This window comes from Anoplopoma fimbria, chromosome 5, assembly GCF_027596085.1.
Source record: "Anoplopoma fimbria isolate UVic2021 breed Golden Eagle Sablefish chromosome 5, Afim_UVic_2022, whole genome shotgun sequence".
NCBI lineage: Eukaryota > Metazoa > Chordata > Actinopteri > Perciformes > Anoplopomatidae > Anoplopoma > Anoplopoma fimbria.
In genome coordinates, this window is record NC_072453.1 from 10,020,635 (window position 1) to 10,091,615 (window position 70,981).

General features: G+C 37.8%; 7 protein-coding genes across 8 annotated transcripts in view; 3 read left to right on the forward strand and 4 right to left on the reverse strand.

Moving 5' to 3' along the window:
• Window positions 1–2,399: 2,399 nt before the first annotated feature.
• LOC129091326 (formin-like protein 1) lies at window positions 2,400–31,353 on the reverse strand. The gene is made up of 26 exons (XM_054598904.1): window positions 31,210–31,353; window positions 21,515–21,598; window positions 20,851–20,934; window positions 20,110–20,183; window positions 19,267–19,350; window positions 18,998–19,141; window positions 16,880–16,967; window positions 15,774–15,850; window positions 15,580–15,673; window positions 12,195–12,269; window positions 11,807–11,917; window positions 11,534–11,683; window positions 11,352–11,453; window positions 10,466–10,709; window positions 9,434–9,745; window positions 8,611–8,735; window positions 7,597–7,799; window positions 7,273–7,507; window positions 6,620–6,688; window positions 6,210–6,290; window positions 5,928–6,057; window positions 4,943–5,106; window positions 4,708–4,809; window positions 4,127–4,219; window positions 3,728–3,842; window positions 2,400–2,524 (listed from the first exon to the last, which is right to left on the reverse strand). Exons 1-26 carry the CDS (start codon window positions 31,351–31,353, stop codon window positions 2,424–2,426), a joined length of 3,285 nt encoding a protein of 1,094 aa, XP_054454879.1. The 3' UTR covers window positions 2,400–2,423.
• A 6,024-nt stretch (window positions 31,354–37,377) lies between these two features.
• On the reverse strand, window positions 37,378–43,579 carry ccr10 (chemokine (C-C motif) receptor 10). Its single transcript, XM_054599493.1, has 3 exons — window positions 43,540–43,579; window positions 41,685–41,843; window positions 37,378–38,531 (listed from the first exon to the last, which is right to left on the reverse strand). The coding sequence occupies exons 1-3, from the start codon at window positions 43,577–43,579 to the stop codon at window positions 37,378–37,380; spliced, it is 1,353 nt and encodes a 450-aa protein (XP_054455468.1).
• A 5,514-nt stretch (window positions 43,580–49,093) lies between these two features.
• On the forward strand, window positions 49,094–54,448 carry LOC129091486 (uncharacterized). 2 transcript variants are annotated; one of them, XM_054599133.1, is made up of 5 exons: window positions 49,094–49,270; window positions 49,501–49,593; window positions 50,213–50,317; window positions 50,631–50,784; window positions 51,329–54,448. In XM_054599133.1, exons 1-5 carry the CDS (start codon window positions 49,171–49,173, stop codon window positions 51,573–51,575), a joined length of 699 nt encoding a protein of 232 aa, XP_054455108.1. In that variant the 5' UTR covers window positions 49,094–49,170; the 3' UTR covers window positions 51,576–54,448. The 2 variants fall into 2 exon arrangements, with proteins under 2 accessions (XP_054455108.1, XP_054455109.1); XM_054599134.1 differs by having other exon boundaries at window positions 53,632–54,448.
• A 2,172-nt stretch (window positions 54,449–56,620) lies between these two features.
• On the forward strand, window positions 56,621–60,908 carry LOC129091800 (asialoglycoprotein receptor 1-like). The gene is made up of 5 exons (XM_054599495.1): window positions 56,621–56,708; window positions 58,223–58,930; window positions 59,484–59,635; window positions 59,724–59,851; window positions 60,740–60,908. Exons 1-5 carry the CDS (start codon window positions 56,621–56,623, stop codon window positions 60,906–60,908), a joined length of 1,245 nt encoding a protein of 414 aa, XP_054455470.1.
• A 233-nt stretch (window positions 60,909–61,141) lies between these two features.
• LOC129090983 (UDP-glucuronosyltransferase 2C1-like) lies at window positions 61,142–65,157 on the reverse strand. Its single transcript, XM_054598384.1, has 2 exons — window positions 65,096–65,157; window positions 61,142–63,433 (listed from the first exon to the last, which is right to left on the reverse strand). Exon 2 carries the CDS (start codon window positions 63,423–63,425, stop codon window positions 61,806–61,808), a length of 1,620 nt encoding a protein of 539 aa, XP_054454359.1. The 5' UTR covers window positions 63,426–63,433; window positions 65,096–65,157; the 3' UTR covers window positions 61,142–61,805.
• Window positions 64,784–68,867, forward strand: LOC129090984 (endonuclease domain-containing 1 protein-like). The gene is made up of 4 exons (XM_054598385.1): window positions 64,784–64,991; window positions 65,282–65,413; window positions 66,241–66,657; window positions 68,238–68,867. Exons 3-4 carry the CDS (start codon window positions 66,379–66,381, stop codon window positions 68,856–68,858), a joined length of 900 nt encoding a protein of 299 aa, XP_054454360.1. The 5' UTR covers window positions 64,784–64,991; window positions 65,282–65,413; window positions 66,241–66,378; the 3' UTR covers window positions 68,859–68,867.
• Window positions 68,868–70,392: 1,525 nt separating this feature from the next.
• Window positions 70,393–70,981, reverse strand: part of LOC129090986 (nigrelysin-like) — a 969-nt gene continuing 380 nt past the window's right edge. Inside the window, exon 2 of the mRNA XM_054598387.1 lies at window positions 70,393–70,846. Coding sequence (XP_054454362.1) covers window positions 70,399–70,846 — 448 coding nt within the window. The 3' untranslated portion in view covers window positions 70,393–70,398. The remainder of the gene's footprint in view (window positions 70,847–70,981) is intronic.

Genomic DNA, 70,981 nt, shown 5'->3' on the forward strand with positions numbered 1-70,981 from the left:
GAGGTTTTGTGGGGGTATTAATGCAGTCAGTGCAACTGTTGGCCTTGTCGGCAGCGTGTTGGGCGGTGTAGTCGGGGGAGTGGTCAGCGGCTCTGTCTGCAGTGCAGTTGGTGCTGATGCTAAAGCAACTGGCCGTCCAGTTCCTGGTGTACTCAGCGACGTAGCATCGTTCAGCCTCGGCTATGTGACTGGTGGTGCAGTCGGTGCTATTTTTGGCAGCAAGCTCGGTGCAGCAGGCGGTGCACTTGGTGGAGCTTTTGGAGCTTTCCAAGCTACAAGGTTTGCAGTTTGTCTACTTGGATGCGTTGTCGATAATTTTCATGAAAGCAAAGATTCAGAAGAAGAGAAAGCTGTTTCAAGGAACTTGAAGATGATGCAGAAAAGTGGAGATTTCTCTGAAACAATCAAACCGCTGGTGGCCGAGCTGAAAACGATCAAAACCATTAGCGACAAAATGATCTCCAGTGCCGTCGTGCATGGTGTCGCCGAGCAAAGCGCCAAGACTCTGACTTCTGTGATGGCGAAACTTATCATTGACTCCCAGAGCGCCTCAGATCCACTACAGTTAATTTCCAGCGTTGAAGAAGCAGCGAGGCAAAGCAAGAAAATCACAGGAGAAATGGACGAGACAAGGCACTGAGGCAGTGAAACCAAGAAAACCGGTTGAACTGCATTTAATACATAGTTGATTTAGGGAAATACACTAAAAGGAAGTTCACGTTGATTTGTGTCCTTCTTGAAACAACACTCACATAAAGTATGTTCAGAGTACTTCATAGTTACAAAACAGTAACAATAAACAATAAACTTTCTTTGTAAGCTTGGGCGTGATAGCCTTTAAAAAAGTTAATGTATCCTTTGAAGGTAACAAAAAACTTGAGGTATATGCACATTAGTTCTGCAAATGTAGAATTTAAAGTTTTAATAGTGTGAGAAAAATGTTGCAATACTATAAAAGTAAGGAGGTGTAACCCTGAATCTGAATATGACACAATATAAAGATATATAGATTTCAGAGTAACTACAGTTCCCATGAGTACAAGTTGAAGAAAAAATTGCGGAAAAAATCTGTAATTTGGAGAAAAACAATATTACAAAAGTAATGGTTAACATGTTGTAACTAACTGTTTTATTCCTCATATGTCTGAAATAATCATAACATATAATCATATTGTATGGCAATAAAATTGTCATAAAAAGTCACAGAAATTGTAAATAGTTAAATAGTCATGGCTATCTTGTGAAAATGGTATGGTATGATATTTCATTAAAAAGTCATAATGTAGTGTTCCATTAAAATAATAAACAGTCATATGTGTATAGTATGTAAAGTGTGGCATAAATCTCATGAATCAGAATCAGTTGAATAATAAATAAGTATAAATAATGATTAAATAATGATTAATGTAACAGGATTACAAATAATTAATAAATGGATTGTAAATGCTTGGTGTTATAGAATTACTACACAGGAATGTATCTGGCACTTATATCTAATGATGTTAACTGTACAAAGTGATGGACTGCATGAAGAAAATGTTGTTTGTTGTTTTGTCATACAGTGTTCATGAAAAGTCATATTATAGTATGTGGAAAAATGTCATAAAAATAATAATATAACATGTCAAAAAAAGTCAATAAAAATCATTGTATAACATGAAGGAAAAAATCATTATATAGTTTGTCGAGAAAATGTATTAAAAAGTATTTGCATGTCAAACAAAGGGATGGTATAGCATTAAAAAAAGCATAATACAGTCATATTATACTATGTCAGACTATACAGTAAAAAGACACCAAATCAATAACAGTACAAAATGCTTTATTTGTTGAAAATGCAGAAGCAAACTTACTCATTCTTACACTTCAGTATTAAAATAATTTAATTATATTACAAATCTTCAGCCTAAATCTTTGAGAAAGATGGACGGTGGTAGTTAAGGATTTTTTATTTAAAATAAAACCAATTAAAAAATCATGTCTGGAGCATTTTTTTATGAAAACTATCAAAATGATTTATGAGTTGTCCGTCTATCAAACTTTCTTTTTAATGCGTTTTGAAGATGCACTTTCTAGCGGAGCAGCATTAATGACGCCCTCTTGTTACAGATCAGCTGAATTTCTTCCATTTAATTGTCTTAACGAGCTCTGATGACATCCAGTATTGTTAGCATCGAGTACAGCTGATAAACACCCTCTGTAACAGTTGATTATTCAAATCACACAACGTTTTCTACAATCATCCAAGTTTTTTTTATTTCATTCAAAGAGACATCTCGCTGTAAAACAAAGTCTTTGTGCGTGAGGGAGCAGTTTGACCTTTGACATGCATTTCAAACATGCACAACAATCAGATGGTCGTCAAACACCTGATCTTTTTGTGCTTTAATGGCTGAAGCTTTCAGTTCGGTCTGCGTTGTTTTTCAGAGCGAGATGTCTGAGGACACGTGGAGCTGTTGTCCTGGTTTCCACTTGGCGCTGCGTCGGCCGCCGTCCGTCCGTCTGTATGGCTGATTCCTTAAATCTGAGGAGGAGGACGAAAAACAAAACACACTCAGGAAAAAACATTTATGTTGTCATATTAAGCTCTAGTCTTGATAATAATATTCAGATCCTTTAGATAAAAGTATTAGAAGCTTGCTGTAAAAATATGTAAAAGTAATTCGAAATTTTACTTAAGTAAAAGTATGTAATTGGCAAAATATACTTAAATTAGTTCAGGTAAAAGTATTGACTACTTCTCAAACGTACAAATTGTCAAATGAAATTCAGGGCTGATGATTTTAAGAATGAAATTGTAACCATTATAAGAAAAAATGTCATAATATTACAAAAATAAGTCAAATTATTATCATGATACGAATTTTTTTAATTAGTTTAAGGTGCAGTGAGAGAGAAACAGCAGATATTTCAGCAGAGTGGAAGAGAAACACAGAACCGCAGAGCAGAGAGGGAATTAAAGAAGTCACCTCGTCGCTGAAGACGGAGTCGCAGAAGAGACGAGAGGAGCGTTTGGCAGAACGAGCCGTGAAGGGCACAGACTTAAGAGCTGGAGACACCAGAGAAACAACAGGGGGGAGAGGGAGAGAGAGAGCGAGAGAGAGAGAGAGAGGGGCAAGGACAAACAAAAGAGAGGTTAGCCTCAAAAGAAAGAAAAGAGTGAAGAAGTAAGTTACTAAAATGGTAAGCAGGAGGACATTTTTATTAAAGCAGAGGGTTCAGAATTTTTGATTTAAAACGAGTAATTCTCTGTGAAGTCAAAGCTTCATGTCTTAAAGCTGCATTCTCTCTAATGTCCATCAGGGGGCGACTCCTCTGGTTGTATAGAAGTCTATGAGAAAATGACTCTACTTCTCTCTTGATTTATTCCCTCAGTAAACATTGTAAACATGAGTTTATGGTCTCAATCTCTAGTTTCAAGTCTTCTTCAATACAGCATGATGTTCATTTAGTAAATTATGGTCCATTTAGAGTCAAATAGACCATAAAGCAGAGTATGCTTTAGGGCGGGGCTACACTGTGATTGACAGGTCTCTACCAGAGACGCATACGGAGTCTCTACGTCACTCCTCCTCAGTCAAAATATTATAACTTCCGTTCATTGGTTGCAAAAAAACAACAACATGTCAACAGCGGTTATCCAAGTCAGTGTTGAACTAGTGAACTAGTGAACTAGTGATCAGACAGTCGAGGACAGTTAAGCCGAGCAGACATTGTTTTTTTGTACCTGTGATGATGTCCTCGATGGCTCCGTCCTTCCCCTCCCTCACCAGAGGAGACACCTGCCTCCTCTTCAGCTCTGCTATCAGATCCATCTGTGGCAGTTTGGACGTCACACACACCTGAAACAAACAAACGTGTCTGAATACGACTTTCCTCCTGTGGCTGTATCACCCACACTGTTTGTTGTTACCTTCACTTTCTGTTTTTATCTTTAAGATCATAAATGATAAATGATGATGTTTGTTTTCAGCCTGTCTGATCGTCTCATTTGTCTTCAAGTAAGTAACTTGGTGAGCACAATAGAACCAAACTGCTGCACTTTGCATTAATTGTACAAGTACATTATTTAATTATGTTAATTAAATAACACAGAGATAACATGAAACTAAATAAAAGATGCTACCTTTCTTCCTGTGACTTCAGGTTTAGGTGGAGTTGATGGAGCTTCACAGTTCTGGACTTGTCTCTTCCTCTGCTCGTTCTCCTGCTCAGCTTGCTGTCAGAGAAAAAAAGTATTTTAATAAACTTATCTGCATCTGAAGGTCAAATGATAAGAGATAAGATAAGATAAGATAATCCTTTATTAGTCCCGCAGCGGGGAAATTTGCAGGCTTACAACAGCGTAGAGTAAAGTGCACACAAGAGACATAGTAAAAGAAAGACAAGATAAAAATAAAAAATGAAAATAAAAAAAACAAGTATTATAAATAAGCAATAAAAAACAGTAGAAAATCAACAATAACTGAAATATTATATTTACAGACAGAAAAAACTATTTTAACTATTATTGCACAGTGTAATGTATTGCACAGGTTTTTATTGTCATGTTTTTATTGTCATGTGTCATGTGGTCTGCTGGGAGCAGAGTTGGCGTGACTTTAGCTCACTGATTGGGCCGTAAGTTTACAGTAATGGCTGTTTCCATTAGGAGCAGCTTAGTGACTTCATTCATGCCAGGAATCAATAAGAGGAACGTTATCTGACCTTGTACGCTTTGATGAACCGGACAAAAACAGGGAAGAACACGGAGGGCGGCGTCGTTTTAGAGTTCTCTCCAAAGTACTCGACTGCAGAGTCATAAACATCCTGGAAGACAAAAGTATTCAGCTTCAATTCAGCTCAAATAACATTACTATGAATAATATATATATATATAATATATATATATATAATACAGTAATGTGTGGTTAAGGTTTATTTTAGGGTAATCAAACGTTACCTGGGCAGTTTTTCCGTCCGCTATAAGCGAGTTGAGCAGCTCGGTGTTGCTGCTGAGGAACTTCTGCAGCACAGGATTGTCTTTCTCTACGGAGAACTCCCTCCTGGTCACCTCCATGCCTCGCTCCAGAGCTCGCACATCCTGCAGGATGCTGTCCAGAGAAACTACGGGAGACGAGAGGTTGAGGTTCTTAAGTCAGTTATTGAATCTGAGGTAAGGGTCACACTGAGGTTTCGGGGTGAAAGCATTGATAACCTGCACAAAGGAGGAAATATGAATAAAGCGATGTCTCTACTGTCATAACTCCTCATTAACGCAGAACATTCATATCTGCACAAGTGATAATTCATTTTCAACTATAGATCTGTTCAGTTTGATGGGAAATAATTGTAATATTTAAGGCACAATGAGAAGGATTTCCACATGTTTCATCTCACTAGGCTGGCTCCTACACTGCCTGTTTAAAAAATATATTTGTATTTTATTGTTTGTTGCTCTGCTTTTATGGTTTATTTGTTTTGTTTGTTGTTTTTATGGACTTATGTTATTGCTCATTTATTTTACTGTGTTGTTTTTATGTCTTTGCTTAGTATGATTTAACAACACTTTGGTTAACTGTTTTTAAATGTGCTCTATAAATCATTTGGATTGGTTTGGCTCTAAAGGAAAGAAATATATCTGTTGTATTTTCTTGTAAAAGCATCAAACTGCAGATGATCAAATCAAAAATGAAAACATTTAACAAAAATTCTATAAATAACGTCACCACCTTGATATTATGTTGTTTTGTACTTAAAATAACGGCTAATGGTATTGAAGAATGTACACACTATGATTAAAACCATATTTTTCTTTTTGGTATTTTGGATTCTTAAAGAACTACATGAAGAAAGAGTGAGGCTGAGCTTTGCATGACGCTTAAATCTACTGCTGGAGCCTCAACATAAATTTAATATATACAAAAAATAAAGATGGATGAGCTCACCCAGCGCCGCCTTGTCCAGGAAGTGCAGCTCTGTGAAGAAGGACTGAACGTCGGGGTATTTCTCCTGGATGATGCTGACGATGAAATGCAGCAGCGTCTGCTTTCGGTCTGTAGATTTGGTGTCTAACAGCTTTGGATAATACATATATATATATATATATATATATATATATATATATATATATATATATATATATATATATATATATTGAGATTTGTTCAGAGGATGTTTGGATTTAAATTGATGAAATATTGTGAGTTTTATGACTTTTTTTTACTCACCAGATCTAAACTCTGCAGACGGAAGCCGTACGCTGCTCCTCGCTTGCTGCTGTTCATGTAGTTTCCAAAAGCCAAGATGATCTTTACGTCACAAAACAGAAACTGTGTTAGTCAGAAAGCCAAAATGACAAGTAACAACAAGTAGAACCGTCTGCATCATGCAAATAGAAGAGCACAACATTGACTTAAGATAAAAGACACAAAAACACTGTTGAACATTTGGAAAAGAACCAAACTTCTTACATTAAATATTTAACTTTAAATTAAGAACTACAAATAAAAGCGTTCTATTATTTTCTTACTATTCAACCAGAGAAAGTCGCTAGGAATAATGTGACATCAGAGTCAAACCAAAGAGCAGTCAGAGAAGTAAAGACATAATAAAAATAAAAAAACTGTTCTGCTCTCACCTCGAGGATTTTCTTCAGCTTGCTGGAGGATTTGATCGACATCGAGGCGGCGATGATGGCGTTCAGTTGCTGCCAGAAAGAGATGAAGTTGTTGAGATTATTATTGGTTTCTCAGCCAAATATATATATATATAAACATAGAAAGCATTTTTTTTACATTAGCAGATTAGGGTTTAATTTACATTTAGTCTTTGTAAATCAGAGCCACATTTATCCACATTTTAGCTTTTGCAGTATTTTTTTTAGAGCTGTTTTTTAAGTGTTTTTTGATTGTTTTTATTTTTCTTGCTGTGTATTCGTGTAATTTTGTTTTGTTTCAATTGTAGACCAATATTGTTTATCGTTTCATATGTAGTTATACTTATTTACAGATCTTTATACTTGGCTTTTTGTTTTTACTTTTTCTTGTTTTATTGATACTGGAAATTGCTGGGAGGACGAATAGGAACACTTTGTGGAACTTATGAGGATCCAAATAAAGAATAAATAAATAAGCAATTGGTCCTTTAATGTCTGAAACTTATGTTCTCAATAAAAAGTAAAATACGTAATAATTTCCCTTGAAAACAATCTTTTCTCGCGGGACTATTTCCTGGTGGAGGGACACATTTCTTATGGAGCTGACTCTGAAATACGACCTCTGGTGAACCCACCGGCTGAATCAGCTGGACGCTCTCGGGGAAGTTTCCCATGAAGGTGAGGGTGCTGATGCGCTGGGGGAGCCGCGGGATCTTGCTGAAGCGCACCATGAAGCGGTCCTCCTCGCTGAGCTCGTCCAGGGGCCTGCCGTCACACTCGTAGCCGTGGATGAGCTTGGTCTCGTACTCCGTTGGGATGAAGCGCTCCAGCAGCTCCAGGAAGTCCAGGCTCAGAGCCCTCTGGTTGTACCTGTGGGATCGGCAGAGACGTCACTCATTGGTGTGGGGTAATAAAACCAGTACGACACTGGTTAAAGGTCACATGATCTGGGTACGTACGTCTCAATCGCACAGCAGATATCGGATGCAGCCACTCCTTCCTTGCGGAGGGTGATGGCGAGGTTCTTGGCCCTGTTGGGCTCCATCAGAGACACTTTACTGGGAGTCTTGTGGGCCAGTTTAATCTTGATGGTCCCCAGTTCTACAGGGGCCGACTGTGCCTTGGTCTTGAACTGCTCCTCAAAAGTCGCCATGTTGAGCTCCTAAATGAGATGAAGGCGAGGAAAGACAAAGACATATGAAGAGATGGGATTAAAAGTGATGGATGTAGTTAATTCTTTTGGGAATAATAGAAATATTTCACATTAGACATAGTTGGTTTGTTAAAGAAGGAAGAGCACAGGTGTAACGTTCACACCTGGTGGACCAGAGCCTTTGTTTTCAGCTACAAACGAGGGGTGCATTGCAGATAAGAAAAAAATCATTTTGGAGCCGGAGAGAGAGGGGGGGTAATATTTACAGAAAAAAACTTGAATATTCTCTCAGATAAAAGTTATACATTTGCAAGAAAATACTAGGAAACACACATTAATCACTTTGTAGGGTTGGATGAGATTTATCAAAAAATAAATACTTTTGATTTTGGCCCAGAATCACTTTGTTATAATCAGCATCCAGACTTTGAAGAGGAGATGCTGTAAATTCGTCTGATTCAGATGAAAACGACTCACTGATTAGAGTCCTTTTATCGTTCATTTGCAAATTGGGTTTTTCTTGTATTCTCGCCACTTTAATCTCGGAAATTGTTTTTTTTCTCTGAATATTTAGCCCCTCCCTGGCTTTTTAATGTATTCTCTTTTTTTACCTACAATGGCCCTCATCGACCATCGTAGAGGGGAGAATTTTGTAGATGTTCAGTAGTCTTTGGGGTAATCAAAAAAAACAAAATATGGAATATATAAATAAATTTACTGTGAGAAACAAAATGGATATACAGTTTAGTATAGAGGAAACAGTATGTAGAGGAAAGTGGGACACAGACAGACAGACAGTGGAATCATGAAGACGTCTGACCTCTAAGACGTTCTCGTCGTCCAGCTCGTTGAAGACGGTTCCTGCCACCTGGTTGGATTTGAGCGCCTGCCAGTTCAACAACGGCATGCGGTATTTGGTTTGAATGGTCTTCTTCTTTTTACAACCTAGAGGAGACAATAAAAAAAATATTCAATCTCATATATTCTACAAAAAATGATGTTTATTTTCCTCACTTTTCTCTGATCACTGCTTTAATTTTTTTGGTGGTTTTATTTTATTATTACGTTGTTTTACTGTGTTGTTTTTATTTCTTTGACATACAGTACCAGTCAAACGTTTGGACACACCTTCTCATTCAATGGTTTTTCTTTATTTTTTTATTTTTTTCTACATTGTAGATTAATATTGAAGACATCCAAACTATGAAGGAACACATATGGAATTATGTGGTAAACAAACAAATGCTCAACAAACCAGAATATGTTTTATATTTTAGATTCTTCAAAGTAGTTGAATGAGAAGGTGTGTCCAAACTTTTGACTGGTACTGTATTTAATTGTGCAGCACTTTGATGTTTATAAGTGTGCTCTATAAATACATCTGCATTAGATTGGTTGCTTTTTTCAATTGATATACTTTTATCACTTAGGCCATCTAAAAAGTATATTAATTAAATACCGTATTGAAAGATCTCAACATTAAACGTCTGCTGTAAAACTTTCAATTTTTAGAAAATAAATACATAAAAAAAAGGACAAAACAATATTTTTTAAAAACATTAATAATGTGACAGTTTCAGATAAAATAAAATTATACATTCTCGATCTTCTGTGGAACCCCTCTTCTCTGATTGTGGACTCACCTGAGCCTCCATCAGTCACAAATCCTGATAGATGGGTCGTACCATCTCCAGGAGGCAGCAGGGGTGGTGGAGCAACTGGTGGTGGAGGAGGAGCAGGAGGAGGAGTTCCAGTTGAGCCTGGAGGTGGAGGAGGCGGAGGAGGAGGAGGAGGAGGAGGAGGAGGAGGAGTTGAGCCAGGAGGTGGAGGAGGTGGTGGTGGAGGAGGAGCTTGCATCACCGCCGACTGCAGAGGATCTTCAGAGGGAGAAGGCTGAGGGTCCGAGGAGGGGGGAGGGGCCTCCTGGTTTTTACCTGAATCTGCTTCATCTTTAGCTGTCGAGGAACAACGAGACCGTTTTATTCACCTCTTATATCTGTACATTTATAAAGTGGAGTCATTACACCTCAAGATAATAGTTAACTCGAAATAACTTCCTAATTATTTCCTTGAAAAGTTCCCTGGAAAGTACGACGTAATTTAGTGCTGATTATGAGAAAAACAGAGACAAAGTCCTGAAAGATTTTTGATAAACTTTGTTCTTCATATATGTTGAATTGTCAGCTTTCATGAAAAGAACATTTTTACATATTCAGTGCTATGAAACGTTAGGAGAGCAGATCAATTGTAGATCAGGAGTTCTAAACTAACGGCCCAGGGGCCAGAATAAGACCCACAAAATATTTCGATTTATTGTTGAATCTGGCCAGCAAATCATTACATTTTTTTTTCTTTTTCTGAAGTTGCAAGGCTGCAAAATCAGAGCCTAAGAATATTTTTATTGATATTTAAAATTCAGCTTTTAACCGTGCTTCAAAACTGTCTCTCTCTAAACTTAAAATAAAGCTTCTCAAGCACTGAAATAATAATTATTTTTTCATGGATTTTAAAGAGACTGCTTCACGTCTCATCTTTACAAAAATTCTTAAAGTGAGTTAAAAAAAAGAGTTAAAACGTTCCTCCTATGAGAGAACAGCTCTCATGTTATCAGAGTTTGATGTTTCTTATTAATAACCATAATTTCAGTCTAGAGGTTTAACGAAATCGACTCTGACCTTCCTGCGTCACGTGCTGGACGACGGGGACCACCTCGACATCCAGGTGTCCGGAGGAGGAGCGCTTCATTCGTACCAGCCCCTGCTCCACCAGAGCCTGAACTTTGACCTCCAGCTCCTTCAGGGCCTCGGTGGATCGATCCCTCTCTCTCTCCCTCTCTCTCTCCCTCTCACGCTCTAGCTCTCTGTCTCGTTCTCTCTGCTGCAGGAGAGTCACCTGGGAGCTGGATTCACGTAGACCCTCCTACGATACACAAGACAAGACGGACACAAACAGGAAACAGTTCTATTTATTAATAACAATATCTATCACTGCTAACTATAACACCCGCGTTATATGTTCTCCTTATGTCTGATGTATCGTGTCGTATAATAAGACTGGTAATAAGAAAATTACAGTTTATTATAACTTGAGTTTTATTGTTGCAGCTCTGGATCAGGCGGAAACCTCTGGTTCTAAAAAGTGAACCCAATGCTGAAGTGTCTTATTCTCTCTAGTGTCCATCAGGAGGCGACTCCTCTGGTTGTATAGAAGTCTATGAGAAAATGACTCTACTTCTCTCTTGATTTATTCCCTCAGTAAACATTGTAAACATGAGTTTATGGTCTCAATCTCTAGTTTCAAGTCTTCTTCAATACAGCATGATGTTCATTTAGTAAATTATGCTCCATTTAGAGTCAAATAGACCATAAAGCAGGGTATGCTTTAGGGCGGGGCTACAATGATTGACAGGTCGACACCAAAGACGTATACGGCGTCTCTACGTCACTCCTCCTCAGACCGAATATGGTCACTTCCTGTTCATCTGTTTTATTGATCAATATTCCGCTGACTGAAGATATCAAAATGAAACCCATAAAATATAAAGAGGATGCTGAACTCTACCTTCAGGAGCTCCACCTCTTTTGTGGTCTGAATGAGCTTCTTCTCCATTTCCGACGCTTTCTCCATCGCTTCCCTCTCGTTCTCCTGAAGCCTGGAGCCCAGCTGTGACACAAAAATCCATGCATTGTCATTTCCTTCATACATACACACTCTGAACATGTATGTGTGTGCAGAGTATCTACCTGTGTGTTGTGCTCCTGCAGCTCCTCCATGTGCTCCAGCAGAGTGTTCTTGGTCTCTGCGTCCTCCAGCAGAGCTCCCACATCAAACAGGTTGTCCAGATAGGCCTGAATCTGAACCAGCAGCCTGTCGCTCTCCGTGTACTTTAACCTCTGTGTTTCCAAATAATAATAACATGTTAAAAAAAAAAGAGTCTTAACTGCATGATGAATAAAATCGTCCTCATTTTAAGGTTTTTGTTTAAAGGGACTAAAAGGGTCAAAGGTCAAACTTGCCTCGAGGTAGTCGTCCAGCCCGTGCTGAGTGAACTCATACTGGAGGTGGACTCTGAAGTTCATGTTCTCCACCGAGTGGACCACAATGTTGATGAACTGCATACAGGCCACCTAGTGGACAAACAGAAGATATTCTATATTTAATTATTTATTTATATGCAGGAGTTGATTTTATACAAGTTGAACAATTACTCTGGAGCAGGTTATGTGTTCACCATTCCGATGTACCTCCGTAAGAAGTGACCCAACGTCTTAGGAGTTTCCCATCATAGTTACCTCTCTAACCCAAATCATGCTTCGTAGTTAAGGCAATAATCTGCTCTCTTTGTACAAAGTATCCCCTCACATGAAAGAGATCACATGACAGAGAGCTTCTCTTCAGCTTTACCATGAAGTCGATGTTGCTGTCTTCATGGCTGAAATACTCCATGAGCTTCTCGAACCGACTTTTCTCTCCACACACCTTAAAAAAAACAGAAAAACAGAATTAGAACAATTAATGTCAGATCACAGCAGGAAGAGTTAAAACTACAGATGATTAATAATAATAATCACTTTTTGTTCTTTCTTTTGATGATTTTGTGATTAATTGTTTATGCATTAAAAAAAATCTGGGTGAAGTCCTTTGAGACAACTTGAGTTATGTCTTCTCCACTTGTACACACATGGGGGCAGTGTGCTCACATTAAGTCAAAGACAATATGACAGCAATGCATCCATCCATCTATCTATCTATCTATCTATCTATCTATCTATCTATCTATCTATCTATCTATCTATCTATCTATCTATCTATCTATCTATCTATCTATCTATCTATCTATCTATCTATCTATCTATCTATCTATCTATCTATCTATCTATCTATCTGTCTGTGTAAATTATCGATATCTCAGCAAACTTGTGAACTATTTAATCAGTAAAGTGTTGTCAGAGGAGGATGATTCAGCTGTTTTTGTTTGGATTCTGTCGCTGTGAGTAAAGTTTTACGTTCAGCTGAGTTCAAGGTCAAACAGAAACGATGGCAACAATAAAACCAGTTCTGCTTTTGCCTCCTGCCAGATAATTGCTACAGTCGAGTGTACTCTTCTTTCTGCATTACATAAAAAAGGATTGTGTTTGAGAACATAATGTGGCTAAATAATAATTGTGTTTTTACTAACAGCTCAGCAGATCTCCTGTCTCTTCCATTAGAAGTTATCTGCCCTCTGTGTTTGCGGCCTTTTCTACTCCGCCTCCCCCTTTTCTGCCCACTCATGTCTGCTAAATAATGCAGCACGCCAACCTGACAGCCTGCACAACCCAAAACAAAGCCCACGTTCTGCTACTGAGGGACACATAAACCAGCTCCTGGCTTTCCGCCCGCCTGCATCTACTCTAGACCGATCTATCGCTGCCTCCATCTTTCCTCTCGCCCACGCACACACACACGTAAGTGTTGCAAAAACAAGCGCCACTAGCAGTGATACTCAAGTCCCCGTTGTGGTAACTGATGCCGCGAAGAACAACCAGGAGAGGTGAGGACTTGTCACCTAGTTTTCTGTAGTAAAGGAGATGATATTCTCTGCACAAAACCACCAGTGAACCATGAACACAGTTTATTCTTACTCAATCATACAAACTCAATCCTGCTGACACAAATACTCATTAGAGCACCAAATGTGGATTCATCCACCACTGAAAATAGTCCCAAACCAAATGCACTATTTACTCCTGTTGTGACCAGGTCTTTTAGGAAGTTAGAGTTTTAAAAATATGATATCATCATGAATATATTTTTGTCACTGACAGGAATTTCATTTTCATATTGTGTTGATTTTGGCGGTCCCTGTGGACTAAAGTGGTAGTGTTTCCGAGCACCAGAGTCCCTTTAGAAAACCTCTCAGCAGGGTCTGACAGTCTGACCCGCTCAGTCCTGGTTCTGGTTCTCCCGTGGCTCTCTTCCCTCCACTGGGTCCAGCAATACGGCCTGGGACTCCAGCACTGAAGACTGATCCATATTGTGTCCATGAACATTTGACATTTGTTGTTACAATAAGCTATCCCACAGGTGAACAGTTAGATATCAAGATAATATGATGTCGAGATGACAAACTAGGAAACTTCCTCAGCAGAGAAAAGGACCAGGTTATATATTTAATTCAGTGCTCCGCCATGAATCGACTAGACCTTACACACACTTGAATTCAAATAACAACGACTGAAGTAAAAGATCAATTAAGCAGCAATCTAATCTAATGAAACTGTTGTCATAAGTGCGTCTGAAATAAAAAAAATTCTTGCAGCTAAAGCTCTGAATCCAGACAGCAGACTTTAAAACATCCTCCTTGTTGCAGGGCAGGTTTCCAAACCCCCTTGACGTTCACTAATAATAGACTCTCCTAGTTCAGGTTTGTTCTCCTTTCCTGCTGCGATCTGTTGGCAACAGTTGCTGCTTTCTCAGACGAGAGCTACCAAGGAGAGGTCAGAGGTCACTCAACAAGTGTTTCACATATTTACGCCTCTTCAGTCGGTTTCGTCTGGCAGCGGGACAACTGGGCCGAGCAGCTGATGGACGGTCGGGGGGTTGTCGGGTCGGGGGGTTCCCCTTTACCAGCTTTTCCATGCATTAAAGGCGGACTGGTATGCGGGTGCTGTACACTAACACCACCTCTATGTTAAGCATCAGACCAGTTTAGAATAATGTGTGATATGTAGGTTGAGTCGTCCCTGCTGATGGTGGTAATATAGGTCATCGTGGAAACAGTGAACTTAAAAGATGATGGGATGAAAACACAACCTGCTCTTATTTACAAACTACTCAAAAACAACAAAATTGTAATTTAAGTGAAATCCAAGATTGTTTAACCAACGAGATCTAATTTCCCCGCTGCGGGACTAATAAAGGATTATCTTATCTTATCTTATCTGTGATCTTATTTATTTTTTAATAATCTTTCTTTATTTCCATAGTACCTAATTTTGACATATATTGACATATATTTGATAACCTGCCTTATTTCGACTTGTTAGCAAACAGCTGCTTGTAATATTTTCACATCAAGCAGTTATGGAGCATGTAGTGAACTTTGGCTAAATATGTTCTTCAACAACCTAATTTTTAAACCAACTAAGACGGGACGATAAGGAGATTCAACTCTTACTGTTAATATAAACTTGCAATACTGTTGATGAAAAAAGATGAAAATGAAATGTAAAAAAAAGATATCTTAACAGAATATGTGTCTAAACGGTGCCTTTTTTACCGCATGTATTTGCAAGACTGGAGTGGAGATACATGCCTGAAAGAAAAGCCCACATTTCTTGTCCGAAGAAGAAACACACCTACTTATAAAAATGAAGAAAGAATTTGATATCAACAGGTTTTGGTTGTTTTCCATGTTAATTGTTTGCATCGCTGCATGTTAACGGGAATTTTTCATGGAATATTCGCTTTCATTCGCCATGTAAACAGCTAAGTAGGAATGTTGGGTTTTTTTCGGAAAAACTGCCATGTTTTGTGCATGTGAACATAGTCAGTGTTCTGACAGATTTTAATTACAAAAATATAAATTATAGCCGCTTAGGTTCTGAAGAACAACAGGGTTATAATTCTCAAAGTGAGATACTATAATAAATATTTTTGGGGTAATTTATATTAAAACATTTGAAACGAGTCCAGACTAAATGCCTCACAGGTCTTGAGTTAAAACTGTTTCTTGTGATTGATGGATCCACAGAATCTCATCTCACAGGTTTTAGATCAGCATGAAGTTAAGTAGAAGTTTAAAGACCTCTTTGAAGTTGTCGAAGGCGGAGAGGATGATGTCATGGCCTCCTCTCACCAAACACACGGCCGCCAGCAGCTCCAGCACCAACGCCTTCGTCCTGAGGAGCACAAATGTACATTTACTCTTGATTATTTAGGTATTCTCTGTATTTATTTATCTATAAGTCTATTAAAGTTGAGACAGTTTGTGCTGTGTACCTCGGGTTTCTGTTGTTGAGGCTGAGCGTGATCTCGTTGACGCAGCTGGGATGCTTCATCACCTGGTTGAACCCAGACTGACCACACACACACACACACGCACGCACACACACACACACACACACACACACACACACACACACACACACACACACACACACACACATACACACACACACATACACACACACACACATGTAAGTCATAATGAGCCTTATCTAAAGGTAAACGTTTGAGATTTAAGCTTAAAGTGAGACACAAGACTCGATGACAATGAAGTGTAAATAGAAAGCTACAAGCCAGTATTCATATTTCAAATAAACTACATCACTTGTTGTTATTTGACTTCTTTTTGACTCCTTTATTATTAGAAAATAATCTACTTTTAGACTGTGATTACTTGTTAAACAGTTTTCAGTGCATTTTGTTTCTAAATAAAAATACCAAACCCCAAAACACCAAATTATAAATGTATTTAGTCAAAATGATGAGATGGTAAGCTGAAATATTTAGATATTAATACATAAAACATTTTTTTTTTTTGGTCAAAATTGTGAGCTGAGGTGAACATTTTTATCTTTTAATTCACTTTTTTAACTTAGTGACTCATTTTTTATTTATTTTGGCTTAGTATCACTTTATTACACTTTCAATCATTTTGTCTCAGTGAGTTGGTAAATTGCTTTGTCATCTTAGGAAATTCAAAATTCTGAATTTGTGTCACAAAATTTAGCTAAAACTAAATTTTATCTCGTAGTGACTTAAAAAGTCAAAGGTTTATAAGTCATATAATATAATGTTATAATGTTATTTAATTTGAACAAATGAAAGACAATTTTTACTCAAAGTCATAATCTTCACTTGGAATTAACTTTCTTTTTAAACTTAACTTTATAGAGTATAACAATATAATTTACTTCTGATTAGGAAAGTCAAAACTGTGACTTAAAAATCAAAATTTGGGCTTTAAAACTTTTTTAATTCCTAACTTTTTCCTGGCAGAAATGGGCTTCCATTTAAATCTTTCAAACATGACTAATACATTAAAGGCCATATGAAAAGCTGAGATTTTCTTATTTTTAAATCAAATAAGTGTTTTTATGTACCTGATAGTTCATGATGGCACGTAAACACATGATGCAGAGATGAACGTCGTCGCTCTGGCTCACAACGCGAGAGCTCCTCTGGGTTTTCCTGTTTTGGAGAGAGTTGAATCTGCAGGTGAGAGACGCTGCGGTTACGGCTTTGTTGTCCCTACGTCTTCACTAAAATATGTCTTTATTAACCAATTAGTAAGGATAACAAACACAGTCAATATAGGAATTATCTTAATCCCACATGACAATAAGGTAAAGTACACTGGAAAGTCAAAATGAGATAAACTTTGTCTAATGAAAGGTTCAAGTGTCGCTCAGAAATCTCTCACATTCCCACTCAAACATGTCATAAATAAACACACATGCATCTGAGCGAGAGGAGACCAGACTATGACAAGAATGCAGCTGCTTCAGATCAGAGAGATTACATGACTAAGAGTGTGTGTGTGTGTGTGTGTGTGTGTGTGTGTGTGTGTGTGTGTGTGTGTGTGTGTGTGTGTGTGTGAGCGTTCACGTGGTACAACTTAATTTGCAGAGCGACATTTTCCACTAAAACCTGCAGAGTTCATTGTGATCGGTTTGAAAACATTGCTGTCAGAAATGTTTAGTTATTTTATGACTGAATCTAAAATAGTTATGAAAAAAAAAGGATGGCTTAGGCAGTTCAGACATCAAACCTGTAAAAAATGTGAAGATACAACAGCAATAAATCAATAAAAGTGTGTCAATATTATCAACATTAAACATAAATCTTACTATTTTTTATTGTTTAAATATAAATTAAATTATTTGATTAAAAGTATATTCTTTATTGGTGTTCATTTTTTATACCTATTCTTTTTTATATTTATAATTTTTCTATTCTGATCTAATTTCTATTATTATTTTTTAGTATCTTGATAAATTGTACTTTTAAATTTTATTATAGTATAATACATATTATAATGTACTTAGTCGACCCTTGAAAATGAAATCTCAATTTGACATAAATATACAGTTTTGAATTATATATTTACAATATTAAGAGTCATTCAATTCAACCTACTGACAAACAAATAATATTATATATGTGAATTTTGTTTTTACCAAATGGCATCCAGCTGGAGAGAACTTTCTCTAGTTAGTTTGAAAGTATTTGTATTTAAGTATGCATGTGTGGGTAATATGATCCGGTACTTTGTTTGTGTGTGTGTGATAGTATTTGGATATCAAATGCAAACAGCGACTCTACAACTGTGTCATCTGTCAGAGTGAGATCAGGACGAGTTTGAAACAAACTGTGTTTGTTTGCACTGAATTGAATCTGTACAGCTGATGAAGGATTTCAGAGTGTGAACATAATTCTGTGTTTTTGTACAACAGTTAACAGACAAGTATACAGTGTGTGTACATGTACGTGATGTGCACTAAACGTATTTACAAAAACACGTTTTTTTTGTTTTACGGTTTACTATCTGGCCAAACATATGTGGACACCTGTAAGACTGTAATATTTTAATGGTCTGGGTCTGTTTTTATTCCAATAAGGGGAAACATTAATGCTATAAAATGATATTTAGACAATAATGAGCTTTCCTCCCATGCATGAAGCCATCTTTATAAAGAAATGTAGCTCCACCCTAAAGCAGACCCTGCTTTATGGTCTGTTTGACTCTAAATGGAGCATAATTTACTAAATGAACATCATGCTGTATTGAAGAAGACTTGAAACTAGAGATTGAGACCATAAACTCATGTTTACAATGTTTACTGAGGGAATAAATCAAGAGAGAAGTAGAGTCATTTTCTCATAGACTTCTATACAACCAGAGGAGTCGCCCCCTGATGGACACTAGAGAGAATGCAGCTTTAAGACATGAAGCATTGACTTCACTTTTGAGACCGGGAGTATTGCCACTTCCCCAATAATCATTTTTACAAAATAGAGCTTGAAAGCATTCATACCACTTCCCCTGATTGCATATTTATACTGAATATCGGCCGATTTATAATCTGAAGTAAAACTTTATTTCATCAGTGATGAAGGTCCGTTACACCACCACTGTACAGGTTGTCATTCCCAGCTGTGACATCACCTCCAGCTTCACCTGAGTCCATTAAACGTGTCTCAGTCCACTCTGTACGTACCTCACTGTGAAGCCCTTGCTGGCCTTGGAGGCGCTGTGAGTGGGTGAGTTGCTGGCACTTCTGCTCAGATCCTCCACCGACTTCTCCACAGTTTTGCTTTTGTCTGCGGGCAGCGAGCCGTTATCCAAAGTATCCACTTCATACCTGTGAGTCACATGATCAGAGTTCAAACACTCATGAGGTGGTAGTTGCAGTGTGTGAGGGGAGATAAGAGACGGACATGGTTAAGACTCATCCAACAGATAATGGTGTTTCCAGCTGATACCTACGTGACGGCACTGTGGGCGAAGGACAGATAATCCACGAGGACGTCTAAACCGTGGTTCTCCTCGTTGAGGAACTCCTGAGCCCAGCTGCAAAGACAACATATATTTCAACTAAGTCACATTTCAAGATGAGATATGGATTGACAAACATTAATTATTGAGAGCTTGATATCTTTAGAAAATGTCCTCACATTTAATTCATGATGAAATATTTTCTCGATGTGTGTTTATACATTAATAATCTTCACCGCTTCTTTTTTCACATATTTATTTGTTTTTATTGGATTGTTGTCCACTGATTGGTTAGTATTTGTGCTTATTTTGTTTACTTCTTTTTGTAGTTTATTTTTTCTAGTATTTTTCTAAATTACGTTAGTTTTTTTCCCTTTCTGTTATTGTTTATTTTCCTCTTTATTTTGAGAGGTCTGCTGTAAAAGCCTGAAGTTTATTGACCTCTTCTGACACATTTCTTTCTTTTTTCATTATCTTATAAAGTCTTATGTGTGTGCAAATAATAAATCACATTTTAAGCAAAAACATTTAATGTATATTTTCAAATATCTAATTGTGTTTTAAGTTTGTTCAGTTAAAAAGTTTCAAGACATACTGTCACAGTTTTTATTTAATGTGTAAAAAAAAAGATTTGAGGAAAAACTTATGTATCCATGAAGCTTTTTAAAGGGTTTTAAATTAATTTCTTGCTGTCATTTATTTAAATCACACAAATACAGAAAACATTATAATTAAAATCTTCAGAGGCTCAAATAGTTTTTAATCGTTTTGTCAGAACTTTTTCATTGTGTGATATAATCAAACAAAGCCTCTGAGGATTGGAGGGAGACTCACCCGATGTAATTGGTCCTCAGGGAAATCTCCAACTCTCTGAGGATCTGAGTGGATTCCTGGACGCGTCTCTTAAACTGACAGAAGGGAAGTTGTAAAGTCAGTAAACGCCTCATTATTCAGAAAATGTTAAAGATGTCGGGAAGTTCTGTTCATTGATGTGTAGCATGAATTTAAGAAGCAATCACCTTGAAAAGAAAACAACTTCCTGCCAGTGAAATAAGCAATAAACACTGTTTATCTTAAAGAATAATGACACAGAAGTCCACAATGGTCATTTAATATCACAATAAATCCCACTCATGAAAACGTTCTGATCTCCTGATTACAATCATATCAAATCAAAAATTGATTTAATTAAATTTAAAAGTTGCAAACCATCTCACAGACTCAGTGTCTGAACAGGACAATTGAAACTTGATCTCTTTCAATTATTCGTGTAAATGGTCAATTTTGAATATCAGATCTGAGAAACACTTTTGTGAAAAGTCAAAATGTGTTAAAAATGCTATTGACTATCATTTTCATTTAAGTTAATGTTCTGCAAAAGCATCAACTAATAATGAGATTATAAAGAATAAGAATAAGATGCAATTCATAAGAAATATGGTGTGTTTGTGAGTCATTCTCTGCCACAAAGAGAATTTAAAGAATTTAATCAACTACATTTTTGCAGATGAATGTTGATTAAAGACTCATTTTTCACGCTTAACAGAAACTGAACTTGGAGCTGTTGTGTCGTACCTTTCTGCTGACTCCTCCGTGATCCAGGTGACTCTTCAGCTTCTCCAAATATGCAGAGGGTGGATTTTTCACTTGAAATCGCTCCTGAAGATGCAGAGGAACACACACACACACACACACACACACACACACACACACACACACACACACACACACACACACACACACACACACACACAGATAGATCTATAATTATATCTGATTGCGGTGCTGCAGTGAGGGGGACCAGAGGGCAGTTTGATTACAGAGCGTCTCTTATGCAAATGAGTTTGATCTCAATAAGCCTCCAGGAATGATTCTACTGAGGTGCAGCGGTTTTACATTCACACACAATCCAACTGTTACAGTTTGTGCAATTAAAATGATTATTTTCTATTTAATTTGAGCTGTATGAGCCACCGTATGATACGTGACCGGTGTCCTCTGTCACTCTCCCATCATGTTGTTATGGACCTCGCTGTGGTTACTACGGTGACGTACAATATTAATGAGCTTCCTCCTGTGTGCGTGTGTTTGTGAAGATCGAGCTGGTTGCTGATGTTTGGTAATCACATTACGTCACTATAATGTATTGATTGCCCTACACTGCTAATGTCCACTGCACATAAAACGAGCCATTGATTGTCCTGTTGATGATGATGACGGAGTGAACAGTGAATCCCACCTGGTCACAGATCAGGTCCCACTTCTTCTCGCTGTCGTACTGACTGAGGATCTTCACTTTGTCTGGAGGAAGATTCATCGTGTTCTGGAAACAGAGAGACAGAGGGGGAAAAGAAAGATGCAGAATCTGTCAAATTGAAAATGTGAATCTGCTAAATCACAGAAAATAATTACAATATCTGGTCATTATTTCTCCTTTGATTACTCAAGACTTTTTTAAAAGGAAGCTGGTTTAAAGTTCGGCTGAAATAGTCAATAGGTGAAAACAAAATCCATCTAAAAGTGATTTTCAAATGTGTTGTAATATTTTCTTTTTCTCTCATTAACAAAAAACAAACGCTATTCCAGCCTACAAGTCCGAATGGCAATAAGATACGATAAGTGTAAAGGAAAATAGTCACACATTAGTAGCCACGATGCAAAAAGGATTTAATAATTTACAAACGTTTCACTACCATAAAGACACTGTCATGTCAAAATGTCGCTAAATCATTAAATCTTTCAAACATCCTGGCTACAATTATGCAACTTTTATATATATATATATATATATATATACAATTATGCATAAAGACACTGTCTATATATATATATATATATATATATATATATGAGAATAGAATTCAAATAAGAACGAAGGTATAATAGAACATAATCAAATTTCTTTCTTATCACTTACCTGAACTAATCTTTACTCTGTTTGTTATTAGAGGCAGGATTAGTTTTGTGAAATTATTCCCACGTGTAAAATCAGTTGTCATGGAGACAATATGCAACAAACAGAGGGGCCTCCTCGGGGCCCCTGGACACCTCCTCCATTAACTCATGACTCCAGTGGGAATCCTTGTTACCGTCTAATTTGAGTCACTCGTTTGGTGCCGAGTCATGACTCATAACTCATAGAGTCACGAGTCGTTGGTCCATATTGGTTCACTCTGCATCCTGTTTTCAAAACACAATGACTGATGTGTTGCTACTGAAGCAACTCGCTGTCACTCATCACCTCTTCACAAACAGAGATATCAGATTAGTTTCAGTATGACTGAGAGCACACAGAAGAATTCACAAATGTAGTTTTTATTTTATATATAAATGACTCTCCAAAAAAAAAGATTTTCTAATGCACACAAAAATAGTTTAATACTATCGTTGGGGGTTAGCTCATGTAACTGGTTTGAAAATAGAGACATATGATTGGCTACTAATAATTCCTTGTTGAAAAAAATGCATTTGTGAATCAATAAAACCAAATACACAAATGCAGTGAAGTTCACACCTGACAAGCAGTTTGTAAATGCAGGTTCAACAATGTTCATCTAAATGTAACAACACTGATGAACATCTTTTAAAATGTAAAATTTAAATTAACACATTTTTTATTAATATATTTGTGGATTTGTGGATTTCTATGTGAATATAATTTTTTCACTTTACATTTATACATGATGATTTTTTGTGCATTGAAAAATACTTTTGTGGAAAAGTCATTTGTGTATAGTTCACAAAACACATTTGTGAATCCTTCTGTGTGCATTTATTAATTCTGACCCCATAGAAATAACACATTACTAGATTAAGAATAATAAACTGCAACTTTAGAAATGTTGCTTTGTGTGCAACATTGTCTCGAAACAGAAAGTCAGAATTCCTTTTAAAAAACTAAAGCTGATGCTGCACTTTGATCAAATGAAAAAATACCTGAAGTTCTACACAAAGTCCCGATGATAGACTCCCACCAAACACACACACACACACACACACACACACACACACACACACACACACACACACACACACACACACACACACACACACACACACACACACACACACACACACACACATCTACACACCCGTCGTGTGGTGTCCCATTTAACAAACAGACACATCAGCTGAACTAATTATAACCCACACATGAGAAACTGGGCTAGTCGACAGGAGACACCCACACGCACTCAGCTAACTCCTCACTTTGTTTAAAAGCTACATATCTCAACCTGTTCCTCTTCTTTCTCCGCCCTCACGCCTCCTGAAGACAAGAGACTCCTTCATGAGATCAGAGACGGCGAGGAGTCATCAACACTGACTCTGAGGAATGTCCAGCAGCCGTTACTTTGTGCTGATTATAATTTACTTTACCTCCAGGACTCAGCTGAACCACATAAACAGCCTCTAAACCTGACTTTTGTTCTTTTATAACATAAAGTAAATCATTACAGAGTTTTGGGGGGTATAGAGACTCTCATTTTATTCTGTCTAAATACTGAAACACATTGAAATCTACTGAGTCAACATTAGCGTGCCAAGCTAAAAAATAGGGCCACAGTAAATTCCACATAGTGCAGTAAATCAATGTTGTGTGGCTGGATGTGAACGTATAAATCAGGCCTGATGATCAATACGAGCTGGTTATATTTGACCTGCTGGATCACAGAAAAAAACTCTGATTTAAAGTATTTCTACATGACATTAAATAATCATGACTACAAAAGAGGGACTTTTGAAAAAATATCTTAAGGTTTTATTTATGAAGAAAAACTGCAATGTGCTTAATCAGGACTGTGTGGATTTGGTTTGATCAGATTTGATTGACAGTGACCAAAAAAAGATTTGAACTACTACTAGAATATTTACACATTTGTCCAACATTATCAAAAGGACAGTTTTGCTATGTGTGAATATTCCAGCTGGTATTTTGTTGGTTAGAAGAATAGAAGTCTAAAGGTTATGTTCACAATACGAGTGACAAAAGCAACAAAACGTCCAAGATTAGTCTGCTAAATTGTCAAAACATCAGTCGAAAAATGGTATTCGGAACAGCTGCATTCTCTCTACTGTCCATCAGGGGGCGACTCCTCTGGTTGTATAGAAGTCTATGAGAAAATGACTCTACTTCTCTCTTGATTTATTCCCTCAGTAAACATTGTAAACATGAGTTTATGGTCTCAATCTCTAGTTTCAAGTCTTCTTCAATACAGCATGATGTTCATTTAGTAAATGATGGTCCATTTAGAGTCAAATAGACCATGAAGCAGGGTATGATTTAGGGCGGGGCTACAATGATTGACGGGTCGACACCAAAGACGTATACGGCGTCTGTACGTCACTCCTCCTCAGTCCAAATATGGTCACTTCCTGTTCACTGGTTTCAGAAAACAAGGATGGCGTCAGCCAAAACGCAAAAAATCAGTGCTTCACAACATCTGTCCACAAACCAATGCGTGACGTCACTACGACTACGTCCACTTCTTATATACAGTCTCTGGTACAAACTGGAATTTGATATTGACCACATTTTTAAAAATATTGCAAAAAGCCAAACAATTTTTTTTTTATCTGAAAGCAATAAATCTGAATTGAGCACTAAGGCTTGCATTGTGATCAGCCCTTTACCATTAATTTCAAAACTCAGTACATGTTGTTAAATGAGAACATAACTTCATGTGTTGCACTGAATGTTTTTAACAGGAACATTTAAAAGCACAGGGCCAAGAAGAGAGAACGTCAGCATCTCCTCAGATAATCTCATCAGTCACTGGTGTTTTGTTGAGAAATATGTATAAACTCTACTTTAGCGTCTTCAGAAATGTAAAATACAACCTATCAAATTCATATTTTCATGAGTTTAAACTTCGTCTCCAGCTCGCTGACGGCCGTGTGATCAAGACATGATAAGTGTTAAAGCAAGTTGTCACACTCAAATTAACACTCTCGCCATGACAACCTGCACAATAACTGCCTCAGTGTGTTCAAGGCATTCAAATCCCTCTAACTGATCTTCAACATGCTGATTTAAGTGGCATTAAAAAGTAAAATCATGTTTTTTACACCCACACGACGTTAAAACAACGTTGGGAATGAATTTAAAAACACGAGTCTGAAACTGTTAGCAGTGAGACGATGTGTTGCATCCAGCAGACAGAAGAAGTGGGACATTGCACAGTGATGCTTTCCTGCATTTCTAAATGTGCTGACGATCCCAAAAGGACGGATCAATGGAAACGTCATGTGAACGGGAACGAGCTGCGTTTGCAGCAGTGGATGAATAATTACTGCTAAACTCTGTGTCCTCCTCTCTCTCCCTGTTCATCCCATCTCAAACAGCACAACGCTGTGTCTGTTTCTCATGTAATCTAATTAAACTGCATCACATTAAAACACATTTATGGATCAATACATGAATTTGTCAGGAAATACCTCGGAGTGCTTAGGATTTGCTGCTACCGCTAATTGCACTGTAATGAAAATATATAAAATACCAAAATCTTTAGGGATACAGAACGAGCAACACAAGCTTTACTTTTTGCTAGTTTATTCTTAATTTATTACGTTTATTAATAAGCTGATCCGATAAAACGTAGACAGACTGTCAGAGATGGCTTGCTTTATAGTTAAATGAACTGAAAAAACACACTGAAAAGATCAAAGTTTTAAGATGAAAACATGGACAACTCCTCTGGTAGAGACCTGTCAATCACTGTGTAGCCCCGCCCTAAAGCATACCCTGCTTTATGGTCTATTTGACTCTAAATGGACCATCATTTACTAAATGAACATCATGCTGTATTGAAGAAGACTTGAAACTAGAGATTGAGACCATAAACTCATGTTTACAATGTTTACTGAGGGAATAAATCAAGAGAGAAGTAGAGTCATTTTCTCATAGACTTCTATACAACCAGAGGAGTCGCCCCCTATAAGACATTTCACTTTCACATTGGCTTCACTCTGCAGAACCGCAGGTTTACGTCTGTTTAGTCCAAATCAAGAAGAAGCATATTGTGATATTCTATCCAGTTGTTTGTCTCTTTCTGGTTTCAACATGACCATGACCCTGTGCATAAAGCCATGTCCACGAACAAAAATGCAAAATACTCGACTTTGACGATTTCGCATCAATAGAAGATGTTACAAAATGTTATTGTCAAAACTAGTGTTTTCTTATCTTTGTTTCGATATACTTTACAGGTCTTGATACTATTTAAATATACCTGTATTTTTAAATATTACCTGTATGGCTTCATTTTTCTGCATATCGTACTGAAATGCGTACTGAAAGAAACTGCTTCTTGTAAACAAACAAAAGTTTACATTCTGTGTTAGTCACTAAAACATCTCAAACCTTGAGGTCTTAACAAATGATTTAAATGACTTTTCTTACTCATAAAACACTTGCAAAGCCTTGGAAGAAGTCTTCTTCTTCACTGCCTTTGTTGGCGCATTGATGTGTTTCTTCCACCTCTAGATCAGATAGGTAGTGTGACACCATTGTCACCATATCCAGGTGTTGTTAGAGCACCAGAGTTTAGGAACGACAATTTCTCCAATCACATGTATTGTTTTGGTCGTCCACATACTTTCGGTCATTTCCTGTAACAGGAGACACTGTTGCTTAGCAGCAATCAGCTGTTGTTGCAACTCTGGTGTTTTTATTGTGTATCACTTTTGCTGACTTGGATGTTTGAGGCTTCTGTAATAACGAATATAGAAACATTGCATGCTGGATAAAACTTTACATACGTATTTTAATGCCTGGATTTCCCGAGTCAAAACCTCATTGAACAATGTCATTGATTCACCAGTGACCAGCATTCCTCCATAACTTCATTTTCTCTTCACGACTTCCTTCACTGAGATGTTTCTCCTGCCCCCCCATTTTCAGACCTGGAGGTTGCTGCATTGTGAAGATATGGCTTTAAAATGTCTTTTTTGTAGAGATAATATCCCTAATATTCTGTTTAACAAAAAACTTAAAAAATCTTTACTGAACTTCACACAAGTGAGTAAATGTTCTCTCCTTTTCTCTGTCCTAGTCTGTAAATACAGTACACAAATCCACAGATGTACATTTACAATTCCACTCACTGCTGCATTCCCTGTTGGGAAATATGCAAAGTGTTATGTAAAACACTGTGGTGGGGGGGTTCTCTACGTAAATGACTATGTGACTGAACAGAGTCACACTCAGCACAGCGCTGTGAGAATCTCTGTCGCTCTGATATTGATTCTCTCAGTTTGAAAACACTGCAGTGGCATCAGACAAATCCATCACAATATGAGTGAAGCTTCCATAAAAGCTGCTCAGGAAAAAAAGGCGTTTTAGAGCACATAGATATCGCATGTTCACATGCAAATGTGAGCACACACATTATCGTCCACCTTCCACATCAAGTCTGACACTTTGAGCCTCTGCAGAATGAGAACAGGGACAGTTTGCAGCATCGTTCACTTTTACCTCCTCACACACACACACACACACACACACACACACACACACAGAGGCTGGTTTGTATGCAGACAGAGTACTTTCTCCATTTAGAACAGGGGATTTTGCTTTGCAGACTCAGCAGAAGCAGAGGTGGGGGGTGTGTGTGACTGTTGATGGAAGAGATGATCTATATATTTTGTGGGATACGATGGCGCTGAAGCAAAAATAACATATTCAGCATGGTTTCAGATGCAGCAAACAGTTAAACTGCAGCAGCGTGATGTTTGTATTTGCACAGGAGAGACTGCACATGATGGAGCAGGAAAAAAAAAACCTGCAGCCGTTGGCATAAGACGTATGCTGTTGTCACATTAATTCATTGCAGTGGTCATCCAACGACCCCCAGCCTCAGCCTGAACACACAAATCAGTCCGCTGCAACGCAGACTGAAGCTACTGTGTGTACCAGTATACTATAAGCAAAGACATCATATGCAAACACGTCTCCATGCAAAACAACAGACATGAATAGATGCTTTAGCTGGTTCAGGTGAAGATATATCGTATCGCTTGTCAACATATGGTGTGTTTCAAACTAGAGTCAGACATGTTGAAACAGGTATAAATACTAATTAATGAATGATAAAAAATGCAGTTCAATATGTTAAATCCCTGTCTAGATACTTCGGTGTACTTTTCGGTGTGGGGCTGTTTTTCCTGAACCCTCAGTTGGGAAATCTAAAAGCTATAGATGCAGCTTATAATGCCTTGTTTATGAAGACTCACTCTTATATTTCATTAAATTAGGGCTGCACAAAACTTTTTATAAACATCGCAAAATGGACAACTGCAATTTATAAACCACAGGAGGCTCAGTATTTGTTAAAAGTAGGCTTGGCAATCTTATTTAGAAACATATTTTTTATGTTTTTGTTGAAAATCAATGAATCAATTAAATTAAACGGAGAAAAGAATCTGGTGTCTGTAGCTGTTACAGGACTGAAATGAACTTGTTCAATCATTTCATTGGGCTCGAACGTAATGATTGGACGGGCTGAAACTACTTAGCTAGGTTCAGGAAAAGGTTGTTAAAACTAATTATGAAAGTTACGTTCCAGAAGTTAACTAACTAACACTAACTTCTCGTTTCACACAGGGAACGAAATGCGGTCTCCTGCAGGAAATACGGGATATTGAATACGAATTACGGCGCATTAGTTTTCTGAGGTGCATTTCAGACTTTCACAGAGTTAGATTCAAAGATTTCCTGTTGAAAAAATATATCAGCTCTTCAGCAGAGATAATTCGAGGTTAGGTTTTGCACTAGCGGAGTGTTTTATGCTCACACTCATTGATCGAACTGCCTCAGTGGAACCGAATAGCGTTTATCTGAGCTTTAATTGATCTCCGTCCACCTTCAGGAGGGTCATAACTGACAATAAACCTCTAATCACAGATCAGCTCGACATGATGTCACGTCACATGATGTCACGTCCCATCATGCACCTCAGAGACTCCGATGATAAGACTAAAGGAATGCTGCTCATCATACAGCGAGTCGTCCGGCCACATATTGAACATAGCTGCTCCGTCTCTGCCCTGTTGTTATCCAGCTGTCACCACGTAGTTATTGTAAACAGGAGAAACATCTCAGTGGAGGAAGTCGTGAAGAGAAAATGAAGTTATGGAGGAATGCTGGTCACTGGTGAATCAATGACATTGTTCAATGAGGTTTTGACTCCAGGCATTAAAATACGTATGTAAAGTTTTATCCAGCATGCAATGTTTCTATATTCGTTATTACAGAAGCCTCAAACATCCAAGTCAGCAAAAGTGATACACAATAAAAAACACCAGAGTTGCAACAACAGCTGATTGCTGCTAAGCAACAGTGTCTCCTGTTACAGGAAATGACCGAAAGTATGTGGACGACCAAAACAATACGTGTGATTGGAGAAATTGTCGTTCCTAAACTGTGGTGCTCTAACAACACCTGGATATGGTGACAATGGTGTCACACTACCTATCTGATCTAGAGGTGGAAGAAACACATCAATGCGCCAACAAAGGCAGTGAAGAAGAAGACTTCTTAAAAAGGCTTTGCAAGTGTTTTACGAGTAAGAAAAGTCATTTAAATCATTTGTTAAGACCTCAAGGTTTGAGATGTTTTAGTGACTAACACAAAATGTAAACTTTTGTTTCTTTACAAGAAACAGTTTCTTTCAGTACGCATTTCAGTACGATATGCAGAAAAATGAAGCCCCAAAAAAAACCCGGACAAAATACAGGTATATTTAAATAGTATCAAGACCTGTAAAGTATATCGAAACAAAGATAAGGAAAACACTAGTTTTGACAATAACATTTTGTAACATCTTCTATTGATGCGAAATCGTCAAAGTCAAGTATTTTGCATTTTTGTTCGTGGACTTGGCTTTATGCACAGGGTCATGGTCATGTTGAAACCAGAAAGAGACAAACAACTGGATAAAATATCACAATATGCTTCCTCTTGATTTGGACTAAACAGACGTAAACCTGCGGTTCTGCAGAGTGAAGCCAATGTGAAAGTGAAATGTCTTATAGGGGGCGACTCCTCTGGTTGTATAGAAGTCTATGAAAAAATGACTCTACTTCTCTCTTGATTTATTCCCTCAGTAAACATTGTAAACATGAGTTTATGGTCTCAATCTCTAGTTTCAAGTCTTCTTCATTACAGCATGATGTTCATTTAGTAAATTATGGTCCATTTAGAGTCAAAGAGACCATAAAGCAGGGTATGCTTTAGGGCGGGGCTACACACTGATTGACAGGTCGACACCAGAGATGTATACGCCATCTCTACGTCCCTCCTCCTCAGTCCACATACGGTCACTTTTGTTTATCTGTTGCAAAAAAAAGCGACGAACGTTATCTAAGATGACAACGCCGAAATCAGCGAAATTCAAGGCTTCAAAACATCAATTTACAAACCATTGTTTGACATCACAATGACTACGTCAACTTCGTATATACTCTATGGGACCAAGAGGTTTAGACCAGACAGAGTACACCCAAACTGTGTCCACATACTTCTGGCCACATAATGCATAACTCTTTGTAACATTTAACCTTTTTCTAAAAATGTAATCTCATGACATATATCTTCATAAAGAAGTTGATCTAACATGAATTTGAATTTGTGATGAATAAAAACTTTAGCTGCACCTTTTATTAGCTTGTAAACAATCTGACTCCCCCCAATCCTCCCCCCTCCCATCATTCTTCTGCAGTGAGCCTAATGCTGCAGTAAGCTCCAGTATAAAGGACCTCTTATGTATCTTTCCACAGTGGCATTGTGTACCTGGCACTGTGATAAGCTCGTCCTGAGGACGTGCACATTTCCAACATATTCCAAATTCTTTGTTTCTTTTTGCACTCTGTTTCCCTGTTGCTCTTTTTCTCCTCATGTGAGAGCTGACATGTGAACTACACAAAGTCACAACTCACCAGCACTGCACTGAAGCGCTGCTCCAGTTCCTCCTCAGGTGGCATCGGGAGTTTGTGGGGGCCCGTGGAGCCTGGAGGGGCCGACGTCGCTGCTTTGCCATCCTTCCCCTGAGGAACCTCCATGCTTCCTGCTGCGTTTCCCATGATTTTAAATACAGTAGATCCAAGAAAATACTCCCAAAAACCTCCCTCGATATTAAAATGACAATCTGACAATGAAAAAAATATTTTGTATGTAGTTATTCAAAGTTTGAGGCTCTGTGACGCTCTGGCCTGTGACCTTTCGTTATTTCCATGACCCCGGCCCCATCAGTCTGTTGACCCAAGCTCGTTACTTGTCCATATTCTCAAACCAGGAGAAAGCAGTGGGGTGAAATCCACCCCTGCCTCCGAACGAGATCCTGATGCATTATGAAACCCTAGAGAGAGGGGAAGGGGATATCCTGAGAGTGACAGGCCGAGTGACAGCTGAGTGAAAGAGAAAAAAGGGGGAGGAGAGAAGAGTTCAGAGGCGATGGCTGCGATGAGAAGAGGAACAAATTAAAAGGTAAGATACTTCTGTGTTTCCCTCTGCACAGGTGGGATTAAACTCTGAAAGGAAACTACTCCAGACGCTGCAGTTCTCTCTGCTGATCAGACCTAAGTTGGTCTTTGGAAGTCCTCCATCTGCTGTTGGATGCTGGGAGTCTCTTTGATCTCCGTGTCCAGAGGAGGAAAAGAGGGAAAGGCAGAGATCCAGCAGGCAGCAACTCTGTCTATCTGAAACAGAGACACAGAGAGAGAGAGAGAGAGAGAGAGAGAGAGAGAGAGAGAGAGAGAGAGAGAGAGAGAGAGAGAGAGAGATGACAGCAGTGGTTAGTCCTCACAGCTGAGAGCACTGAGCCCTCTGGGTCCTAGTGCCTCCAGGTACAAGAAGGCACATGTGGCTTCAGTAACCTTCAGTAAGCTTCTCATACGTTCAGATGCTAACACAAGAATTTTAAGATTTATTTTCCATATTTTTCTGACAAATGTTGACAAATCACATAAAAACATCTAGTAATCTACTAATTAGTGTTTTTTGTGGATCAAACTCTGATATATCTTCTTCCTCTCTCCATAGAGCTCCATTAAAAACACATCAACGAGTGTTTTGACTTTCTCCTTCATTACCATAAAGACACACACTAGAGTTTATTCTGAAATACGGAAATAAGATGAACAAATACTCCGCCTGGTCTCCTAAAAAGGACGATCCCATACGACAAAATCGCATGGTCAATTATATTTTCTCCTGGAAAACGTTTCTTTTTACAAGTCACAAATATGTTTAATCAAAGTCTGCATATAAAAGCGGTGTAGGTGGATGGATGAGTCAAACACAGGACTTTCACACAGGAGAACACTGTCTGTGTCGCGTACTTATTTTGATCCCAAGCACAATCTTTTACTAAACTTAGCCAGGAAGTTTTGTTGATCGAACAGAAGCGTAACTGAGAAAAGAGTTTTGAAAATGCAAAATCACATTAAGAATAACTATATAGAAACAGACAATCTTCTCTCTGATGGTCTCGTTTACTGATGGAGGTCATATAGAGGATCAGGACTAAACGGAGACTCTTTAGGATCTAGGTTAAGTACAGGACAGGAGTTTTCATTCAAATAAATTATAAATAGCATCAAGTTGGAGTTACAAACTAAGAAAATGAAAGTAAATAAACTAAGTAAATGAAAGTAAGTTTATTTCCAACCAACAGGTATGTTGGCAGCTCGCAAAACCAGCTCCCTCTGTGATCAGAGCCTCATTCATACCAACATGTTGCGTCATCATAAACTCATAATACCCCGCGTCCAGACAAACCACAGTTACAATGCGGCTGCTAAAGAGGATCACACGCTTAATCGCAATCATAAGTTGTGTTGCGTGGATGACATAAGGGCCAAAGGACTCTGTTGTTGAGCTTGTTGTTGGCTTCATAATGACTGGAGGGTTACTGGAAGATGGAAGAAGACGTTAATAAGTAATGAGCGTCACACTGATACCTGCATGTCTGGTCACACCTGGTCAGCAGCACACAGGACATAATGAAGCGAGACACATTCAGCGGAGGGACTTTGTTCACAGGAAGTTAGAATTAAGGTATAAGTGATGATGAGTACAAAAAAGAAAGATCAAAAAATCCACACAATTCTCTCCGATGCATCACATGCATTATGTAAGACTATATGAGGCCTTTGCATTGTGAAATGCAGTCACGGAGTTTTCTCACACATCCTAATTACAAAAAGCCGATTATGGATTTCTGGCTCAACTTCACCGAATTCCAAAAGTGAATGGAGAAGGGAAAAAGTCTAAAGAGGTAAATATACAGTTAAACTTTAGTATGCAGAACAACTTTATTGTTCGAGCAACGCAATTTGGCTTACGTCTTTAATCAATGTCATTATAAAACACATTACAAAGAACATTAAGGGAGGAATTCTGTTTTTGAAAATATAAAAGACAGGATCTCAGACACAAAAACTAAAAGGACAGAAGAAGTCAATTAATCGATCAATTAATAGATCGATCAACAGGAAAACTAATCTGCAACTTTTTTGATAATTGATTAATCACTTTCGAAGCACATATTATAATATATATAACTAAATATTTCCATGTTTCAGCTTCTCAAATTTGAGGATTTCCTGCTTTTCTTTGTTCTATTTGATATTAAACTGAATATATTTGGGCTTTGGATTGTTGACCGGACAAAACAAGTGACTTAAAGACGACACCTTGGACTTTGGTAAACTCTGGTAAACTGGTGGGAATTGGCACATTAATTGGTGATATGATGTGTGATATTGGAGGGGGAAATCTATTTTTACATCAGTATTCTCATTTTCAAATGATTATGTTTTCTTAAGGCCTCTACCCACCAGGGGTTTGATGTATAGACGACACTAAAAAGGCGCAGTTCGCCTATGCATATTATACGTATAGTAGCAAATCTATGTAGCAGATTGTATTTGCCAGGCCTGGGAGAGAAGGCAGAATGTTTTGTTTAAGATTGAGCGATGAAGCAACCGGTTGTTTTGTAATCAAATGTGACTTGATGAGATGTGGATCCACTGCAGCTGTATTGTTGGTGTCTTGTAAACCCATGAGGGTTGGGCACTATCTGTGCATGACACGAAAATAAAAAATATCTATCTAAAAAAAATATCTATCTATAGGACTTTTATTGTGAAAGGTTAGAAGAGAAGGAGTGGATCTGGCCTGTGCTGCCTTTGCCAAGATTGTAAGGAGTAATAAAGTTTGCCTTAATGGGTCTGACTAGTGAGTTGATTGATGTAAATTAGTGCATTGTGAAAATATGTATGTGTTACACTATTACAAAACCAACAGGTTGAAAAAATATATTGATGTGTGTTTCGTTGGCCCCCCCAAAAAAATCAAAAACACTCTGTATGTAAAGGCCTTACGTCAGTAGAATGTAATGTTTGCCAGGACATTTTTTAAGCACAACGATGCTCAATTTAAAAAGTTTTTTTGACACACATTGTGCCACATGTGGTTTGACAAATTACAGTAGGTCATCGTGTGATTTTTAGGGGATTTTCAGGGTAGTTTTGTACGTCAGTGTGGAGGTGAGAGTGTGTGTTAGTAAAGTCTAAGTGGGTGTGGACTCTGTTGTCTCTTTGTCAAAAATATAATTGATTCAAAATGATCTGGTAATAAAGAGTACACTTTAGAGATGCCATGAAACCACTCTACTGTTTCTGTCATCTTCAATGAGAAGTGTCTGCTTTAAGGACATCACTGCATCACACTGACATCTGGTGGTCAAAACGTCACATTACAGCAGGAGAGCTATTCTCAATGAGAACATTGTTTATAGAATCATTTTGATATATTATGGTTTTAAAAAAACAGTGGGTGTTTAAGGATAATTTTCCACACTAGCAAGAAAAAAATTATTATAATCTATCCTTAACCAAGGCACCGCAAGAGAGACACCGCAGCATCCGGCCCTCTTTCTGCAACAGGTATATAAACATGTGTTTTGTCACATCCACATTAAAGCCCAAAACTTTCCTGATTTCAACAAACATGGATCCACACACTCTGTGTAGCAGTCCTGTTACAGCAAGGTCTGAAAATTAAGTTTAACATGGGGATGAAAATAAAAAAAGTTTTTACAAAACAGTTTAAGGAATCATTTAAATACAGCTGATTCTATGTCTCATATTATTAATAATAATATCGCTGCTGTAAATGGTGGGTGAAAAGACAAGTCTTTAAGTTATTAAATGCATCAAAGTTTAATCAAAAAGTTGAGTAGAGAGAACTACACATCAAAATGAACAATTTATATTCAACACACTTTGACAATACAGTGAACTATTAAACACAGAAAAATTCAACAAGTCTCACTATAGAATGATACTACTAATTATGATAGCTTGCATACTACTTTGTAAAAAACATTTTTTATCATAGTCCAGTGATAATACCCAACTTGAATTATATATGATCTGTCAGCACAACTATGTAGTTTCAAGTGAAACATAAGTTTTGAGAGAAGTCTCGTTTTGTTTCTGGGTTTGGTTGGAGATAAGGTTGAGATTAAGATGTAAATCTAGATAAGAGAGGCTACATAATCACAGGGACACTCTGTACCTTTAACCCGACAGTACTTATGCTGGACTTTTTTCTTTACCATCTAAAAATATATACAGTATATACATTTGTATACATCAACCTGGACATGAGCAGGGAAACAGAGGACCTGAGGTCAAAACAAAACGATTGCTTCTCTGGTAAAAGTGTTGAGAAAACTACTATTCTGTGAGCAGAAGAAAGTCCGTTTATAAAAAACTCTGAAACACAGCCCGAACTGAAAAGGCTTAAATCTGACAGTAAAAAGTCTACTGAACCTCAAGTTCTATTTAAAGCAGCGTGAAAACGTTAAGTAGGATTTCAGTTCCTTGAGTTAAAAATATGGTGCTGCTGTCTTTATGGTTGCACATGATGTTGTGGTTGGGTTACGAAAATCTGGGACATCTGCTTTCTGTCACCTGATGGCTGAAAAACAACATGGCCTAAACAAATAAAGTGTGTTTTTGTGCCTGTTTCTGAGCATACAGTGACGTCAATGTGACTAAAGCTGTGAGTCAAATGTTTGCCACGAGTATTTAAAACTCATGACTGCATCAAAATGTTCCAGCCAAAACATTTAAATACATTTATATTAAAAGGCAAAACATGGAAACAACCCTGCACTGCCAAAATGCAGTAATAATTTGTTCAAAACTAAGTTTATTTATTATAATATTTACTTATTTATTTTACCATAAAAAGGAAATACTATAAAAAATGTGGGATTTCATGATACGTGAAATGTGAACCAGTAAAATTTCACTATTCTGTACTGTAGAAAAACGAGCACCGTCACGTTTTCAGAATTTGGGCATCGACTTCGTATCGGTTCTTTTTACATCCCTAATAAAAACCTATAATTCATCTGACAACTAAAGCCAGAGATCTTTAGGTCTATTAAAAGCTACCTGGTTAGATAGCCATGGCTAACATTGGCCAAAAGCTAAACCTTCATCTTGGTAATTTAGTTTATTGTCCCACGTAAATAAGAAACTTTATTTGTATAGCACTTTTAAAAACACAGTTACAAAGTGTGAAATAGTGCGGCTGTGGCGTAGTGGAGAGCAAGGTAGTTCTCCAATCAGAGGGTCGGTGGTTCGATACCCGGCTTCGGCAGTCGATGTGTCCTTGGGCAAGACACTTAACCCCAAGTTGCTCCCGAAGGCTTGCCATCGGTGTGGACTGGATGTGAATGAATGTTAGTTAGAGTCTGATGGTGGCACCTTGCATGGTAGCCTGTCATCAGTGTGTGAATGGGTGAATGACATGCAATATATACTACTGATTGTAAGTCGCTTTGGATAAAAGCATCTGCTAAATGACTGTAATGTAGTATACAGTCAGGATTACAGCAAAAACATAAATTCGAACACCTTTAGACTGAGGCCCAAATACAGGAAATTTAACTCATAAAGATGTGACGAGCATGGATGACTTTTTCGAGGTCAGCTTAAGAATTTCAAAAAACTAAAAAGGATTTTGAGTTGTTCGCATATCTTTGTAACTGAACATCATGTGTACTGTTTAGCCAACTGCATGAAATATTATTTGGTGCTGGGAAACTGAAATTTGATGGGGGGCATGTCCTTGTTGCCGTAGTAACTGCGTCCAGGGGATGTTGGCGAGCAAGCCATGAGCACCGGAGCAGGTGAGGAGATGGAGATGGAGTTGGTGCTCACACTCTGTGGAGCCAGCTGGAGCCCACACTGGCAGCCAGAGTCATGGATGAGCTTCAGCACGTCGTTACGGAAACGCACGCCAACCAGGGCGTACAGGATGGGGTTGAGGCAGCAGCGGGTGTACGCCAAAGTGCAGGTGATGTACTCAAGCAGCGGATTGCAGAACGGCCCCGCCATCTTACGTGACAGCACCACCGTGTACGGCAGCTGGAACACCAGGAACACCAGCACCAGAGCCACCATGAGCTTCAAGGTGCGCTGCCGGTGCCACTGCTTCCCCCGCCGGAGTGCGTTCCCTTCCCACAGCACTTGCGCTATCAAAGAGTAGGACATCACCATGACGACAAGGGACAGGCAGAAGACAGCGATGATGGCTCCGTTGGTGACCATTTTGACTCTTTCGCATTTTATTACGCCGCAGTATGCCTCGCTGTCGTACCATGCCACCCTAGAGTAGAGGATCTCAGGGAGGCTGAGGAGCACCGCAACGAGCCACACGCCAATGGCAGCAACTTTCCCACCGATCAGTATCTGACCACGCAGCCTGAGCATCTCCTGGGCTCGAGCCACCACCATGTAGCGGTCGACGCTGATGCAGGCCAGCAGCAGAAGCCCGCTGTAGGTGTTGATGGCGTAGCATGCCCGCGTGGCCCTGTAGAGGGCGATGGAGGTGCTCAAGGCGAAAGTGTCGACGGCCTGCAGCGGCAGCGTGAGGATCAGGAGGAGGTCGGCCAGCGCCAGGTGGAACAGGAAGACGTCGGTCATGGAGCGGAGCCGGAGGCGGCGGTAAAGGGCAAAGGTGGCAATCACCAGGCAGTTCCCCACCACGCCCAGCAGGAAGATCAGGCAGAAGACGCAAGTCTGGAACGTTTTGATGGTGTGCTCCTGCTCTTCAGCGTCGCAAAAGTCAGAATCCCATTCGCTGAAGTCTGTGGCGTTACTTGTATTCCACGAGTAGTTTGAAAAGTCGTAGCCGTAATAGATAGAGCCGATGCCGTCGTGGATATTGAGATCCATTGCTGGCGGGGAAGAAAATGAAGACTGGTGAATCATTTATCAATGAGAGAAAAATGTTTTATGATTTAATGATTTTATTATTTTACAGCAGTGTATGAAACTTAGACTTCTGGATACTCTTGTTCTTAGCCTCAGCGCGGAATTAGGTCAAACTCTCTGTATGTGTTTAAACATTTCATATTATTACAAAGTGTATGAATGGCTTGTTGCAGCTTTTGTGGCTACGGTTAGGATTAGCGACAAGGTGAGACGGTGGCTGTGAGTTTTGACACATTTATCACGGTGATAGACAGGATTTGCCTCTTTTTTTTCATTATTGATCTGGCAGGATGTGTGAACAAGCTTAGGTTATTTGCTTCTTACATTTTTAAAGCAGATATAATTTCATCCAATTACTCACTAATAATTTGTAGATTGTAGTTTCTGAACAGCTGATGAAATGTCATCCAAATACAGCTTCAGATCACCTTAAGGCAAGAGTTTTAGCTGTAGGACAACACTTAAAAGAGGATAATATAAATGTAATCTAGTTAAATATACGTCTGAAGACTTAAATTCATTTTCTAATGCTTTTTTTAAATTCTTTTAAACCTTACATTTATTGAAAGTAGTAAGTTTGGACCGAATAACATCCTATACCCTGCACAATAAAAGCCTTCTGCAGCACGACTGTAAGGATTACTATGAGTCATTCTGTGCTTTTATAAATGCCACAGTTGCGTGGGGACCTCAACTACATTGTTAAAAAGTAAAACCTAGGCACAGAATACTTCATGTCACGATATCAGGAAATACCAACTTCGCAACAATCAGACTGAAAGAGAGAGACCTGCCGCCTCGTTCCTCAGTCTGACTAAAAAGCTGCTATTTTAGTCATTTTGCTCTGGGTTGCGTGACTCTGGCAGCAGGACGTTGGCACTGGGGGAAATCGTGGGCAGCTTCAAAGTCTACAGATCAGTCAGTGTCGCGTGCTAACAGCCTTTAAGGGGCAGTTTCCACAATCACTTTTTAATCATTTCATCTTTTACCATGCCACTCTGTTACTGCTGAGGCTACTCGCAATATTCAACTGTGCTCTTTTCTTTTATTATATTCTTTCTCTAACTTCTTTGGTGGTGGATATAGATATTAAGGAGTTTCCCCTTAAAGGTAAGAGTAAAAACAATGATGAGGAAAACATTTTGTACGCAGTCTTGTGAGCAGAGCAGCGCTGGGATATATCTGATATTTATTTATTTTATCTTAGTTAGAAATTACTTTTAAGAAAAAAGTTAAACCGCTTCTCAAAAGCTGTACATTTTTCAATCAGTTGTTGAGAAACGGTGAGTTGTGAGACTAAATGTGATTTAGTGTAATTTTGTAATTTTGTACTCTATAATGAACACAGAAATAATTTAGCTTGCAGTTAGATGTGGACTCGTTCTAAACGGTTGTTTTTTCATATTGTGTTGAAGTTATGCTTTGTAAGAGCATTGTTGAAATATAGAAATATATGTTGGTGTTTCTCTAAGGCAGCTGAAGGAAAACGGAAATGTCTACTTGATTTACTAACTGTTTTAGTGACAGGCTTCCTATCTCGATGAGGGTTTACAACAAGGCAGTAGTTTTAAAGTGCTATTTCATGTACTAAAATAAGTAAAACTCTAGGGTCACTTCTTGGTCAACTATTATTCACAATACGTATAAAATAACAGCATTACTTTTATTTATTTAAAAGTCCATTATTATGCTGATGATAATATGTTGTATGGTTCTACTCAGGGTCCGACTCATCAGTCTATTCACCCTCTTATTAATTATAATCCAAATTCAGCATTTAATCTACTCTAATGGAAGACTTTCTGTACAACTAAGGAAACCTTGTGTTTAGTACCATAGTTTCTATATAATTTCTCTCCTCTCATTTAAATGTCATGATACAAAACACTAACTAATGATTATTTGACAATGGAAATTGATGTATTATGCGCCTTTTAAGGGAAATACAATTTTTTAAGCCTAATTGTCAGATGTTTATAACATTTCTAATTGTTTTTAATTATTCTGTGTTTTTTTTAATAAATAAATATTTTGCACAACGGCTATTTCCGCGGCAATAAAACGCTTGAGTGATACGAAGTCATGAAAATACATCAGACATTTACTGCTGCTTAGATCGTGACGGACCATCTTTGGACTGAAACATTTATTTAATAAGCCAAATTTTAAGGATTTTATAAATATGTTCTTTTCCTTTCTTGTCAAACATATCTAGATATAAATGAGGTCTGATCTACTTTATCATATAACTTAGATTATGAACCTTAAACATTTGATATCAGTGTTAAGTGTCACATTATGAGCTCAACAGTAAATATAGTATACAGTCCTGCAAACTTTTTGCTCAAACTGTGTCCGTTATGATAACAAACAATATCAGGAAATCACAACTCCTTTGCAACCAGATTGAAAGTGAGATCATGTCTAGCAACCATGTACAGTTTGAGTGGGTAGCAGTTTGCTATATTTTAGTCATTTTACACAGCTGTGTGTCAGGCTGTTGCCATGTGGGAAACCATGAGCGGCGTTAGGATCAGCAGCGTCACATGCCAGCGTCAGTTTCACTTCGTCTTTTTATTGTAGCTACAATATGATAATGCTAGTATCATTATGTTTTCCTTGTTACACACATTGGTTTTCTCAGGGAGGACTGATATACAGTAAATAATATCCCTTAAGTAGAATTGGAAGAAAAATGTACTTGACATTTATACAAGCTTTATTGAATATGAGTCATATGAAGGCCACATTGCAAGACAGTTAAACTTCTGGGATTAATAAGCAGTGACAAATAATCAATTTTATAATTTGATATCAGTGCTGGATAGAAAAAACATTGAGTAGTGCAAATGCATATGAAGTTTTTTCAATTAAGCTCAGTAATGTTTAGAAATGTATTTATTGAAAGTATATGACTATTTGAATTTTTGGACTGATTATATATTTAAAATTTTCATATTTGTATATATTTTCTATTTATTTATTAGGTATAAAAATGTTTCAGCAAAATTAATAAATAAATTCATGACAAACTCTAGACACATTCTATCAATCAGTCTTTTTAAAAATCCTAATTTCTATTTTAAAACTGCCCAGATTCTCTTAAGTGACCTTACCTGTGCTGTTTGAGGTGTTAAGCATGTCATAAGCCTTCTTGTGTCGCAGATAGAGATTTTGAGAAGCTGCCGCTCTTAAAAACAAGCCTGCGGGCAAAACCGTAACCACCTCCAGCCAATGAAACCAGTTCTGTGTTTTCCTGACCTTGCCATACCCTCCTGGGTTAGCAAGGGTTTAGCCACCAGGAGCACTGGAGGACTTGAAGATAAGTTTGTAGCAGCGTTTTATCTCTAAAACTGACTCTGCAGGGTGCTTATGAGAATTTGTGCTAGTTATGATCTGATTCTTATCTGAAAATTATGTTGCTGCCAGTCAGCAGATTTTTTTCGATCATCATCGCTGCAACCATACTGCATATGTTCGTCACTGAAGCTACACATGGATTTTTGTACAGTAACTATAATTGGTATTTAGTTTGTAAGTACACAAACACATTTTGGATATAGTGTACATTTGGCAACATTTTCTCTTTGACATATCCAAAATACCTCCTTATAAAAAGGGGTCAAACTTCTATGATCTGTACAGAATATGCCCTCAGCATCGAGCTGAAGGTTCAACAGGGGGACAAATTGTGCAAAAACAATTCAAGGTGTGACTCCTGAAGGCACCAAAGCCAGTTCACAACCTTTATTTTACCCCTCGTGAGGTTGTATGATTGTTTGTGGAGTTATCAAGACACATAAGGGTCATATGATCAAAGCAAAGGGGGGTTAACCATGACAAATAACATTTTTGAGCATTTCTGTGTCTTATAATTCAAAGGAGATTTTCATATTTAAGTTAAGCTTTATTTTTGTAATTTGGAAGTCTCATTGAGATCACAATATATTTTCAGAAAACAGACCTGACATCAAATACACTAGGCCTAATTATTTTCATTGTAGATTAATCGATACATTTCTTTGGTCTATAAAATGGCAAAAAATGCCAAGAGTGAAAAGGGACTTCTTCAAATGTCATGTTTAGTCAGACCAACAGCCCAAAACGCAATGATATTCAGTTTAAAATTAAATTAAAAAAAAGGGAAAATCTGAAAATAATTAAAAAATACTTGGTATTTCTGCTTGAAAGATGACTCAGTCGGTTATTAAATAGTTGCAAATCTAAAGTTAGGTACTCTAGACGAGTTTTGAAGGGGTATCTGTTGCTATGCAACTTGATCCTTAGTACTTAAAATACATTTCCTGTATCTATTAGATTTCCACTGAGAGCATAGATTGTAATAGAAACATTAGAGCTACGTACTCTGTGAAAAGCATACATTTTGTATTTTTACAGTTTAGAGGCTAAGGTTGTAAAAAGGAGGCAATAACTTGAAGAAGGCCTGTTTTGCAATAGTGCTGAGAGTAATTTATTGCATCTTTATTTAGTTAAGCATTGTTTGTGTTTTATATGTGCATTTAAAAATGGACTATCTACAGACAGGCATTGCAAACTAGCTTAAGTATTAAAAACTGTAGTGTAACAATGATGTATCATCTGCATAAAAATGGACGTTGCAATGTTGAGTTGGCAAATAAATATAATTTACGGATAGCGTGAATAAAAGGGGGGCCCTAATATAGATCCTTGTTGGACACCTTTGTGAGTCAATTAAAGCAAAATATTATTAAACAAACTGTTCCTTTCATCTGTCCATCAACTATACCTGGCTATCCTTCAAAACTCAGCTGACAGTCGGCAAGAGGTGGGGTACAAGTTGGAGGGGTCGCCAGTCAAACACGAACTGCCACATAGAGACGGGCAATCATTCAAGATCATTTATATCTATGGGCAATTTAGAGTCAAATTCAGGAAACAAACCCTGCATGTCTTTGGACTATGGGAGAAAACTCAAGTTTAAGTCCAGACCCTTCTTGCTGTGAGTGGACACTACTAACAACTGCTCCATCGTGCCACCTTTTTTACAATCAACGGTTTCAAAAGCCTCGGACAGATCTACTAAGAGTGCAACCCAATGTTTCTTAATAATTGCACGACAGAATTCATGTAAAGGTGAAAGTATTCATAGCGTTCTTGTTCAATGTTGGGGTGGTGAAAGTGTGGGTTTGAGTTTGCCCAAGTTCCTGATTAACCACGCTGCAGTATTACACACTGCAAACACCATTTCTGATGGCAGCAGAGACGTTAACAATGTTGAGCATCAAACCACAGCGTTTTCCCTTGTCGTTGACACCAGACCATGAGAACTAAGCAGAATGAGTCGATGTGAATGGTTTTGGGTTATGGGAACTGTTTGGCATGTTTACAGCTGCGCTGAGATGTTGACAACTCTGAATCCACAGTGTGGTATTGTTAAACTTCTGATTTCTACCCTGCTTGCTTGTTTGTATATGTGGTTATTTAAAATGATGTGAAACCGATGACCTACTATTCAACCTGTGAACACAACAATCAGTTTGTGAGGTGATTGGCTCTTTGGCATGATGGTTACTTTTTTTTTCAAGTGGTTCACATCGCACTCATTTCAAGCTTCTCTTATTTCTCCCAAGTATTTAATTAATTGAAATTAAACAATTACTTAAATGCATTCAATTTTGCAAAACAACTGTTTATCCAGTTACTTCCTGTGACCTCCAACAACGTATCAGACTATATTTAGTAAGATATATTATATTATATTATATAGTATATATTAGTAAGAAGAATATTTGCATTATAATAATCCATAATGTCTGCTGTTAAGGATGTCAGTAAGTCACTAATCAAAAGGCTCCTTGCAATGCTATGTAGTTGTACATGGTATTATTTTTTTGAAAGTTGTCCTAAATGGTTATTTATAAAGCATTCAAATATTGTATCAACCATTAACAAGGCTATCAGTTAGAACTAGTAATAAAGTTATTGGAAAGTGGCAACAACATTTGAATTAAATCAAAATAATGCTAAAAGTCCAGGCTCAATTAAAAAAAGTGAAGCTGGAGCTCATTTTATTCTAAATTTAAAAAATGACATAATTAGTGATGTTGATGACCAATTTTCCTAATGTTTAAAAGGATATTCAAACATATCTTAAATTCAGGAATTTAATCTACAAGGTTTATCATTATCCCTAAAATAATAGCATGTATATGATAAGAGCCATTTGAAATTGTTAATCCGATGGTTTAATATTTAGTAGTAGTAGTAGTAGTAGTAGTAGTAGTAGTAGTAGTAGTAGTAGTAGTAGTAGCAAGTTGGTAAAGCCACATGGGATGCTGAGAATATTTTCACATAATTTTTGTTGTCGGTCAACTATTCAACCTATCTAATCTCTAACTGACAGGCATCCATATTAAAATATATGTTGTCAGTTTTAATAAACCTGTACAGAGTTCAGCTCCAACTACAGTGTTTGAAGCATTTAATTCTGACCGGATTATTCATTTACTAAACTATCAGACCTCTTGAACTGTGTCCATATTCCAAAACAAACTACATGTTTCTATTTCCTCAGGTTTATGATTAGTTACTGCAGTATTTGTCTGCGTTTGTTTTTACTTCTAGCTTTTTTTCTCTTCCCTTTGTTGCCATTTGTCTAGTAAATAATATCATACCTTTGCTGTTTGACCAATAGTCTTTTTTATTGGAAAGCAACTCCAAAAAGATGTATTGGCTGAACTGTGTTTTTGTGTTTTTTTTATTTACCACTTTGATATTCAGTAAACTGCACAAGTGAAACGATCATGTGTGAGGCTTGTTGTAAATATTTTCAAATCGGTTTAAATAAAGTTGAATAGTAAACTATGTCTCGCATATTACAGATCCAAAAACAGTGTACGTTGTTGGACATCCTTGATGAAAAAAGTTAATTAGATTCATTTCTATTCAGTTCTGAACATTTCTGACATTATTATTAATTCTTTTCTTTTTTTTATTATTATGCATTTGAAAAAAAATAAAAATCAGGATCAGCTTTTTTTTTACTTGCGCATGCCTCAGTGCACTACCATCATTAAGTTTGGTATAATAAAAAAAAAGGACAGAGAGGTTTTAAAATCTGCAAGCTTTATTAGAAAGCAACTTTACAGCAAATTAAATTCCTGTCATCTGATTCTGAACCGAGAGCAGCAGAAGGTGTGAAGAGAGAGGGGCGTACTGGGTTTCAGGTTAAGATGATGAGAAATAAAAATGGGTTTCAGATCAAGTAGAGTGGGCGACAACATTATTTAAAGCAAAATGAAGAGTAGGAATGAAGAGCTGCTCATTTTAACCACTGGAGGGCGAATTGAAACCAGCTTTGGGGGTCATTTCAGCACAACTCAAACATGGACAGAACAACCAAAATTGTTGTGTGCTTGAGCTTTTGAGCACTGAATAATTCATTTACAATTTATAAAGTGTTGAGGTGTGTACCTATGTTGAATACACTTCCTGTAAGTCGCTTTGGATAAAAGCGTCTGCTAAATGACTGTAATATAATGTAATGTAATGTGTGGAGCCGCTCTTTATTTTAACCGTTTGTGGGCTGAGCTGTTGTATGTTACGCAGCGACCCTGAGACGGCCGAGCTGCAGGCAGTGGTCCTGTTTTAGAGAAGTACTCTGAGGAAGTTTCTTTAAATATCTGTACTGGTTATAAGTATGGTTTGAAATGCAATTATACGACCAGAATGACGCCAAAAACGCACTTTTTTTTTTACCTTAATTTGGGAATTTCAGCCCCTTTTCCCCATTTAATAAAAGAAAAAGTTCTCAAATGTTAAATGTTGTACAAACACAAGTAACTGTACGCAAACTTTGCCTAAAAAATTGTATGATAATTGGCAGGAAATTGATGGTATCTGGAACTAGTTGGAACCATCAGATTTAAGAATAACTTAACAAGATAATGAATTTGTCCAGATATTTATAGTTTGTTGTGCTTTGGACACATTTCAGTTAGTATCACTAAAGTATTGCCTAACACCCTGCCCTAGTTATCAGACATTACCACTTCTACAGAACAGTGCTGTGATAAGTTCTAGTTTATATTTCAGTCACAATGTCCCTTTTATTGACGTTTCAAATGCTTACAACGTATTTCAGGAAAGTTTCTTTCTCAGTATGACACACACACATTTGCATTCTGAATAAGTTTATCTGATGTGTCGACATTTTACAAGGAATGTGATGCGTTAAGTTGTTGTGTTAGTTTGTCATGAGTCATTCTGTTCATCATCGCTCCTGCTGTGTTTATCCAACATGCCCAGAGGAGGAAATGTGTTTTTAAAGGTGATAAGTGATTAAAAAGAAATCTTGTGGAAGTTTGTCGTCTTACACAGCTAATATATGATATAATACTAATAAAGCATACTATATTAAAGGAAAACCTTCAAACTTCGAACTGTGTTTGTCCTGATTTCTTAAACATAAAATTGCAAATGACACAATAAACAAACAATTTACAATCATGGGATTTCAAGGTCAAGAATTCTTTGTCACTCTTGTATTTTAGTTCCACAATCTACAAAAACGGCAATCAGCCTTGCAGACGGCATCATGACATTATTGGGTTGCTACACATCCTTTACGTTGCTTTTCTGAATTCCAAAAATGTCTGAAGCCATTACAAGAAGCTCTGACATCCGGCACATAAAAAAAAAAAAACCCCACAAAGAACAGGAAGTTGTTGCGTTTTTTTGTTCTGTATTTAAACCTAAAATGAACAGAAAAAACATGGGTTTTTGCACATAATACAGGAAACTTGTTGGACATTTTGTGCCTGTATCATTATTGCGGACATACACACACATACGAACATGCCAAAGCTGATTGTGAGCCAGCTTATTGTTTGTGTGTTTTGGGAGGTTTGCCTATCTGACATGCTTCCTGATTCCAGCCCATCTCTGTCCTGGCAGCCGCCTTTCCTGCTGCTAAATGGATGAGGAAATCCCTTAAGAGGGTTTTCGGTGACTATCTGAGCAAGAGCAGGAAGCCGGGCCGTGCTGCCTCCCTTTACTCACAATACCGCCAACGTCAGATGAGTCCTTGAGGGTTAGGGTTAGGATCATACCACCGTAGTGTTTTCATGCGTTTATGGCAGTAGAACCACAGGAGTAAGCGAAGACAAACCAGCACTTCCCCGTATTTACCACTAACAGATTGAATCATCTGTAACTGGTCTATTTAACTTTATACAAACATGACTGAGCAAAGGAACCAAATGATAAGGCTTGTTTTATTTTGTATTTTTTCTTACTGTCAACAAATTACAGCCCCAATACTTTGGCTTCTACTTTGGCTCTCAGCCCCCGAAACCACTGGTTCTCACTACAGTAAAGACCCATCACAATTATATAGTTTCATTTCCTTTGGAAAAAGGCTCAGTTCATCCTAAAACAGCTGGTCACTGTTTTTTTTTTTTTTTCGCAGAATATTAACACACATTTGGTGCCCTGGTGATTATTATGTGTTTTTAATAGTTTTAGCTTTAACAACGGAGCTCAATGACAGAGAGGAATAAGAAAAAGTAAAAACATACTGTTAAAGGGTTAAAGCTGTAAGACGAAAACACGGACAACTCCCAGACCGGAAAACGCCGTGGTAGAGACCTGTCAATCAGTGTGTAGCCCTGCCCTACAGCATACCCTGCTTTATGGTCTATTTGACTCTAAATGGACCATAATTTACTAAATGAACATCATGCTGTATTGAAGAAGACTTGAAACTAGAGATTGAGACCATAAACTCATGTTTACAATGTTTACTGAGGGAATAAATCAAGAGAGAAGTAGAGTCATTTTCTCATAGACTTCTATACAACCAGAGGAGTCGCCCCCTGATGGACATTAGAGAGAATGCAGGTTAAAGACACAGGTTCACTTTTTACTTCACTTTTTAAGAACCGGAGTTTGCTAAATCTTTAAAGCAGCAATAATCAATATTTTTATAATAACGCCTCGAAAGATGACTTGTGAAAGGTTTCACTTGTGGTAACAATTCCACAACTTGGGCCTTGACACAGAAAAAGAAGAGTCACGGTAAAAGGTACCTGCATGTAAATCATTTTAAACTGTAGTAATTTGTGATTATAAGTCTTCCAACTAATAGTCCCATCTTATTAATGGTGTGTATAATTGTATTCAGTCCTCAAAATTAGTGCACAATGCATTTGATCATTAGACCTAATTTAAAAAAGGTGTAAAAAGGTATTGAAAAAAACAGGAGACAAAAAGAAGCTAAAAACAATAAAATGATCAAATCCAAAAAATTGTGATACAAAATAGGATAATTCAGTAATAAAATAAGTTGATAGTGGTGAAAACTAGTTTAAGATATAGTGGAGGTTATGGTTTGTATTTATTAATCCCATCATCCCTCCACAAGGCACCTTTAACTCAGTAATAGATTGTTATCTCCCCTTCTTCCACTCCTCTTCCTCTTCTATCATTCAGTCTGTTATCAGTCATATTCAGCATCACCACACATGCACAAACACAACAAACACAGCCAGCAGTGCTGAGATAAAGAGGGTTGGGCTTGTTCCTTAAATCCACTCAGCTCTCAGACCATCAGCCTTATTAATGGCACCTCGGGTCACCGACTGGCCTCAAAGGTTACTACCGATGCCCTCGCCGCTCTGCACCATGATCCTGTACCTGCTCTTCCTCGTCCTCATCCTCGGTATGTATCCGACTTCACAAAAGCACGTGGGTTTTTAGCTCGATTCTGTTTTACTCTCTAAGCATTTCCTGTTTTTTGGTGTCCATTGTTTTCATGTGTGTGAGATTGATGAAGGAAAAAGTTGTGGGGGAGCATTTTAGCTTTAGCAGCAGCAAAGAAAAGGTTGGTGTGAGAGTATTTTTTTAAATATGTGCTGGAATTGTTCTTGTGTTGTTGAATTGTGTCCACAGGTAATGTGAGTTCACAGACAGCCAACATGACAGAGGAAGAGTTGATCAAAGTTGAGGGGAACCAAACATTCAGAGAGTCCATCACCAACAACAGTAAGACCTTGTTTTTCATTTGTTGTGCATGATTAATCTTTATTAATTGTTTGGTTTAGAGTTCAACATGTTCAATGAAAGTGACTTCGATTTAAACAATCCAAAATCAGTGAATTGACTTTAACAATTCATCATTTACTAGAATTGTCCGACAATCGATCAATATACTAATAAATTTGTCAGACTATTCGTTTACTAAATCATGTATGAAAAATAAAAGCAGGAAATCCGGATAATTAGCAAACTGAAACAAAAGAAAATGTGGCATTGAGGCTTGAAAAATATATTTTTATTAACTTTCTGTCTACTTGTTTTAGCTTTAGAGTGATTCACTAAAATAATTGCAATTCCCATTATAATCCTGATAATCATTCAAATATGTTTAAAACTCTTAAAATGGTACTAAAACATACTGGAAATCCCTTAATCTTACATTTAGTTAAGAGAAAAATATTTTTATTGCATTTCAGATAGGACAACGGATGTTTTTTATTGCAATCTGCGATATAATCCTATATTGTTGCATCCCCAAAAAGGATGAAGTCGTCATGTGGATTTGACATAGTTTAATCCCCAAACGTGGAGAATATTGCTCAAATAAACGTCTCTTTGCCTGCAGCTACAATAAAACCAGGCAACCTGACATCCAATTTGTACAAAGACAAGACGAGTCTAATTGAGGATGAACTGCAAAACAACAACATTACACTTGTTGAGGATAATGGTGAGTGCTTTTACTTGTTCAGCATGAGGAGAAGAAACTCAACTTCCTTATCAGGAAATAAATTTCCTGTAAGAAACTGTTTACTTGGTGATAAGGTATCAGGCACCTAGTTTCATTTTTAGGTAAAAGCCAAGATAAAGAAAAATGCACTACTGACATCCTGTCGCTGAATAAAGAAGCATGAAACATATAACACATATAACACATATATCTGTCATTATACACAGTAAAGCACACAGAATAATGTACTTTTTAAATAAAACAGTGGGTGTTGTTTGATATGTGTGTCTTTTTCTTTCACATGACTTTGCAGAGCATTTTCAGGACAAGGAAAATCAGTTCCAAGGCAAGCATTGCAATGAACACTTGCTGGTAATGTCCATTCACAGCATTTGTGGTGACGATTTTCACAAAGAAATGATGTCAATTAGCACGGAAAACTGGTGTGTGCTGGAAAATATCATCAGGTAAGATTTCATAAGGTTATCTCTGTTTTTTTAAAAGGCCCACTTTATTTATACTAAAATACTTAAATTTATACTATTTTATTTCTAATTTCAAACTGTATATTTTTGGTTTCGTTGCCTCAGTTTCAAAACTATCCCTCCAAACTTAGCCCAAAAACAAAATGCAAAATGCACTGCAGGGACAGATGGAATATTATATATGTTCTTTGGGGTGCAATATTATAAATAAATCATTGGTTTCTCTGATGTAGTTCAAGTCATCTAGAAATAAAGTATAAATTAGATGAATGTGTCATTTTGTGCTGTATTGAAGAAGACTTGAAACTAGAGATTGAGACCATAAACTCATGTTTACAATGTTTACTGAGGGAATAAATCAAGAGAGAAGTAGAGTCATTTTCTCATAGACTTCTATACAACCAGACGAGTCGCCCCCTGATGGACAGTAGAGAGAATGGAGCTTTAAGACATGAAGCATTGGCTTCACTTTTCAGAACCAGAGGTTGCCGCCTGATTAACATGCTGGTTTCTCGATCTATTCCAGACCATACGACAAAATGGCGGTCTGTCTGGAAATACTGTCTGTATTGGTTCACTGTTATTACCCAAACCCCAACACCCAGGACTTCTTCCTCTCCATCCACTCAAACTACTTCCACAACTGCTCTAAGGAGGAGCCTTCATTTGTAGACGCACCTCAGGAGGTGGTGATCGCCCTCACTCTCATCCCTGTGAGCATCATCCCCGTACTGGTTTATCTGGTGATTTGGAAAAGTAGTGTCCAAGAGTGAGTCGTGTTAGACTCTCGTGCTATACGTTAAACTTAAACATAATCTGTACATATTGTTTTATCCCGTCTGGTGGGAAATTAAAAGTTGAAAAAGAAGTTATGAAGCAACCTTAAATCTCAATAAGAAATGAAAAAGTTTTTTACTTTTTATATGTTTTTTTATGTGTATCACTGACACTTAGTATGTTTTGAATGAGCAGTGTGTGGAATTTAGTGGCATCTAGTGGCGAGGTTGCAGATTGCATACAGCTGAAAATGCCATACACTGGCCCTTTAAATATGAATTTAGGAGTCAGTAGTGAGTCAGCCTAGCTTAGCACAAAGAACAGGGGGAGACCTCTAGTCTGGCTCTATTGTATAAGTAACAAAGTCAGCTTGTCAGCACTTCTAAATGAACTATTTATGCATGAAACCTTGTGTGTTTCACCTTTAATCTGAAACACTGTGAAACTCATAGACACAGTATATTTAAATATTTTTAGTAGAAACAGGAAGAAATACACCAGTGTCCTGATACTTTTTGACTACAATGTATTATACCCTACATTTTAACAAATTTGTGTAAATATTTTTTAAAAACATCTTTTAAATTCGTACTTGTAACTTTTTACTCACTTTTCTTATAATTAATGCATGTGTTTTTTTTAAGATAAAACAGTCTTTTCTATGTAGGTTATGTTTTGTCCCTTTTTTCAAGAATCAGTATGTATATTCACGGATAAATTATGAGACGATGGGCCCCTGGATACAGACATGCAAAAGACCCCACCAATCCTCTAACATAGGAACAAGGCACACATATTTCATAGATGTTTAGCTTTTTTTTTTTGCCTCTTTGTGATTATTTTGTCATTTTTCATCATTGATGGGAGTCTCTTTGTGTCTTTTTTTGCAGCTGTTTTGTCTCTATTTGTGGTCATTTTGTTTCTCTTCGTAATTGATTTGTGTATCTGTTTCTAACAGTTGCATTTGTTTGTTTCTAGCAATTGCAGTGCATTTTCTTTATATATACATTGTTATTTTTGATATTTCTCCTTTTTTGGTGAGTTCACTTCATAAGACCTTTTGTTTTTTTAACCAGCACAATTCTTTTTAGGGCTATAATGGCTTACCTTATGTTTTTATATTTTATTCTTTGTTCAAATAATTAAACTAAACCGAACCAAATGCATGGAATGCTGCAAGAAGCTGAACACATGGTGAGCTAAAAGTGCATACACATATTTTAGACACACGTATTTGTGTGTGTGCGATCTTTGGGAGGACAAACGTGAGTTTCAGACTCGTGAGCGTGAGGACATCTGTTTTCAAAATGAAAGCATTTAGTCAGGGCTCACTTCTTCAAAGGGCTGTTTTTGGGGGGTTAGCGTTACTGTGTGGTTTAGATCATAGCTTAGATAACACATGATGTCAATGAGAGTCCTCACAAGTATAGAAGCGTTGGCTAATCTACTGTGATAGACGCTCTGTGATGTTGATGGTTCCTGATAGGTTGTAAGAGATGCAGAAGATTAGAAGCCGGAGGAATCATTAGCACAGAGTCTCACTGTAACCGTCTCCGTTTGTCCTCTGTATGCACTGGAATGAGGCGTGAAGGACCCCCCCCCCCACACACACACACACACACACACACACACACACACACACACACACACACACACACACACACACACACACACACACACACACACACACACACACACACACACACACACACACACACACACACACACACAATAAGGTTCAACCAGGTCAACTCATAGTAAAATTTCCTTCTTCACACACCACCCAATGCCACGGTCGGCCCTCCAGTTTCTGTTCAACATAACCTGGTTCTGTGTGAAACTTTATTGTGAGCACAGTGAGGTCCATTTATTAAATACTCTATTGAATGATTCCGGCTTTTCTTGGCTCGCTGTCGGGGGCATATTTTCTGTAACCAGTGTAGCTTGAAAGCTATATTTTCATGCAATATACAGTACCAGTCAAAAGTTTGGACACACCTTCTCATTCAATGGTTTTTCTTTATTTTTCTTTTTTTTTTTTCTCCATTGTAGATTGATATTGAAGACATCCAAACTATGAAGGAACACATGTGGAATTATGTGGTAAACAAACAAATGCTCAACAAACCAGAATATGTTTTATATTTTAGATTCTTCAAAGTAGTTGAATGAGAAGGTGTGTCCAAACTTTTCACTGGTACTGTATGTTACAGAAAATGATCCCAACAAAGTGGTCACTTATACTGGCAATAGTAATGTGTGTGAATGTAACATTAAGTCATTACATTTTACTCATTTAGCTGAAGGCTAGTTAGCTAGCTATCTTGCTAATTCTACCAGGCTTCCACGCTAACGTTAAACTGGTAACAAAAAAAAGCTACCATCGGCTTGTATCGTTCCGTTGGTTAATGTTAACTTTTTTTAGCAACACTTGTGGTCCCTAAGACTGAGTGACTGAATATATTGAGATAAACTCATATTTTCTTCAGCCATTATTTTTACAAACTTGTTAGCCAGCGTCATCATTTTTATTAAAAGAAAAGGGGTCTAGGATGGGGCTCAATGCAAAGTAAATGGGCCAAAGTATCCAGGAAATAATGCATTTGGTTTAAAAACAATGTTCTGCTACACAGACAGGAGACAGAGGCTGTTAAAACAATGATGGTATGCATTTCCTTTCTCACACATATCAGTGGTAACATGTTTGTTTAAGAGCAGCATCTCTGCAGTTTCTCAGGGATGATTCTCCAAGCAGAGAAAGAGCATTGTCTCTCTTATCTTGCAGACTCTGTTGTTACTAGATGTCCTGCTGGTAGCTGCATGTTTGGCACAACATTTATCATCATTAAATGTAATAAAAATGCAAACTTCAGGAAAGCCTTGTGTTGTTGGTTTTTTTTTTTAAATGAATAAAATACATTCAGGAGTTGTTGTTTTTTGCCCGGTGAAGTGAGATTGCATAAGTATGTGTACATTTGAGGGTTAAATCCATATGTGATATTTTAACATATCATTCCAAAACCACAGACATTAATATGCCGGTCTAACAGCCTCCATTCTTCTGGTTACAAGAAAGGAACAAACTGTTGTGCTACAAAGCTGGAATAGTGTCTGAAACCTTTTTGGCTTTTGGCCTCTCAAAATGAAGCATTGTTATCTTGCGACCCCGGTGCAAATATGTGACCAGTTCAACTAAAGTCAAATCATTTTTAGACACCTGAAAAGGTAAAGTTATCTGTTGATTACACACAAAAAAAGTGTAAATTAGAAAAAGACGGTATGAAAATACTCACTATAATAATAATAATAATAATAATAATAATAATAATAATAATAATAATAATAATAATAATAATACATTCTATTTATAGGGTGCTTTTCAGAGTACTCAAAGACGCTTTACAGACATTTAAAAACAGCATTTAAAAGCTACACACTAAAAACTTAAAACACACAGCATTAGTCAGACATGAAAAGCAGTTTTGAAGAGGTGAGTTTTGATTTCTGATTTGAACATTGAAAGATTATTGCAGTCTCGGATGTGTTTGGGGAGAGAGTTCCAGAGTGAGGGGGCAGCTATTGAGAATGCTTAACATTAAGATTTCACTTATTGGAACAAAGAACACCCTAAACTGTGTGTACCAAAAGTACACAAAAGTATGTGGAGATGTACATACTTTTGGCCAGAAAGGACACACTGACACCTACTGGTTCAAATGAGGTAAAAGCAAATTACTGTTGATTTTAGACTAAATATATCTTTTTTATTTAAAGGCTGGATTCTTAAACTTGTCAAGAACTTCACAAATAACTGATTAATTTTCACAAGTTAGAACCAGTTTGTGGTTTAAAAGCCAAACAGTGACAAACAGTGACAGTAACAGTTGTGTCCTCAGTGACTATTGTTAAGTGAGAGATAAGGTGACATCTAACAGAATTGGCCATTATTAGAGAATCTCCACCTATTGGATGTAAAGCAGCAGGAGGTGAGAGGGCTATAAATGAGTCGTAGTCTCGCTGTGAATCTCTAAACAACCAGAACGGGACGGACTGAGGAGAGACACGACAATATATCAGCAGCAGTTTGTTCCATCTGTGCTGTAAGTATTTGGATCTTTTTCTAAAGTTCAGCAGCAATATGGCAATGCAAAGATTCTCATTACAAGTAAAAGTACTGCATGAAAAAATGTACTTAAAGTATATTAGTTTCAGAGTGACTGAGATTAGCAATACCACACTGAAAAAATACTCAGTTTTCATGATTTTACTGTAGTGTATTATAATCAAAATGCAATTAAAGCATCAAAAGTAAAAGTACTTAAATCTTTAAAAAATGCATCATATTTGTTGAAAACAAAAAATGTTTATATAATGTGTGTGCTGTATTTATGTAAAATATTTAAAGTAACTAGTAGAGCTGTGATATAAATGTATAATGGAGGAAAAAGTACAATATATCCCTCTGACAGGAAGTGTATGTTAAATTGCATTAATGAAAATACTGCTATTATTATACTAGTATTGTACTTAAAGGGACAGTTCACCCCAAAAACCCAAGCTTCATTTTAATGTTGAAGATTTTGATGAATTAAATATAAAATATATAGATATAATCAGTACAAATACTTCAAAATTGTACTTAAGTACTGTACTTTCAACGACTGTGTAAATATAAACCATAACTATGCCCTCTGAACTACGTCTGAATCGTCTGTGTGTACATTAACAGTATAATGATAAATCATATGAGCAGTGTAGCAGAGATACTGTGATACTCTTTGATGATACATAACAGGAAAACCACAGCAACACTTTGTCTGAGGTGTCAGAAGCTTTAACAAAAAGTTATTTTTTTTGTGTTCTGACTGTTTGATGTCTAGTCACAGAAAACACAATCTGACTGACAACAAATTGAGCATTTATGTTTTCCTCCACACCTGTGATCGGAATGCAACTAAAACACAATGCACCCTTTTCTTTCCTCCTTTTTTGTTATATTTCTGTCCAGTTCATCCAGGTATCTGACACTGTGAAAGGTAAAATGGTCGGACATCAGTGCCTCCCCTGGATTAATAATCCAACCTCCGGCTCAATCTCAGTGACGTCAGCCAAGCAGGATCAGGAAACATGTAAGTAATACAACTTCAGAAGGTCAATAATTCACTTAGCATTCATTAACACCAGTCAATATATTTATAACACATTTTAATGAAAGCAGATGTATTCATGTTTATTAAGAGCTATAACTTGTTTAAAATAAAGACCACCAGATAATGAAAGACAATATAGTAAAACACAGTTCTAATAATACAACATATCTTCATACGAGAAGTTATAACTGATGACAAACAGATGTACATTAATAAATCCTTACAATGTTCCTATATCTTCTTATAACTTCATTATATTGTTTTATAAACTGTTTATTAAATGTTTGTCTGCTGCTTAAAAATACTAAATAGGATGGACACTCACTTGGTCTATAGATGAATCCAAAATCCTTATTTCCACATGCAGTTAAAATATTTTAATCTGTTTTGATTATAAATACATTTGATAATATAAATAATTTACCAATTTATTTATGTTATTTATATTATCAATTTTTGGCACATCGCTGCACAAAGATCAAGAAAAATGTAACTTTGTTTTTGGAAACAGGTTGATTTTCATTCAAAACAAGTAAATATTTTACTGCACTGACTTTTAAGAAAATAAGATTTTTGTTGATGTTTGTTGTCTATTAACGTAAAATCATATAATATAAAAGCTGAATCTATATCACATCCAGAACATAAACCTTACCCCTGTATAATGTTGATTCATGAATAATCATAATAATAATGAATGTGTGTGTTGTATTTTGTAGCTTCAGATTGCCTCGGTACCAGAAGGAAACTGACGTGTCACCACTTCTGTCCAGTCTTTGTTCTCTCAACACTCTGCTTGTTTCTGCTCCTGACCTGCGTAGCTCTTTCTGTCTTGTGTAAGTAAAAGTTACAAGTTAATTATGAGAAGCTCAAAGAGTGAATGAGATATTATCCAATATTATCTCTCCTTTAGCTCTGTTTTTGGTCTCCACCACCAAATATCTGTCTTTTTAGCTGCTGAATACTCCACAATGTTCACCAGTTAGTCTGTAACTGAATCTGTCTGCTGTTTGCTGCTGAGCCCAAAGAGCACAGTGGGTTTTTACAGATTGTTTGTGGTAAACAGATTCAAAATCTATTTCTAAATGAGGCTCCACTGGTTTTCCGGCAACCTCTAGGAAACTAGTGGAAGACATTAAAGTGGTACTGATCTTCTCATTAACTCTCCGCAAAAAAGCGAATGGTGGTATTTCCCAATATGTTGAATAATATGAAGTCAGAAAGTTTTTTAGGTGCTTATTTTAAATTTGGAGACTGTTAGACTGTTTCCCCTGATTCTATTATTTATGCTCAGATAGGCTAACCATGTCCTGCAGATTGATATTTGCATAATTTATCTCTCAGGAAAAAAAGGAAATAAGAACATCTTTTTGAAATGTCAGTTCAATCATGTGTGTTCATAAACTTTTTTTAAAGATGTTGCATACAAAGTTTAACGTGCTGGATTTAGATTTAGAAGCGTTTTGTGTTTTAATGATTCTTTAATTTTACAGATAACAATGAGTCAGACAGCAAGCCAGAATGGAAAAGCCTCCTGTTTGACTATCAGAACATCAGTGACAACTACCTCACTATATCTACAGCAAACAACGACCTCAGAAGAGACAACGACCTCCTGAAGGAGCATAGCGCCTGGCTGCAAGAACAGACCAAGCTCCTCAACAACACTTTGGCTAATCTGATGTCTGCTAATCTGGCTTTGAGTCTGGAGAGCACCGAGCTAACAGAGCAGATTGTGAATCTAATTTCTACGAATTTACGCCTCACACAAGAACACGAGAGGATGGTTCGGTACACGTCTGAGCAGGAGGTGAAGGAGCTGAACATGTCTCAGACTATCAAACATCTGTTGGACTCCAACACTCTGAGAGAGGAGGATGGACGACGGCTCTCTCAGATCAACAGCCTGCTGAGGGACGAGCTGGTTCAAGTGAAGGAAAAGAATCAGAAGCTGCAGGATATCAACGACAAGTTTCAAGGAGAAGTTAAAAATCTGAGCGACGACTGTGAGAGGTTAACAGAACTTCAAGAACAAAACCAGAACCTGAGCTCTGTGTTGATGACAGAGAGGCAGGAAGTAGAAGAGCGAGAGGAAAGAAGGACAAACGAGATGGACAGAAAAATGGTGGACATCGATTCAATTAAGGAGGCCTTTCACTCCCTGGACCTTTACTGCCCTGTGGTTAATCTCAACACAAAAGGTACATATTCAGTATTTTACCAATGTTAATGGTAGCTTTGATTAAATTGAATTCAAGTGTGAAGGCTAGTTGGCCAGCTCAAGTTCAGTTTATAAAGCTGGTGTTATTATATTAATGTTATTCTCAGCAAATCACAAACAAAGACCAAAACCAACAATAAGGAAGTTTGTTTTTCAATACGTTTTGACCAAGTTCCCTACTAAAGATGTCAGCCATCAAACAGCCATCAAAAATATCTATTCATAAAAAAAAAAGGCTTATTCATTTTCTAGAATAGCTGACCACTGTAGTTTTTAACAAACGTTATGCAAACAGGAGTAAAAAATGCATTTGTTTGGGACTATTTTCAAGGGATTTGATGACAATAAGAAAAATATAGAATATCACCAAACTTACCCTTTAAAATAAGCAAAAGAAAAGTAGCACAGAGACACAAAAACAAATATATCAAGGTTAAAGGGGAAATACGAGGAGAACACTGGATGATAAGAGGTTTAAATTCTGCAACAAGACAACTGTTAACTTAACAGAGAAATGGTTTATTTTTCCACAGAACGGATTTGCAGAAAATGTCCCGACAGCTGGAGTCTGTTTGAGAACAAATGCTACTTCTTCTCCTCTCGCCTCCAAACATGGAGCTCCAGTAGAGCCTGGTGTCAGACACAAGGGGGCGACCTGCTCATCATCAACAGTGAACCAGAACAGGTAGAGGACATCAAGAGGGGAACTAAAACAATTATAACAAATCTCTTTCCAAGATTTTTATAATCTGAATCATGTATTCTGTTTTTAGAGCTTTGTCTTTGAGAGCAGCCAGACTTTGCAGCCGAGCAGCAGCCGGCTGTGGATCGGTCTGACGGACGTGGAGGAGGAGGGTGAATGGAAATGGGTGGATGGCAGCCGAGTGTCTTCAGATGTCCAGTAAGTCAAAGCACAGGGACACACTGGTAACACTGGCAAAAATGATTCTCATACTGATTTTACATATTTTGACTCATTTCAACAGCAACCAATTTTGTAGCCACTAAAGTAAAATAAATGAATATGTATTTTTTTTAAATCACTGTCAAAAATCACTGTCAAACTCAAACATTTCTTATATCAAATTTGTTTCTGCGAGTTACAGACAATAACTAATGACAGGATCTGTCAATAAACAAAAATATTCATTTATTAATTTTCTTATTTCTGCAAATTAATGATTTTTCAAATACACTGAAAGAACAACATTATTATCAATTTCTTCTATAAAAGTATTAAGTAGTTAGGGAGCTGGTGGGGACCAAAAACGGAGCAAAAAGAGAAAGAATATTGGAGTTACATGTTTTAGGTTTCCAGAAACATAATGCCAACTGTTTGTTTTTACAGTGTAGAACGTAAGGTTATGTGTGTGACTGTATGAGTGATTATCCTGATTTAGTGATACTATATGAAATAAGACAAAGTAAGGGTTATGTAACACAGCACACCTTTATTTTTTAAATGCATTAACCTTAACTATCCTTATTCTTTAAAACAATTAATTTAGCTCCTTATACGTCTGAATGTTTCATAAGACGCTCTCATCAGATACTCTATATAAATTAAAGATATATAAATAGCATTTATTACTCATTTTGTAACTAAAATGAGTAATAAATGCTTCTACGTTCAGGCTCCTTCTGATTTGAATAAGTCTTCTTTTCTATTTAAATTTTATAATTTGCTTTTTTATTTGTTTGGTTATTCGTATTTATTTTGTGCATGTTTGTTAATACATCTCAACGGGTTCATCCTGATATAATACATTTGAAATTTCACTTTCTGCAGGTTCTGGCTGAGTAGACCAGGATTGGGGACGGAGCCTGACGACTGGAAGCTGGACGACCCTCTAGGAGAAGACTGTGGACACATGGACACCAGTGAAAATGAACTCAAGTCCTGGATGGATGGTTCCTGTGAGACACCTTATCGATGGATCTGTGAAAATAATGTTTAAATCGTCCAAGAATGTTTTTATTTCTAATTTTATGTTGTAAATATAGCAGTAGTTTGAAGTTTTACTTTTCCATACAGTGGATATTATAGGACTATAACTCTGATGTATACTGTTCATGCTGCTATGTGAAAAATTTCTTTCAAAATAAAACAATACTTCAGAGTCCAATTCTTTCATTGCTCTATTGCAGGAAATAAAGACAGTATCTGGCAAGTCTTTTCTTACTTTTTTATTTTCAAGTATAATTTTCTTCAGGTATAACAGACTGCATTTTATTTGTTCAAGTGATAATAACCAAGATAATACATAACATAAAGTTGCAGCATTCATTTTTAAAAACATGAAATAAGGCATAACAGGTGTGTTTTTGGACATCTTGTTAAACTTCAGGTCTGCATATCATGAGTAAGAACCTTCAAATACTTACTTAACAAACTAATAGTGCAACTAAAAACAGATGATTACTGTTGGAAGTAAATACAGAAACACAGTTGTCCACTGAAAAGTATATTTTCCTTCATTTAATGTATGCAATATTGTTAAAATACTGATAAACACCCCCCAACATCTGTGCCAAATTAAACACCAATCTATCAAATAGTTGTCGAGACATTTCACTCAAAACCCCCAAATCTGGATTACCAACAGATTAGGATATATACTCTTGGGAACATGATTGTCTTGATAAAATTGAATGGCAACCAATTCAATAGTTGTTGAGTCATTTCATTCTGGATCAAAGTGGTGGACCGACCGACCTAGCGACCCACTGACGGGCACGATATTGACATCCCTAAAACAATGGCGCTAATATGGCTAGGAGTTTATCACCAGCCCTGTCGTTTAATATGACTTATTCATTTTAATGTGAACTAATCTAATGTTAGGAGTCAGAAACTACTCCTTTTTTTTTTTGGGTTGTTTGGTTTTTCTCCTCCTGCACAGTCGAATGCAAAGGAATCGTATTGATCCCACTACAACGGCTGTCAGCAGCAACAAGACTGATGTCAAAAAGCAGATAACATCCACAGAATAATAGGCATACCAGGGCATCTTATAGGACTCAGTGCGTAAATGTGAAGCTCCTTTGTGCCTCATAACAAACTCAATCCAGTAAAGTGCCGTTTCCAGAGGATGCATCGGTTTGTCCCGATGGAGAGCAGAAAGACGCTTCATGTTATCCCTGTAGGAGGGATTGTGAAGAACTTCTTGTATCGCTTCCAGGAAGTTCTGACGGGTGAGTTTGGTCGCGTCCACCACCTTAGCGGCTCCTCGCGCCTCCAATCTCAAAACGTTCTCAAACTGGTCAAACAGAAGGGGTATGCCTATAATCGGCACCCCGTGGTACATGGCTTCGTAGATCCCGTTGGTCCCACCGTGAGCCACAAAGGCTTTAATCTTCGGGTGACCCAGGAGGTCGTTCTGGGGCATCCATTTTACCACTAATGTGTTGTTGCCCAAATTTTTTGGCGGCTCATGGGCGTGCCTCCATATGACCTTTTGAGGAATTTGGGCAAAAGCAGCAGCGATTTCAGAAGTGATGTCTAGAGGTAGGCCTTTCACCAGTGTGCCAAGAGACATCAGGATGAATCCGTGCTCTCCTGAACTTTGAACAAACTCCTCCAGCTCTGATGGTAAAGGCTTAGAAGGCTTTGACTGGAAACCACCAATGTAGGCGATGTTTGGCATTGTGGGTCTGGGGAATTCAAAGACAAAGTCCACCCTCATGAGCCAGATGTCTGCTCCTTGTAGAAGGTGATAGAACTTCACATCTGGACCAAAGTACCTATCTACCAGTCTATCATAGTGAGGGCATACTATAAACTTGTCTATGCATGTGTTGAGAACATAGTGGAATGTGTTCTTGACCCGCTCCCCAAAGGTCATCTTATCCGACGCGGCGTATCCCGATGCTGGAACATACGACGTTGGAGATGGAGCCACCACAAAATGTCCCTCTCCACTGGTGATCCACCTCACGTTAAAAACAGTCGGCAGCTTAAGTTCATGAGCCACCAGAACTCCAACCGGCAACCCCGGGTCCAGAAGAACCACGTCAAACTGCGTGTCACGAATACTCTGCATCAGAGTCTTGTTCTCAAACATTTCTACCCCCAAAAGGCTGGCCTGTCGGTGAATGTTCGACAGCGCACCGAGCATTTCCCAGTAGAACTTCACAAAGCTGCTGAGAGATGCCCCCTCTTTTTGGATCGCCAGCATCTTGACCAGGAAGGTCACAAAGAAGTCCTCCTCCTCTATGGGGATGGCTCCCGGTAAGGTGATGGTGATGGTGCTGTAATGTGGAGAGTTTTCTTTGACGTACCAGCTGGTGGCCGTGCGAACCACGGTGACCTCGTGGCCCCTGGAGTGGAGGCTCTGGATCAGGAGGTTCATGTTGACCCAGTGGCTTCCATCCACTGGGAACACCAGAATCTTTCCGCCCTGGACACTGGAGCTTGTCAGGAGGGACACACTCAACACCAGAAGCAGAAGGGAAACACCTGTGATGCTCCCCATCGAACAACCTTCGAACAAACAAATACAACTACTTTAAAACTCATGCTTATTGCCAGAAAAAACGTACTCAACAACAATAAGTATTCTATAGATAGATAGATAGATAGATAGATAGATAGATAGATAGATAGATAGATAGATAGATAGATAGATAGATAGATAGATAGATAGATAGATAGATAGATAGATAGATAGATAGATATTTTTTTATTTTCGTGTCATGCACAAAAACGTGCCCAACCCTCATGGGTTTACAAGACACCATACAGTACAGCTGCAGTGGATCCACATCTCATCAGGTCACATTTGATGACAAGATGACATGTTGCTTCACCGCTCCATCTTAAACAAAACATTCTGCCTTCTCTCCCAGGCCTGGCAAATAAAAACTGCTACAAAGAAGGTTCCTTTCCTAAAACACAACTCAAGTTTTTCGTAATCATCCAGCCAAAAGAAATCAACATAAATGGAAGTCATTTTACTGAAGAGGACATCCCTTATGTCCTCGTAAACAGGACAGTAAAACAAAAAGTGCACCTCATTTTCAATTTCCCCGAGCTCACACAACAAACAGATTCTGTCCTCCTCTGGAGTGAATGAAACCTACCGGTCTCTAGGGCTAATGGTAATGTTCCTGAGCGTAACTGTGCACATAGGGATCTTTGTCTTTTGTTTAAATTATACTTAACATAAAGTTCTGAATTATAGTTGTTTTTTATGAGACAATAAGTTCGTAACTTTGGTTTACACCATATGTCAACTGACAAACAGTTTGGTCCTAATATCCTGAATATTACAAAGTAACCTGTTCTGAAAAATGAAAGACAGGTCAATCATATAAAACAGAGATTTCAAACCCTTAGCCCATGGATGGCCATGCAAAATGTTCTTATTAGGTTGCACTAAGTGAGAAGTACACACATGTAGGCGGCTGTGGCACATGAGGTAGAGCGCTTGTCCCGTAACCACAAGGTTGGTGGTTCAAACCCCTCTACCTGCAACATGCCGAGGTGTCCTTGAGCAAGACACCTAACCCCAAGTTGCTCCCCGGGCGCTTCCTTGCAGCCCACTGCTCCTCCGGGATGGGTTAAATGCAGAGAAATAATTTCCCCGTTGTGGGACTAATAAAGGCTTAATTATTATTATTATGTATAGAATGGCTAGCAGCCTACCTGATGAGGGATTAAAACAATTAAGGCTATATGGAGATTTTTCCAAACCTATCTTTAGGATTTACACCTGAAACCAGAAGGAAATTACTATATGGACACCCACAGTGCCTGCCCTAAAAAGGAAACCCTGAGGTGTTGATTTAACAGAGTAAAGTCCAGAGGAATGCCTGAGCTAACTAATGCCTGCTGTTACGCTCTCTAATCTCATTATATGCATTCAGCAGGGACTTGCTAACATGCTCAAAACACTTAGCTGAGTCTTCATTCATAGCATGCAAAAGACACAAGTTTCAAGTTTCCTTTCTGCAAGTCTACTGTTGAGAAAGTCAAAAGAGGAATCTAACATTGTGCACTCTCTCCTGCAGATCAGCCGCAAACTTTAAGTCCTGCACAAGTAAGTGTCAGCAAAAAAAGTTCTCTAGTTTTCAGTAATGTTGTGAAGGCGTTAAACTGAGTTGTGAATGCATTGTGTGAAAAAGCAGAAGTTTTATAACCTACCTTTAGATCCAAGAAGCAGCGGAGAAATGTACTTTGAGCCTGCTCTGGGCAAGTGAAGCCTAGCGTCTGCATGGAAAAGAATCCAAAGTCCAAAACCCTGATTATTGTGTTACATAAGGAGGAGAGGGTGTTGGGGGAGGGTTGGTGCAACAAATGGACTTCAGTATGAATGTGTGTTTTTTCAAGGGGAGGAGAGGAAAACAGCTTTCCCACAGAGCCCATCCTCATTCTCTGTGTGCTGCAAACCCTCTTCCCAAAACAGTTTTGTTTTGGTGGCCTGCTGTGATCTGAACAATGAGCTGCTCCTGCAAAAAAAAGGTAATTTCACTGATAAGAAACATATTCTGTCAAAGAAAGACCTTGGGTTCTTTTCATGTGTTTTTTTGTAATATGTTCAATCCATTGAAAAAGTATTATGCATTTCACACAAGCTGTTAACACAACTATACAATAAATATGTATCAAATCTAATCTTTTGCTTCCCAAAAACAAGAAACTACAAACAAACATAAATAAGCAAACAGGCAGTAAGCAACAACAAACTCCAATACGACAGGTCAGGACACAAATTAAATGTTCAGTTAATTTGTTGATTTAAGAATATTAATGGACTTCTTAAATACATTTTCATACATGTCTAGTTAAAGTTAAGTAAATAACAGTTTGACTCTACTCTTTTCTATATTTATATGTGGTTTCTTTCTGGTTTGGTTTCTGTTTTTTGCAAGCATTTAAAAGATAAGACTTTTTCCTGTATTTTCCTTATCTTCAAGTTCCATGAAGGGACTGAAAACCGATGCTCTTTGACTTCCCTGTTCTGTATGGGAATAACCTAAAACAGCTGGTCACTGCAGTTCTCATCAAACGTTACTCAAACAAGAAGAAATTGTGCATTTGTTGGGGACTATTTCCAGCGGCGGATTAATCCACATTTAGTACTCTTTACTTCAGCTGCTAAGTAGTAGTAGTTTTAAATGAGCAAATTGTGATTAGATATAGTGTTTTATTGCTTCTGAACTCAACTATGTGTGTGTAAGAGGAAGTCTTTAGGTTAAATTCACTGAAGTACAACAGTCAAAACAAGCAGAATCAAGGGATCAGACTGAAACCAATGGTGAAACTGTGCTTCTGTTTTTCACCAAAAGGTCATGTGTTGATGAAAAAGGAGAACTGCTCTGAAGGAATTCAAGCCTCGCTGCATTTCACTCAAAGTGAGTATGAAGGCTGGACACATCTTCTAGCATTAGACTTCTGGATCGAACCACCAACAGTCCTTCGTCAGAATGTCTCATCTCAGCTCTGTCCTCGTCCTGGTCTTCACCGCCGGCTGGTGCTTCATGTGTGCGGCCGACGTTGGGGATTTCTCTCCGTGTCTGCCGGTCTTCTATAAGTCTTGGCCCCCTAAAGGTCTGGTTGGGACCCCGATCTGCCAACGGTATTACAACCAGTACCGCTTCGCCACCTTGTACAGTCGACCACGTCGCTCTCCGTGGTTCTCGGCCTATTTGTACTCGGCACCAGCAGGAAAGAGACCAACCGCATCCTGGAAGTTTGAGCCTCAGGTGAGCAAATGTATTTAAATATGGTGTTAATTCATAGATTTGAAATGATTTACGTCATTCCTGTCTGAGTGAAAGTGCTTTTAAAGTTTTTGCACACACATCTTGGTGTGAGTTACAGAGATGCTTTAAACTCTTTGATTATTTTATAAGCATGCAAACATTTTAAAACTGTATAAATGATTATTTACCATTTTTTATACATACATTTACTGTTTGTTTTAAGTCTGTTACTTCTCTCTTTTTTGTGAAACTTTGTTTTTTATCTGTTTGCAATTTTGTTTTTAAGTCTGTTAATTGTGCTTTTAAGTGTGGAACTTTTATGATATCGTCTTAGCCAGGAATCCCCTGGAAACAAGTTTTTAAATTTAGAATTTTTATTTAAAACAATCACATTAAAAATTTGTATATATATATTTTTTTTAAATTCTTGTTAAAGACTTAGAGAATCGTATTCTATGAAAGGTGCTATACTAAATAAAACAAATTTACATTATAATATCCTTCTTAAATCATAATGGCACCAGGCTGGATAAATAAAGGTTAAATCGAAAAAATTGTTAGCATTCCATAATGTTTTTTTAATTTAACTTCTAAAACACAATGTATTCTCGCTGAAACAAGACATTATTCTTCAACAAGTTCTGATCTGACTTGTTTTGTTCACACTGATGTTGCAGTTTAGCATCAGTTAATATTTCACACAGTATAGAGAATTCTAGGGACGTTTACAGTAAATAACAAGAAAAAGAGGAAATGAGCCGCAGTAAAGCAGAACTGCCTCATTTGTGTGTTCATGCTCTGGCAACTTCATTAAATTAGAATAAAATAGAGGGATTATTATATTCCTGTTAGAGTCTTCAAGGTTTCAAAACAATCTTTAAAGTTACAATCTTGCAGATTAACATTGTTTTTTCTTTTTTGGCGACACCTGTGGCGATAAGTGGTAATTGCAGGTTTGTGTTTGGATTTTATTTCCCAGAGATCCAAACCATACGTGACACTGTTTAATCAAGTAATTTCTCTTTTCTTTGTTTGTTCGGCCGCAAACTCACTAACTGAGTGAAACGTGAGATTTTTCCTCGGATAATGGCCACAAACACCCAGTTCATTATACTGAAAACGCATTGTGTTGCCTGATTTGGCAATATATAGTGACTTGATCTTCAAGATTAGTACTTCAAACAATCATGAAGAGGGATTAACCACAATCACCATATTTTCCTTAACCTAACTATTTATTTCACATCTTAAAACTAAGCTTAAAGCTAGCTAAATGTTTCCCAATTTTTTTTAACCCTAACTAAGTATTTTACTAACTTTTTCTTGGACTAACTAAGTAGTTTTCTGTGAAAATGGGAGTTTATCTTGAAAAGACTGTAACATGTAACGAGTGTAAATTGACACGTGTTGCTGGAAAAACACAAAAAAAATGAGGAGCATCTTATTCTAAGAAGTCTATCGAGCAGTGGAAACGTTGTGATGTTAGTGTTCACCTGAAAGCATCACTTAATATAATATAATATAATTTTGTCCATGTAGTCATTCGCCACTTTCAATCACTGCCCCCCACCCATAAACAGCTCGCCTACCCAGGAGCCGCCGGCAACATGATCCCGTTCCCCCCGGGCCCTCTGGACCAGAACGTGGTGGACAGCCAGGCGGTGGATCCGGACTACATCAACTCCTCCTTCTCTCGCGGCCACTTGAACCCCAGCCTCCACCACCAGACCCACGAGGACCGCTCCTCCACCTTCACCCTCACCAACGTGGTCCCCCAGAAGGTGGGCTCCAACGACGGGCCCTGGGAGGCCCTGGAGCAGGAGGTCAACAAAACCCTGGCGGCCTACTGTCTCGGAGAAGCTCACGTGGTCACCGGCGTCATCCCGTACCAGAGCGACGAGCGCTGGCTGGGTAACCATCGCGTGGCCGTGCCCGAGTACCTCTGGTCGGCCTACTGCTGCCCGAACTACAACAACAGTCTGCCGAAGGAGCTGAGGGATGCCTTCCCGACGCACGCCACCATCGGCCGCAACGACCGCAACAGCACCGAGGAGATCGTTCCTGTAAGCCAGACGGCTAAGAAGCAGTTCAGAGGATACGATGTGAGAAAAATGCCGCTGGAGACATTGGAGATGTATCTGAAGGAGCGGTTCGGTGCTGCTGTCAGCGTTTTTTATGAGCAGTGCTCTGGATCGGACTGATCCTGAAGACACAAACACACACTGATGATATTGTTGCAATAGTTATATCTTAGAATATTAATGCTAATATCATTTAATTAAGGATAAATATAAATACAGTGCCGTCCAAAGTCTTACAAATGACCAAATTTATATATATATATAAAATGTTTGTTTGCCTAAAATATATTTAGGAAGAAATTCCGAACTCCAGTGGGAAAAGACAGCGAAAGAATCACCTCATGTCTTCATCGTTTTGGTGAATTTTATTGAGATTTATTGGACAGATATGATCAAGACATGAGCTGATTTTTGTTGTTGTTGACCTCTGGTGTTTGTTTTGGGGACACAAACATCAGTAGCTTTTATGCTGCTTCAACGCTATAGGTCCTTGTCACATTATTGTAATATATATGGCAGGTTTTAAAGTTAAAGTTATTACATTTTGGGAATTACTCACATTCACTTTCTTGCAGAAAGTCCAGATAAATATACGTATATATAAATATATATATATATAGCTAGAAAATATATCGCAAGCAAAGAAAGCAGTCGATAAATTTGATTTAGACGAGAAGATTGATACCACTCTCATATCTGTCAGTTAAATATAATGGTGGAGCCAGGAGGCAATTAGGTTAGCTTAGCTAAGCATAAAGACCATACCCTGACTCCGTAAAACCTTCAATTAAACAAATACAACATATACATTTTTAATTTAGAGGTGCAGCAAGCAGATTTCGCTACATTTGAACAGAGCCAAGCTTTCTGTTTCTCTCTGTTTCCAGTCTTTATGCTGAGCTAAGGGAATATTTTTCATATTTTCTCTCCATTCATGAGAGGTATCAATCTTCTCATCTGACTCTCAGCAAGAAAGTGAAGAAGCGTACTTCACAAAACCTTCAAGCATTTGAAACCAGACTTTTTACCTAAAACACTGCTGTTTCATGTTCTTCCACATATGGAGAAGACTTGAAGTGATGATGCTAGTCCACACAGTGGTTTGGTATCCTGAGTATATATAACGACTCCACTGCAGGTTTGAAGTTGTACACTCACTTTTTGACCACTAGGTGGTGAACTTGTGCAACACATACAGATGAGTGGCAGCTTCTGCTGACTGTATTCTGCAAATGGACGGATTTTACCACAAAGTGTCATCTCTACAGACTTCGTTGGTAATTCAAAGTCACAACAGACCTCGAAATCAATTAACCATTTATCTTATTATTTACTAAATAATGTATTTGATCTTTTGTTTTATATTTAAAACATAACTTCAGTCTTTAATGTAACACTTTAATCTTCATAAATTGCTGCTTTCTGAACATGTATAAAATAAATAGGTAGGAATTGTGTGCTTTCAGAGATGACTCATTTAGACAAGCATGAACTCGTTCTACCAGTTAGACTAGACTTTTTTGCAATGATCACTAAGACACACGTTTTCTCAAATCAGACTGGATTTATTGCATGAATGGTGCAGTAGCATGGATGAACAAAGGGCTAAACATATCAAACACCGGATTATTTAATCAAAAAAGAAACATGAATCACTGGCTTAGTGATGTTGTTGCAACATGGGAGTGAAGAGCTTGTCCCACACCTCCACCTTCAGCATGGCCCTGCCCAGCGGGGACATGGTGGCCTTGATGTCCAAGGATGTGCCCTCATACGTGAGACTGCAGCCTTTGGCCTCCGCCCTCACGAAGCCTTGCATCTCCTTGTTCTCATACATCTCCTCGTACAGCTTCTCGTTGCACTCTTTGTCCTGGGTGTAGATCCCCAGGGCCAACCAGTTCTTGTACGTGTTGTTGTCGTAGGGCACCGAGAACATTATGGCTAGCTTCTCCTTGGCGCCGTTGCTCTTCTCGAACAGGTCGTAGGTCAGGACGCCCACCGCGCCCGTGGCCTTGCCGCTGGTCTTGCTGAAGTTGCACACCTCGGTTTTTAGAGGGCGCACGGTGGGTTGGGGGGGGCTGTGGCAGTTACCGCTGTTCAGATAAACTCTTTTTTTGTTTTACGCCAAGAAAGAAAAAGGGAATAAAAGTGAGATAATTAATGGGTAGAAAACGCTGTAGTTTTATTCAAGCTGCATTTAAAGCTCAATTTATCCATGCAAAGGCGATAGACAGACAGATATA

Coding starts and splice junctions, on each gene's coding strand:
- LOC129091326 (XM_054598904.1), bottom strand. CDS start 31,353: ATGGGAAACGCAGCAGGAAGCATGGAGGTTCCTCAGGGGAAGGATGGC. Junction 5,107..5,927: donor CCTGGACAAGGCGGCGCTGG/GTGAGCTCATCC, acceptor CGTCTCCCGTAG/TTTCTCTGGACAGCATCCTG. Junction 2,525..3,727: donor CATCGAGGACATCATCACAG/GTACAAAAAAAC, acceptor CCTCCTCCTCAG/ATTTAAGGAATCAGCCATAC.
- ccr10 (XM_054599493.1), bottom strand. CDS start 43,579: ATGGAGCAGTTGTTAGTAGTGTCCACTCACAGCAAGAAGG. Junction 41,844..43,539: donor GTCCACTCACAGCAAGAAGG/GTCTGGACTTAA, acceptor TTGCTAACCCAG/GAGGGTATGGCAAGGTCAGG. Junction 38,532..41,684: donor TAACACCTCAAACAGCACAG/GTAAGGTCACTT, acceptor CTTCCCCGCCAG/CAATGGATCTCAATATCCAC.
- LOC129091486 (XM_054599133.1), top strand. CDS start 49,171: ATGGCACCTCGGGTCACCGACTGGCCTCAAAGGTTACTACCGATGCCC. Junction 49,594..50,212: donor AGAGTCCATCACCAACAACA/GTAAGACCTTGT, acceptor CTTTGCCTGCAG/CTACAATAAAACCAGGCAAC. Junction 50,318..50,630: donor TACACTTGTTGAGGATAATG/GTGAGTGCTTTT, acceptor ATGACTTTGCAG/AGCATTTTCAGGACAAGGAA.
- LOC129090983 (XM_054598384.1), bottom strand. CDS start 63,425: ATGGGGAGCATCACAGGTGTTTCCCTTCTGCTTCTGGTGTTGAGTGTG.
- LOC129090984 (XM_054598385.1), top strand. CDS start 66,379: ATGTCTCATCTCAGCTCTGTCCTCGTCCTGGTCTTCACCGCCGGCTGG. Junction 66,658..68,237: donor CCTGGAAGTTTGAGCCTCAG/GTGAGCAAATGT, acceptor ACCCATAAACAG/CTCGCCTACCCAGGAGCCGC.
- LOC129091800 (XM_054599495.1), top strand. CDS start 56,621: ATGGTCGGACATCAGTGCCTCCCCTGGATTAATAATCCAACCTCCGGC. Junction 58,931..59,483: donor GGTTAATCTCAACACAAAAG/GTACATATTCAG, acceptor ATTTTTCCACAG/AACGGATTTGCAGAAAATGT. Junction 59,852..60,739: donor CGAGTGTCTTCAGATGTCCA/GTAAGTCAAAGC, acceptor CACTTTCTGCAG/GTTCTGGCTGAGTAGACCAG.